The following is a 72,089-nucleotide window of genomic DNA, read 5'->3' as shown; positions in this document are numbered from 1 at the left end:
CATAGAAAAATCGCTGTTCTCTATGAGTTCCCATGTAATGTTCATAAGAATAGCTGAACATTTTCATCATCATTTTTTGTTCTTGTAATATCTTGAAAATTATGCGTTTCAGTCTCTTTTTTCAAATTGTAACTTGTAACTTGTAACAACGATTTTATAATAATGGAATCTGAACTTGAACAGTTTAATCTTTTAGGAAACAGATGTTTAACTACACAAAGACCGGGGCACATTGTAATGAATGTCTGCAGAAGATTTATTTAATAATGTCACCAACACCAGATGATTACATTATGTTGTCAGCAGTAGACTAAAACCTCTGTAGTATGATAGTTAAAAATATACTTTAGAAGTATGAAAAAGATAAGATACACACATTTCCTCCAAGTTCAACCTATGATTAGTTCTGTTCCACATAGACAAAAGACAAAGTTAAAATAAAATACAAATTACAAAGACAGCAATGAAAGAGACTTTTTAAGAAGCGATTATTAGTCTTAAGTCTAAAAAAAGAACTATACAGTCCCATCAGCCTTCTCTCCTTTTCTTTTCTTCTTCTTCTTCTTCTTCTCTTCTCTTCTTCTCTCCTCTTTTCTTTTCTTCTTATTTTCTTCTCTCTTTTCTTTTCTTCTCTCTTCTTCTCCTCCTCTTCTCTTCTTTTCTTGTCTTCTCCTCCTCTTCTCTTCTTTTCTTTTCTCTTCTTCTCTTCTCTTCTCTTCTCAATGAATTTGAGCTCTGGCTGATGCACTGGGACTCTGCCTGCTTATATATGTGTCATCTTGCTTATCATTAATCATTAATCATAATCATTTAAACTTATTACAACTAAAGAAAATGTTAAAACTACTTGGCCTACAAAGGAAGCTTCTCACCAAATAAAACAGAGAAAATAAGAGACAGAAATAAGAAACCCTGTTCCTCAGCCTCCATTCTCTGTGTGATGTCATGTCATGTGATGTGATGTCATGTGATGTCATGTGATGTCATGTGATGTGTACACACCTGTAATGTGTATATGGGTCTGAGATGCAGTATGAGGCCAATAAGAATTCAAAGTGCAGAAATTAGAAATAACATTTGTTGCTCTACAGAAATAAAAGAAAAAAGAAAACATGAGATGAGTGTGTGTGTGGGCGTGAGTTTTGAGTGTGAGTGTGACCATGAGTGTTTAGTGTGTGTGTGTGTGTGAGTGTGTGTGTACGAAAGCATGAGTGTGTCAGTGTGAGTATGTGTGTATGTGAGAGTGAGAGCTTGAGTGTGTGTGTGCGTGTGTGTTAGAGAGGGATTAGATGTTATAATAGTGAAGAAAACCACCTCCTCTCTTTTGTTTTAAACCCCTGTTTAAAGTTGAAACGGCACGGTGGCGGTGGTGTTTTTGTTTGTACGTTTTTTTTTTCCCGTCAGTCCTAATCAGTGAAAATGAAATGATCCATAATGGGTTCTGAGATACAGCGCCGGGCGGTCGGACTGGCAGACTGATAGTCGCAGACTGTGGAGTGGAAAGTCTTTGGTTTGTTCAGTTGGTGGCAAATCCAGCCGAAAGACAGGTTCCTCTGCCGGGAGCGAGTCCACGTTGTTCCCTGATTGGACCTCATTTTATTTACTCTCCTTACACACACATATATTTGTTAGACTCTTTTGAAGACCATAACTGCTCACACTATGGTTTCGAAGGGGGAGGTGGTAGCAGTGAGTGTGAGCATGTGTGTGTATATACTGTATATATGCTGTATATACTGTATATATGCTGTATATACTGTATATATACCGTATATATGTGTGTATTTGTAGTTGTAATTCTCTAGACGGCCTGCGGGTGGTGCTCTCTTGTTTGAGGCCGTTCTGCTCTCTCCACCCTGCCATCACTGATCTGTGCTCAAAGGCTGATTATCAAATCCAAGAACGCTGAGTCGATACTCGTGTCCTTGTGGAGAAAGTTCTTGCCAAGTCGTCTTGGAGAGAACGATCTTCTCATGAAAGTGATCGGAGAAGCTTCCTGACGGTTTCAGGTGGACTGTGTGATTAATGAAGACGCAGCTGTTCGTTGTCCCAGCTGTGAACCGGCTCCGTGCCGCAGACCGCAGCGCTGCTCGGACCTGATGCTCTCGGGGCTTTTAATTCGTTCGTCGGTCAAGTCTCCATCTGATGCTTCCTCGATATTTTGAGGTTGGCAAGGAAACCTCCAGGTTTTCTATCCGTCCTCTGTCTGTCGTTCTTTTGTTTTGGAATCGTGCTCCGGTGATTAGATATTACGTAAAACGCGTCGCGGAGGACACAACAACGCATATTGACAAGCAGCCAGGATAGTTTATGCAGTTTCCTCCTTTACTTACCTCACTTCCTGTCCTTTAGTCCTTCTGGACAGGTCACAAGGAAACGAGGAAGGGAAGGAGGAAGGAGGAATGCTAGATGATCTCTGACAAATCACTTTTGGATTCAAACATGGAATAGTATTCGAATACGAACACCATCCAGATGTTTGAATGTTACAGAGAAAGATAAAAAAAATGTAATTAATTTTGTCTGTCATGAGCTATTATGTTTCACTCGCAATATAAATGTCTACTTCGATTAGCCAGTTAGCAGAGTTTCTGCTTACAGGAATTTTAATAACAACCATAACTGTAGATCCTGTATGGACTACATATTTTATTCAATTTGGATTCGGCATTGTCGCCAGTTCATTTTCTAAAATTTCTCAGGTTTAAGCTTTAGCATTTTGGTTAACAGATTCTCCTGGTGAATTTGGGGGAAACAGGTGTACATCACCACTCCACCAGAAACCTGTTTTCAATATTAGCTGCAGCTTGTAATCTTAACATTGGTCGGATTCTTTTTCCTGTCTGTCAGAATGACATCATTTTCTTATTTTATTCCATCAAGGCATAATAAAATTCTCTAAATCATGGGCAATTGTGGGTTAATGGAACCCATGAGTCAGATTTAAGATACATGTTTGATTAGGTTAGATTTAAGATACATGTTTGATTGGGTCAGACTGGACTATGGAAAGGGATTCAAAACAACTTTTTCAAAGATTAATACTGAAATCTATTTCTAATATATTTTCAGTTCACATGCAAGTTTCATTCAGATTATTTGAATTAAGGTTACTAATAAACCATTTTGGAGACAAAACTTATGAATGTTGTGTTTTTAACAGGCCTGTGTGTGTTGACATACAGTGATTAATTTACATTCATATTTAAAATTGTAAAATGCGTATTCTAATATATTCAGATAAATGCATATTTTCAATTCTAAATATTTGATTAGCAGTTTTCATTCTATGTGACGCCGAATTTTAAAGTTACTGGATCGAAAAGCCGAATGATAAACTGAAGATTAGTTCCAGGGAAAGCAGCGCCTGACTGATGTGGTGCTGAGGGTGATGATCAGTCACGACTATACAGTTTCCCATAATTGTACAGGTAAAGACTGGCTCCTCGTTTCTCAGGGTCTGGCATGTAGCTGATGATGGATTTGTAAGACCCTACATAATACTCAAACCCAGACAAAACTCCTCCGAGTCTGTCGGTGAAGCTGGGGTCTTTGTACCATGGCTGGGCCTCTTCTTTGACGCTGCAGTGATGAGCTACAGCGATGTCGTCCATTTTCTTGAACTCTTCCATGGACAGGCACTCAGACAGGTTGGAGAGGTAGGGCTCCTTGTAGTCCAGTGAGGTGAAGTTCAGCACATACAGCCAATCAATTCTGGGATTGAAGATGAAAGGGTCAAGCTCCGGGCCTGGAGGCACAATGGAAACTGCAGGGTTTCTGCGAAGAGGATCGATGTGGGTTCTCAGCACCCGTATTTCCGTCTCTTTCTCATCCAGCCATTTATCCATCTTGCTATAGCTGAAGGATGACTCAGCATGAAACTTCAGGACGTTTTCCAGCTTCTGCTCACCCTCCTTACCCGCCCGGATGGCTGACAGGACCTTGCCCAGATTCTTCTGAAGAGGGACGGTGTAATCGTCCAGCTCGTCCTCAAATGTTGTCAGTTTGTCCTCTATGGCGGCAGCCTTGATGAGCTTGCACTGGGTAATCAGGTCATTGGCTCTAATCTTGGCCTCATGAAGCTTCTCCATAACATCCTCCACATCTGACACCAGCTCCTTTCTGATGTTTCTAACCAGCATGGCAGCTTTGGAGTCCAGGTTCTTCAGAGGATGCAGACGGATTTTCACAGGCATTGCTTTCTCTCCCTTCTCCCCCAGCAGCTTTGGGAGGTTTTTGTACACCAATACAGCTTCCTCATAAGTGGAGGGGTTGTGATCCAGTCTGAAGTCTCCGAAGAATGTGCATCTGAACCTCTCCACCTTCTCCTTGTCCTCGTCTGTCAGGGCCACTTTTCCTTCACCAGAGATTTCCATTTTAGGGATCTTCTTGACCATCACGTCCAGTTGCCCCTGAATTTCTTGCCTGTTTTCTTCATCTGAAGCCGTCCGATCGAAGACCATGAAGGCCTTGGCTCCGTACGTCAGTCCTATGACAACGTGGGTGGCGGTCTGCTGCTCAAACACCTCGGGGTGCATCACCTGTCCCAGCTCATCAAAATGTATATACTTGTACTCAGTTTCCACTTCGTATTTCATTGTGATCCTGCATTGCTTTACGGAGGAGACTCTGTTCTTCAGGTAACTGGCCGACCCCCCCACCTCCACCAGCCCCCCCAGGAAACTGGCCTTCAGGGAGGCGCTTATATCCAGCGCTTTGGTCTTCTCAGTGAGGGAGTCCTCCGCAGTGAACTTAAACCTTGTGCCGGGCTTTGCGTCCACGTGTATGTTTTTGTCAATGGCATCTTCATCCCACAGTAAGACTCCTGACAAGGGAAAGAATTTAATTTTATTTACTGTCATGATCATCAAAATCATCAGTCATAGATTACTTGAGGTGAATAACTGTCTCATGGCAGAGGAAATATAGCCACAGATGTTTTACAGCACATTTATGGAGCAATGAAATTACAGTGAATACAGTAATACAGGACAGTATCTTGATGTCATAATATTCTTATGCTCAGTGGTGGGTACTATATTTTCCCTCAATTTTATTCAATTCTGGGTACGACTTGAACATACGATGCTGAAAGAGCAGGGAGCTGCCGGATGTTGCAAGACGAATGTGAGTACCGTCAACAGAACTTGCAGAAGTTACCTGGTGGTTAGTGCGCATTAGTCGGAGTTAGACAGTACAGTTACAGTTACATCTCCCAGGAGGTATCGTCCAGTTTCTTTTATTATTATCAGTACCGATCCTATAATTATCAACTGCTACCCGGTCCTTACAGGGCATTTGGATAATTTCCCAGTGAAGAACCTCAGAGGTAATCAGAGTTATAGCTACGTCTAACAGAAAGTATCATATAGTTATCAGTACTGTGACAACTTTCCTACTCTGCTGGCTGGTTCTGCATGTATGCTTCGTCTTTCCTGGAGGAGCATGGTGGGAGGGGTCATCATTAGTACTGATGGAGGGCACCTGGGCCCGTTGGACTCCCTGCAATTAAGAAGCCTTCCCACATCAGTCTATCTCTCCCTCCTCACCTATGCACACCTTTTGTTTGGTTCTTTTGGTTTGATGTAGTTTGTGTTATTTGTTTTGTGTTACTATTTTTATTTAATAAATTATTGTTTTGACTTTTACTTTGGCGTATGTCTCTCTTTTTGTTACGGCCCACACGAGCCAGGTTGTAACAGTACCTACCCAGTCCTTACTGGAGATGAATGAGTTTTACGAGAAGAATCCATTCATCTTGTCATTATTTTTAAATTTAAAGCAATAATCCACTTAGTTTTAACATGGGGGTTATTTGGCTCTTGAACGCCATGAAAACCAGAATATAAACTACTGACCAAGATCGGATGCAACTGGACGAGTTTATAGCGTTTGAATGAGGACAGAAAATCTCCTGAAAACTGACATTTAACACGTCGGTGAACAGATTCAACAACAGATCCCGCTTTTAAGACAATAAAGCAGCAACTGGTCCGTCCTCATTTTGCATTTCTATTCTGGGGTTTACACTAAAATTAGTATTTAAAATAAAAGTAGATCCAGCCTCCCTATCTCCTAAACGGTATTCCTCCGCTATGTTCTCTTCTATCAATAAAAATGCTATTTGGCGAAATGACGTTCTAAAAAGTAAGACCAACAGTCAGCTGGAAATCACAGCAGCAGGATCTGTTGTTGAATCTGTTCACCAACATGTTCAATGTCAGTTTTCATTCAAATTAATGGGAAGCGGCATCTGATCTTGGTGATTAGTTTATATTCTGGTTTTCATGGCGGTCAAGAGCCAAATAACCCCCATGTTAAAATTAAGTGGAATATTGCTTTAATTTTGAAGGTGATTTCGATTAAGTTAACTTGCAGGTTGAGTCCACCAGTTTCGATTGACCAGTCAACAATTTTGAGGCTTAAATTCAAATGTATTACCTTTAATGTGATTTACAATTTAAATTTGTCTCAGTATTTGTTATACGTGTCCAGAATTTAGGTGGCTCCTGTTGTTCCCTTGGGTCATCATTCAGAGAGGTCACTTGTTAAGAGGGACTAATTAATAGACTGCAGAGCCACCACACCCGAAATTTATGAAAATCTTATTTGCCCGACTCTAGTTAATAATGGTGTTTGGCTGGCTTCTATTTCAAGTCAAGTCAAATCAAATCTTTATTCTCCCTGAGGGGAAATTCTGTTTGCAGCAATGATTAAAAAATACACACACAACAGTGACCACACAGCAATCAACAGCCCTTAGTTCAATAAAAAAGGTATCTATCTATTTCCATGCTAATTAAAATAGCCAAAGGGATAAAAGAGTTCCTAAACCATTAAACCATTTTGCTTTAACCTTTGGCACTCTGAAGCACCGCCCTATGGGGAGCATATCAGATTTGTCCTGCAGAGGGTGGCCAGGGTTAGGGTTAGGGTCCAAAATGGCTGTGGCCATCCTGACTACATGCCTGTTGAAGATATTCATCTGGGCCTGGTCCAAGTCAATGATCCTACCACCTTCACAAGACTACCTAGTCTTTTCCTGTCACCCAGACTGAAATTCCCAAACCAGGCCACTATACAGAAAGTCAAAACAATCAAGCTAACATGGCGAGCTAATATTAGCAAACAGAGCAGGCTATCTAGCCAGCATTCTAGCTAATACAAATGGTTTCAATGGCTGAATTCAGTTTGCTTGTTTATCACAACATTATCTAGCTACCTACTGCAAGTTCAGTGATCCCAGAACTTGATCATTGTCAACACAGAACACGTTGCTGCTGGAGAACCTCAGAAATGATGCGGTGTACTATTGAAGCCTTAGGAGCGTAATGACATTATGACAGTACCTGGGATGAAGGTGAGTGTTTAACAGGTTCAATACCTGAACTGAAGGTATTAAGGTTTACCTGAGAGGAAGTTATCAGTGCAAATGTTGTACAACATGCCAATGTGCACTGGGCGTCCGAGGGCCGGCATATCAATGTCCACTGAGTCCATGGCTGCAGATCTGCGAGGACAGAAGCTAAATTAGCCGTTTCTCCATCACACTGACACTGAGCTACGGACACTAACACGGACATTTAGCTTTAGCACTACTGACGCTAACACACTGACATTTAGCTTTAGCACTACTGACGCTAACACACTGACATTTAGCTTTAGCACTGCTGACGCTAACACACTGACATTTAGCTTTAGCACTGCTGACGCTAAGACACTGACATTTAGCTTTAGCACTACTGACGCTAACACACTGACATTTAGCTTTAGCACTACTGACGCTAACACACTGACATTTAGCTTTAGCATTACTGACGCTAACACACTGACATTTAGCTTTAGCATTACTGACGCTAACACACTGACATTTAGCTTTAGCATTACTGACGCTAACACACTGACATTTAGCTTCAGCACTACTGACGCTAACACACTGACATTTAGCTTCAGCACTACTGACGCTAACACACTGACATTTAGCTTCAGCATTACTGACGCTAACACACTGACATTTAGCTTTAGCATTACTGACGCTAACACACTGACATTTAGCTTTCACAGCATCTGGTTCCAGATCGACATATGTAATTGTTTTGGGTTAATACCTTGCACACACACACTCACTCACACTCTACACATGCACATGCACACACACACGACACATGCACACACACACACATCACTTTTCATTGATATACACAGATACATAGCATACAGGTAAGTAAATGCAGACTGCTTGGATAATTGCAATGGTACTCCTTATGGAAAAAATCATTATTTTCTTTTATTTCAAGGCTTTATGAATAAGATACGCAATATAAAAATATCAACAACCTTTGTATTGAAGTTTGTATGTAACAATTCATATATTGCATATGGGGCAGATAATTCTGGTAAAATAACCTAATGGTTCATCCACTGAGTTACATTGTCTACACAGTGAACAACAAGTGGGAAATAAAACTGTGTAACAGGTGAAACTTGGTGACAAAACTGGTTCACTGTTTATCTACACAGTGAATATAACATAACTCAAGCTGGTTCCCATGCTTTATCTGCATAGTGGAAAATACATTATGAATCCACTATTTATCTACATAGTGGAAAATACATTATGAATCCACTATTTAACTACATAGTGGAAAATACATTCATAATAAACTTATGAATCCACTATTTATCTATATAGTGGAAAATACATTATGAATCCACTATTTATCTACATAGTGGAAAATAAAGCTGTATAATAATTAAAAGTTGGTGACAAAACTGGTTCACTGTTTATCTTATTTAAAAATGTAGGTTCTTCATTTGATTGTCCAGTGCTTACATAGTGAGAAGCTACTGTTATCAAAATATGAAGTACAAGGATAAAAAACAATACTACAAAAACCAAAGACGCTTCTCAACAACCAAGCTGTTAGGCAATCTCTGTGTGCACCAATTACTTTGTATTTAATTGTCAAATTCAATAAGTGAGCACCCATATTAATGTTTGATCTCATAATAATAATGAAAAATGCCATAATATGTGCCATTTTAACTATAAACGCTGCATGTATTACACTGTGCAGAATACATACAGAACAGAGACTGAAGTGGACATGAAACATTAATATGGGTGCTCACTTATTGAATTTGACGATTAAATACAAAGTAATTGGTTTAAAACAGTATTTCTACCTATTTAAAATCTCACGCTTTTATTTTGAAGGCTAAACGGCCAAACCAGAAGTCTTGTTTCTGCTAACTGGAGCGAGTCTTACCTGTCGAGGCCGGGGTGCAAACGTGACGTATTTTGAAAATAACAGCTAGAGGCGATTTCAGATAAATAATGGTGTAAATGTCTTTTCAAGTCACTTTGGGATCGTTTGGCTTCAGGAGATTTGGAGTCTGCTGTGAGAGCTGCATGGAGACATTTTATGGTTATTTTCCATTTTTTGAACTGTGAAGACCGGTCTCCAGCAACTTCAGTTGTTTTGGAGAATGCTGCTACGTACTTCAGCTGGCAAGCTCCAGGACTGTTGTATGGACTAACAAACTTTAACCGTAAATGGTTTGGCCCCAACCTCCATCTCTGAACTCTTAACCCTTTATGTACAGAGGCGTTCCCTCAGGTCTTCAGAACAAGCTTTTTCAGTTCCTGAGTCTAGGTTAGCGACCAGGCTTTTGCTACGAGGACACCTAAGTTGTGGAATAACTTAGCGTTCAAACTTCGTACAGCTATTATCTTCTTTTAAACCTCAACTAAAAACACATATTTTTAAACAAGCCTTTGATTGATATTTATTGTATTTTATTCAATTTTTTATCTATCTTGTAAGTTATTTTATATTGTTTCCTTGTCACTGTCCAAGCACTTTGTAACCATGTTAAGAAAAGTGCTACATAAATAAAGTTATCATTATTTTTATTGTTTTTGCTTTCTTTGAGTATCATAATGATGAAAACAAAATATCTCTGATGGTAAAGTAGAGGAACCTCACCTGTCTCTGTGCTGTGTCGTCTGCTCGGTAGAGTTCAGATCAGAGAGGAGTGTCGACTCAGCAGGTGAGGATCCGGTCTGATGCGGCGGTCTGTGAGTCTCAGTAGAAATGTACCTGCTTTAATCCACACCTGGACCGTCAGGACACGCCCACCGACAGACCGTTGTTTCACTGTAGATTAGAGTTTTTGCATCTGCCTTTATCAGGATCTAGCTTCAATGAAAGGCTCAGTGTGACGCTGCACGTCTCAGGACACGATCACCAGATGTAGGGTGTCTCTGTGTGGTGAAACATTACAGACACACAACACAGTGTGGAGCTTCATCCACTAGCAACACATTTGAGGCCACTTCAGCTGCACACAGGTGCACACAGCAAGGGCCTGGTCTATGGAGGACAAGTAGTAATAACACTACCTGCTTCCATTCATCTTGCTGGGGATGAACAGTCATGTCAATCATCTGAATATTTTCTCAGGAGCTGCCAACTGACTGACTAAATTGTCTCACACTGTCGCATTCGTTTCCTTCTCAAGTTAGAGATCAAGCTAAATCCCAACAGAGGAACAGAGTCAAATTCAGTAAAATCATGAATATTTATTTCAAAGTATATGCTAAATCCTTGTTATTCTGTAAGCAAACTTTGGTGCTTCCTCACCATGAGAAAAACAGATGAATGGATATTTACTTCATCAAGATATCTTGAATTCAGCCACAGAAAATGAAGGGTAGCCTACATTTGTCAGCAAGTCCCAATAAATCCAGGAATAAGAAAATGCTGCATTTTTGTGCTGTAAAGAAAAATTGGTAACCCTTCATTTTACAGGTCCCTAACAACGTATGAACTATTTCTAATTAGATCTTAACAAAAAAAACTGTTACACAGTAACGTGGCTAATAATTATACAACAACATATTTGCGTTCATATGTATTTACATGGTACCGGACCTGTAAAGTGAAGCGGGTGTAATTGGACAAGAAATCATACAATGTGACCATGTTTATTTTCTTTATTGGCATTTAAATGGTACATTTAAACAGGACAGCAGCTTACATTCCATACAGACCAGACCGGGGGATCAATTTTATAAATATTGAGCCGTTCTCTAGCTTTAGCCTATCCCGATGAGTGAAGGATTATGCATGCTACGAACTTTAGCACCCGCCTGGGAGCTAACATGGCTAACTTTTCTACAGTGCTGGCTGTGTTCATTAGCTAACGCTTGGCCGTAGCTTCCAGCCGTGTGCCTGCGTTCGTTGTGCGTAGTAATCCTCCACACCCAGGGGTCCACGTCTCTGTTAAAACACATCTGTTAGTTAGCTAACATTAGCCATGCCCATGTTAGCTTCGGGTGCTTGTGCTGCAGATATCTCTGCATGCATGTCGCTGTAAAAGGAAACACATCTGTCCCCATTCAGAAACGTCTGCACTGTGCGCTCATCATCATCGACCCCCTCGCCAAACAGAGACCATTCGAAGTAAATAAAACATCCGTTTGATTCCCACAACTATGTCTTCCTGGCTTGTGTCAAGGAAACTATAAAAGAAGGAAGGGTCATTACGTCACTGTGTAGCGCGTGAACGCACATTGGTGCCAAGTGTGAAAACTTTCAGTTTGGCCGACATTGAGGTGAATGGGATCCCCATCTCCTCTGTTGAGACGTTTAAAAAAAAGACGATTAAAAACCGTTAACGTTGATAAGAAATAATCCTCGTGAAGGTGTAAAAGAAACAGACAGGGTTTGAAGAACGTGCTTTATCTTTTCAGTCAGGGAGCTGCGGTGTTGGTGAGTGAGAGCAAATGTTACAGCCTCTCTAGCTTAATCGTTGTCATCATGACTTCTGTGTGCTAGCTAATAATATAGGCTAGATGACTAGTACGAATGTAAATCACTGAGGCGAACTGCAAGGCGTTGTAGCATACGGTCAAGTCCTAGTTTGGCTTAAGGATATTTACCTAACTCTGACAGGCCATATCATTGAGTCCAGCCAGTTATAATCAGAGCCATTAATAAATTGATCTGGTTATAATTGCAGTCTGGTCAGTGATAACAGGTCGGACCTGCCCCGTTTGGTCAGGTATCATGATGTAGCTTCTTGGACCAAACAGGGGCTTGAGTTGAGCTGCTGGACACAGCCATGATCTGTTTGGAGACCAACAACAAGGAAAACGAACGCGCACATTTAGATAAAAAACATCAGTCAACATCACGTAATGTGTTTTTTTTTATTTTGTGGAAGCATTTTTCAGTCAAAGGTGAAACAACACAGATATGATGGGTTATAGTGGGACTTGCCATGCCCGCCCCATTAACTTCAATAGAAGTGGCACCAAAGTCTGGCACCAATGCAAAATTCAAATGCTGTCACATGACGTAATGACCCTTCCTTCTTTTATAATTTCCTTGGCTTGTGTTAGTCCCAGCCGTAGCCAGTTCAAGAGCCAGCTTGGAGCTAAATAGGTCCTAGCAGAATCCCAGCCGACAAGGCGACTACATAGATGCCAGACTGCAATTATTGGATATAGGCAGAGACGGTTTAAGCTCAATGTCCACCAGATGCGGTACGGCGCCGGCACGAAAGCCGTGCGTGTGCCAGAACAGACTCGCGCCCGTGTGAATCAGCGCTGCAATGTCCACCGGGTGCAGATGTGTTGCGGTAGCGACACGGAAGCCGTCCGGAAGCCGCACGGCAGTTTCTGCCGCTCCGTTCTTTTTCCGTGTCTGGTCTATTTTTGCCGGATCCGCTTGCGTCTGACAAGCGTGAAAATGCACTTTATTGACTTGTGGGTGACGCATACGACTCAATCAAACGCGTGCGGTGTACATTGCCTTCCGTTCCGGAGCCGTTCTGATCCCGTGCCGCATCTGGTGGACACTGGGCTTTAGAAACGAGACGGCGCAACTGCGAGTCATTTCCTGTATCTGTGTCACGTGGGTTTCGCCGCTGCCCCGCCCCTTTAGGAGACTAGCGGCAGGTCCTGAGTCTATTCACTCCAATGGGAGAAGTGAACGTGAGCACAGATTATGACCGATTCTTTCGCCCCATAGTCACCGAAATAAATATTGGACCCATTTTTCACAAGCCACATATCTTCCGAACATTCTGACACTAAAATGGCATTTTTCAGACAAATCAGGAGAAAATTAACTTTGTTCGAGAGCTGTCTCTGTCTCAGCAACACGCTCTCACGAGATCTGGCAACATCATCATACATCCCGTCGGTCTGGTTTCACTGCAGTGCTGCCGACGTCGCTTTCCAACTGGAAATACGTGAAACCATGAATTAAAAGTTAAAATAATCATGGACGCACAACCCAATCTGCTTTCATCCATCCACACGACGTTCACAGCACTTCCAAACGAGGTGGGGGGATGGGGGGGGGAGGCGACCACGCCCACTTAGGAGACAGGAAGTGCATACCATTTCATGCCATTGGCGCAGCTTGTAATGCGCCATCTTGTGTGTATAGAGCATCTTTGATATAGGCAGTCCAACGAGCACTTAAAATTCAGACATTGAACCCCTTAATAGGAGCCCCATAAAAATTATACAGACGATGTTTTAAGTGCTCGTTGGACTGCCTATATCCAATAATTGCAGTCCGGCATCTATGCAGTCGCCTTTTTGCATGCATGCAGAGATATCCCCGGCGCAAGTACCCGAAGCTAACATGGGCATGGCTAACGTTAGCTAGACACATGCATGGACCATGGATGTATTGAACTAGGCATGGACCCCTGGATGTTTAAGATTAATTTACACACAACGAACGCAGGCACACGACTGGAAGCTAATATGGCCAAGTGTTAGCTAACTAACATGTCATGTCATGTTAGCTCCCAGGCGGGTGCTAAAGTTCGTAGCATGCATAATCTTTCCCTCATCGGGATAGGCTAAAGCTAGAGAACGGCTCAATATTTGTAAAATTGATCCTCCGGTCTGGTCTGTATGGAATGTAAGCTGCTGTCCTGTTTAAATGTACCATTTAAATGCCAATAAAGAAAATAAACATGATCACATTGTATGATTTCTTGTCCAATTACACCCGCTTCACTTTACAGGTCCGGTACCATGTAAATACATATGAATGCAAATATGTTGTTGTATAATTATTAGCCACGTTAATGTGTAATAGTTTTTTTTGTTAATGTCTAATTAGAAATAGTTCATACGTTGTTAGGGACCTGTAAAATGAAGGGTTACCAAAAAATTATATCACTGTTACAACCCAGCTCGCCGTAACAAAGGGAGACATACACACATAAAAACAATAATTTATTAACTAAAACTAAGGGGTAAGCAAACAACACAGACTACAACAACCCAAAAGAACAGAACAAAGGTGTGCACAGGTGAGGAGTGAGAGAGACTGATGGTTGGAGTCCACCGGGCCCAGGTGCACTCATCAGCCTTGATGACGACCCGCCCACCAGGCTCCTGCAGGGAAGACGAAGCACCAGCCAGCCCAGATTCCCGATGTAAATATCAACACCTTGGCCATCAGAGTCGTGAACTCGTAGCTTCTTATCAACTAAAAGTCACGTTCCAAGAGAGATCTTTCTTCACACTTGAGACCGGCTGAGGTACAAAAGTGTCATGAAACTCTGAATGTGGAAATCTGGAGACAAAGTCACATTCAACAAGATGTTTATCTTCAGGCTATAAAATATTCTTGTTACTTTTTGCCCAAACTATATTTCACAATAGATATTTAATCATAGCTGACACAGACAAAGCCTCACTTTCCCCTGCAGAGACTGGAGAAGCGATAAAGTGATGACATACTACTTTGCATCCAGTAGATTTGGTGCATGTGTAATTTAGCTTTGGGCAGCGGTGTGATGTGGTCATATATGGGCATGAGTTGGTCCTGCAAATATGATTGGGCTATCTTACATAGATAAAAGTAAATGTGGTTTAAAAATTTGCCCAGCTGTGATGGGAGAAAGCAGCATTACAAAGCAGTCCTCACTGGATGACTTTGCACTCTTTTTTTATCTCTGTATGTGCGCTATTGGATCTATCATATGATAACCAATTTGTTTTCAGCATCCCTTTATGGCTAATTATAACTTTATGGCATTAAATGTCCATGGCCTGAATTCATGAACAAAAAGTATCAAATGCTTAGAATTTCTCAAAAACATTAACCTTGCTTTGCTTCAAGAGACGTACCTAAAATCAGCTTACATAAGATTTCAGAGCAAATATAAAGTGATAAGATACTCTTGTGCTACAGGAAAATCTAAGGGTGTCTTGATTGCAATAAAGAAAAAGCTTAATGTTAAAATTAGAGTGACTGGTTGTGATAGTGAGGATAGATTCTGCTATGAAACAATAATTTTAAATGGTGTTAAACTATGTCTGTTTTGAATGCGCCAAATGTCTTCAACCGTTCATTTTTGATGAGCTTAAGTTAAAACTGCTAGACTTTTTAGATTGTGGCTTTATTTTAGGTGGGGACTTCAACTTGTTCCTGGATCCCTCCCTTGATAGCACAAAGTTCCATGTGCTAAAACTATATCTTCTTCTCAGCGCCTGAATTGGACCAAAAAAGGTGCCAGTACCCTAATTCAGCAGTTGCATGACATGAGCATCACATGTGTCTTGGACATATTTATATTTATACGCATATCTTGGTAATATATCCCACTTCAAATGTATTTTTGTATGCATTACATACAAATATAATATTGCATTCATGCTACAATAAAACCAACTGAAAATGAAACAAGACTGCAGTCAGTTTAGCTGCAAAACAACTAGACCTAACCTACCTTGCCATTTAAAAAAAATCAACACAGAAAAATGTGCTGGGTTAGTGCTGTAATAATATCAGAGAAAGATTACATCAGAGAAAGATTACATCAGAGAAAGATTACATACTTACAAGCATACAGAAGACTGATGCAAATAGACAGAGGCCAATATTGTCTTTATATAACTGACGGACAGAGCTGTCTGTGCTTTTTGGAGGCAGTGGCAACAAAGCAATATTGACCTGTTGTTGTTGACAGTCATGATATAAGAAAACTAGCATTATGTAACTTGTTACGTACATTTATTCCTCCTTGGCGCAATAACATAGCTTTCATTTGTGCTTGCACATCCTCTATTTTCTTTTCTCTCTCTATCGGCACCTGACCAGTAGTGTTGATTGGACATATTGGCGTTTGATTACCATGAATTTCTTCATGATTGACACTTTAACGGCCCTGTGCGCCATCAGATCAAGTGAAGAGGCATCACTCTGCTCACAATATAAATGTATTTATTTTTTTCTACACAATTAATATCATTCCATTGTCATTTTGCCCACAAAGTCCTGCATCAGAATGTAAGCCATTATATTCTTTACAATCTGCCTTTGCGGGGCAAAACGTCAGTAGAATGTTTTTAATATTGCAGAACACGTAATGACAAGAGGCTATTTAATTTAGGGCCAGAGTGACACCTCTTCACTTGATCTATGCAGCTTTGTTTTCGGCTGCAGTTTGACTCCCTGTGTGAGCGGAGCTGCCTTCAGTCTGTAGGACGCTGTCTCCTTAAATGAAGCCCTGTCAAGTCTATGGCGCACTTTTTTCATACGGAGACTCTCTTCATTCAACTAAGGTGTACCAGGAGGTGGCGGTACGCAATAAGAAGTAAGGGTACTCATGTGGACAAAAATCAGAAGTGCTGGTACGCAATAAGAAGTAAGGGTACTCATGTGGACAAAAATCAGAAGTGCTGGTACTCAGTGCCGGTGAGTACCGGCCCATTTCAGGCACTGCTTCTTCTTATGTGTGTCTTTCCTGCATGAACTCAATCTCGTTGACATCCCAGCAGGGACGCAAAATTCAATGTCATGTGGCTGTTATACTTTTAGTCTTGATACAGATCGTGTTTAACCATTTTTAGAACATAACACCCATTCAGAGGTCAATCCCCAATAGAACTGTTGGCTGTAAGAACAGAATATAAGACACTTGCTTCCTCCCATCCAGAATTCCTCCATCTTAAATCATCTCATCAACAACTATGAGAATGCCGAAAGACCAAGCAGACTTGAATAGGGACAGATATATAGACATAGAACATTTATATCTTACTAATCTAAACTATATTCTTCTGAGGCTCTTAAAGATTATCAAAAAATGCTGTCTTTCTTAAATACCCTCACACTCCCTACTTACACCTGAACAGGTAATCAAACTCGGTGCTCCAATTACTGACAACTTAAATAATTTTAAGTTTTACTTTTGGCCATTTCAGTTAAGAAACATAAAGGTCTGGCTAGACCCACAGTCTAACCTGCCATGGCTTTCCGTTGAAAAGGCTTTAGCCCAGATCTGTTGTTCTCTAACTTGAAACAGAAAACCACCTTATATTACAGGGGATTCATTGTTACTGAGACTTTATCTGTTTGGCAAAATGTTGAGAAATATCTTAACATATCTTGCCTATTCCTTGAGATTTACCCTATTTGGAACAATAATGCCTTTCAGATGGATGGAAAGCCTTTAATGTCCCCTCACTGGTCAGGGAGAGGTATTAATGTATTTGGTGATATCTCTCCTTTCAAGACTTAAAAGATACCTTCTCTATTCCTGTCTTCATGGTTCTTGTACTTGTAACTACATACAGCTCTGAAAACTTATGGAGTGCATTTCATGTGCATGTTTTGGTATTGCGCTTCAATTAATGAACTTGGGGGATATGTGACAGATGTTTTACAGAGAATATTAAAAAATATATATATATATATAATAATATAATAATAAAAAGACCCTCACCTGTTTTTTTTTTGTTATCAGCCAGATGCTCATCTGTCTTTTCAGGACAGCTGCATCAACGGCTGCTGTAAAAAACATCCTCAGAAGCTGGTTTGATCCTTGGTTTGAAAACTTGGTTATGACTCTTTAATGATATCTGCTTAATGGAAAGATCAACAGCTAAAGTCAACGGTGCTAAAAGTGAGACACTGAAAAACTGAGACACCGAAAAACTGAGACACTTAAAAACTGAAACACTTAAAAACTGAAACACTTAAAAACTGAAACACTTAAAGACTGAGACACTGAAAAACTGAAACACTTAAAAACTGAAACACTTAAAAACTGAGACACTTAAAGACTGAGACACCGAAAAACTGAAACACTTAAAAACTGAAACACTTAAAAACTGAGACACCTAAAAACTGAGACACCGAAAAACTGAAACACTTAAAAACTGAGACACCGAAAAACTGAAACACCTAAAAACTGAAACACTTAAAAACTGAGACACTTAAAAACTGTGACACTTAAAAACTGAGACACTTCAAAACTGAGACACTTCAAAACTGAGACACCGAAAAACTGAGACACCGAAAAACTGAAACACTTAAAAACTGAGACACTTAAAAACTGAGACACCGAAAAACTGAGACACCGAAAAACTGAGACACCGAAAAACTGACACTTAAAAACTGAGACACTGAAAAACTGAAACACTTAAAAACTGAAACACTTAAAAACTGAAACACTTAAAAACTGAGACACCTAAAAACTGAGACACCGAAAAACTGAAACACTTAAAAACTGAGACACCGAAAAACTGAGACACCGAAAAACTGAAACACCTAAAAACTGAAACACTTAAAAACTGAAACACTTAAAAACTGAGACACTTAAAAACTGAGACACTTAAAAACTGAGACACCGAAAAACTGAGACACCGAAAAACTGAGACACCTAAAAACTGACACTTAAAAACTGAGACACTGAAAAACTGAGACACTTAAAAACTGAGACACCGAAAAACTGAGACACTTAAAAACTGAGACACCGAAAAACTGAGACACTTAAAAACTGAGACACTTAAAAACTGAAACACTTAAAAACTGAGACACTGAAAAACTGAGACACTTAAAAACTGAGACACTGAAAAATGACAGCCATATCTTCTTAATATACTGTTGGTGTTGGGATGTAGCAATACAAATTATATCAATATCACTTCCCAGAGTTCAATATCGCACAATACACTATAGACACACAATACACAATACACATACATCACACGGATGATATACACATACACATGCTATACACACAAATACTATACACACAGAATTTGTACACACTATATACAAACATGCAGAAGTACATACTTTATACACAGATATACATATGGGTCATTCTGTCAGAAATCAACCCCCCCCCCACCCCACATTTGTCTGATTTCTTGTGTACAGCTCCTTCTGTGTGTATGATGAAAAATAAAACCTGCCATATGTGACAGGCGGTACGTCCTCGAAAAACATATCACATGACAGACTAACTCCTTGCTACCAAGTTCACCTGCAGCCAGGATTTCCTCTTCAGTAGTCTCGCTCTCAGACCCTTGATAAATATCTCAAGGCTCTGGTAGCAGCGTATCCAGATTCTGTTGGAGGGGGCGGTGACACTGAAAACCACAAATCATGGTTAGGGGGCGGGGCTTCAAGCCTCAGCGTCATCACAGCAAGGAGCTTGTAAATAGAAATGTAGGAAGCATGCCTTGTGGAACTCTGCATTTGCCTCCAACAACAAAAAAAAAGTTTATACAAACACCATCACAAAATCAAACGTCTAAACCAATCTCGAATGCTTCTAATATGCGCATCACATCCTGTCTGTCATGTGGAGAAGCACAGACAGCTGACCAGCAGCACTGAGCTCAGTCCAACAGTCTCCTGCTGGGAAAACTAAAGTGAAACTTAACTTCCACCATTTGCTCCAAACTCTCCTGTGTTAGTAACAGGATGTAGACAGTAACTTGATAACTCGTCTGCTGCTGCCCTGCAGACTTTAACAGTAGGTAACGTTCTTACCTTTTTGTATTTAAGTAACGTTACTGGAATTAGGTCATTTAACCGATAACCGCGTCACAGTGCTTCAATTATACATCGTGCTGAATTGAATTATACATCGTGCTGAATTGAAAACCTCCTCAGGTTTCTTGTCTTGTCTTGTGTTTCTATTTTCTGCAACAACAGTGGAAATGTAGGGGTGTTTACTTGCTAAGACCTCCCCGTGGCCTCATTCTACTCTTTTATTTTCAAGACTCTTCAAGTAATGTCACATTTAACTCAGGCTTGTACTTTGGTTTGCAGAATGACATGCAAGAACATTTTACTACTGTTCTAGTTCACTATTAATGTTATGAGAAAAACTATTGAAAAAATTAGCCTAAAAATTGTTTTAATGAAGATGTTTTAAACTGACAACATTGTCTTCAATCACATTTGACATAGAATTGCTAGGATCAACTTACCCCCACCATGGGGCAAATTAAGCCAAGGGGCCACATGTTTTTAATAAGTTATATTTCATTCTTCTTTTGTTTAGATGCATTCTTACCAGTTAATTTGAAAGTCAACATCCTGAAATATGGGTGGAAGCATTTATTTTAGTTCTGTCTCATTATTCCTTAACATTTTGAGTAAAAACTGGCTCATCTTACCCCGCTCTCCCCTAATTGAAATATCTAAAAATAAAATATATAGAAATAGTTCTATAAAAATTCAGAGTTTATAAAGGATGCCTTCTTTTTCCCCACCCTGCCACTTTTTCCCAGGTACTGTGCACTAAATGCTGCTGGAATAGTCCACATTTTTAAGATTATCTGATTTGTCAGTACATCCACAAAGCATTAAGTGTAGCCAGGAAGCTAATGTTTTGCATGTTATTTTCAGTGTAAATATTCTTTGGAGTGTGGTGTTTTTCTTTTGGTTGTTTTTTTCTGCTTTTCCTGGCAGGCAAATAAGACACTCCCCAAACACCTGAGGCGCATCACACAATCAAGAGATGCGTAGGATTGGAGAGGACTGATTAGCTCTGCTGGGGCGAGAGCAGAACCTGGTGTGGGTCGGGTCGGGTCGGGTCGGGTCGTGGAGAACAGCGGACAGCCACTTGGACGTCCAGCGCGACAAACAACCGGGCCGACGGACGACGCAGCCGGGGACTCGGAGGAGAAACAGCAAACTCGTCGGCAGGAAGGAGTGAGGACGTTTGAAAGGATCGGCATACCAAGAAGGAGGCGGTCTCCTTCACCAGGAAGGGTGTGCCGGTGTTATGCTCTAACTGGTTTCGACACTATCTGGTTACCATACGCGTGCGTGAGAGTGTTTTACTTACTGCAGCAGATGTTGTACGCCTCTGTCAGCAGATTCACCACGACTCCACAAACTGGAAACTGACGGTACCACATCGCTCACAGCTTTAGTGTCGCTTTCCACGGTGACTGGCACACATATATATCGTTTTGTTTTTTTATCGTCAACATAATGCTAACAACCCTAAAACAGAAAAACAAAAACCTACTTTGTGTCCAATGGGATTCGAACCCGCTAAACTCTGTTTGATAAAACAAACTTATTATAAGAGTCATGTCATACAGGCATGACAACAACATACTATGTCCTATGTAAGATTTGAATGGTGTTGTTGTCGCATCGGTGTGATGTAGTCAAATTAACTTGTTACCTGTCACCATGTTGCACATTTTCTTCGAGGTACTATCTGCCTATTGTTTGTGGATATTGCAATTATCATCAATAATGTAATGAAGTAGGCTGTCTAGGTCTATGTTGAATGAGGTCATGTGAGAAAACACTGTTTTGTAGCCTGCTGCCATTCAGCCGATTTCACAGTTTATAGTCGTGGGTTTTCACGTTCTATTGTAGTATCATATTTACACAACAGTTGCTGTGACAACCATTTGTTTTGTGTAAACATTATAACTTGTCCCAGGTGTCCAGATCGACTAAATTTAACATATCCCATTAATGATTTTCAAATAAATGAACAGTGTATTGGAGAAGCAAATCAGAATTTCTTTTTGGCTGGTCTGTCATTTGCAAGAATCAAGTTGCCCGACCAACAGAGAAGCCCCTCTTGGTTAATCATTTTACAATTTTGGGGCATTTAGCAGAAACTCTTGTCCAGAGCAACTTACAAGCAGCGCTACATCAGGGCCAAAAACAATGCAATGCATCAACAGTAAAAACATTACATCTTGCAAAAATAATACATCAACCAAAAGGCAGGTGAAAACACAACAGTGTCAGTAAATAAGTGTCATACTATTGTGTGTGTGTGTGTGTGTGTGTGTGTGTGTGTGTGTGTGTGTGTGTGTGTGTGGAGAGAAGGGGGGAATGAGATGCAAACCCTGGTTAGGGTAAGGGGTCAAGGTTATGAAATGTGGCCTTCACAGCAGACATGCTGGGCAAATAAAATCAAAATCCACCGGTGGCTTTCCCACACACATCCAGTGGAACCACAGGCCACACGGTGTGCACTGAATCTGGAAGAAAATATGAGATCAGTCATTAAAAGGTTCAGTAAGATCCTGTAAGAACTGTCAGCTTTGTTCTTACCCAGTCATCATGGTCTTGTTGAATTTACAGAGGCATTCCCACAAGCTCTACCCCCCTCTGACAAGTCATCTGTTGAAAATATTATAAAATATTTGAGTGTATTCCCTCAAAAGCATATTGGTAAATATAACAAAAGGTAGTGTTTTTGTGGACAGATAACATGCCTACCAGAATCTGTCACCAGCCTGCAAGCTATCTCCATCCTTACTCTTCGCACCCCCTCCTGATCTGTGCAAAACGCCAGCTCCCCATTTGTCAGAATGAGTTCTGCCAACTATAGAAAAATCTGAGGTGAAACATTAACCATCAGACAGTTCAGTCAAGAGGACAGGTGAAGTGCACTCAGGCCTACCTTGCAAACAAGAGCACAAGATGTTGAATCTTGCTGTTGCGGATGTTTTACAGTCACAAGTCCAACGGGCTATATGAATGTTTTTGTGTCTCATGAAAGCTCTTTAGAATGGAGAAAAAAGGTTTATCATTTAGCATAAATTCCCCAAGAACTCTTTTGTAATATTGTACTCATTATTTAATATTGTTAAACATGTTTCCCCATTCTGGAACTTGTCTTGTCACATCCCTGCATTTCTTTATCTGTCCAGGTGTTGCTCCAAAGGGATCCAAGTATAATGCCTCCTTTGGATAGATAGCCTTCAGAATACATGCAAATAATTGGTCATTTCTCAACTTTAGGTCAAGATTAACCATCGCATACATAAATTATCATGTCAAGTGTCAGTTTCCTCACCACAAGTGTCCAGTGGTGTCTGTCACAGACCGGCCCAATCAGAGTGTCGAAATTCATTGGATGCTAGCAAGGTGTTTCATTTTTAATTGCGTGAGGAATGCTGGAGCGACAGAGATAAGTTCCGCCTCTAGGACTGCTGTATTATAGGTAGGAACCAAAAAAAGCAAGGTGCCAAACTAGAAACTTAATTAACAATGTGAGGCAGTTACAACCAGGGACCGCCCATTTGTCTACATTGTGGACAGGCTGGGCATTTTCGACGAGACCGCCCCCGGCGCCAGACAAGTCAGCCCCCTTTAAACTCCCAAACCCGGCCACTGTAGGGCGAGTGGACGGAGGTCTGGAAGCAGAGTCGTCATTAAAGCCCTCTTTTGTCGGGGAATGTCCAGCAGTAGAGGTGTTGGCGGGAGGGACACATCCCCTGTATTTTGGACACAGGCTCACAGGAAACCCTGTTTAGCGAAACCTTCTCATTTTAAACAGGGTGTGACATTATCTGCTCTGTTTTACTGCTCAGCTCCTCTGGTCCAGACTGTCCTGCTCCTCCTCAGGACCGGTCCTTTTCCTTCTTTGAAAACATTTTTCAATATTAATCTGGATTGAGGGAGCAAACATTCAGAGTTAAAAAGTGAATATTAACGTTATCAGTCCAGTCAGTGGATACTGACTAGCAGCTTTATACAGCTAATCTGCTAATCTTGGAAACCAAGCTGTATTCCGAATAACGTTAACTGTTAGTTCTTCTTTTCTGTAATTCAGCCGGCCGTCTTCCCTCACGCCCGCATGTGCAATGAGACAGACGGGTCCGGTGAGAGAGAGAGAGAGAGAGAGTGGCTTAAAATCTGGCTTCAAATATTTGATAGTGTGATCCAGCCCATTGCACTGTATGGTAGTGAAGTCTGGGGTCACTCAGTCATCACAGCTTCACCCGCTGGGAGAAACATCCAACAGAATCTTTACACGCAGAATTCTGCAGATACATTTTACACGTACACAGAAACACACCAACACATGCATGTAGAGCAGAATTAGGCAGATACCCGCTGATAATTAACATTCAAAAGAGAGCACTCAAATTTTTTAATCACCTTAAATCCAGCCCCCTAGACAGCCTCCACTCCAAAGCCCTCCAAACCCAAGAGCTGAGCCCAGAAAAGAGTCCACTATGTCAGCTGGTGCTGAGACTAACCGCCCCTCTGACCAGCTCACACCAACACTGCTGCACCAACACCAAGCAGAGTAAACCACATTATAACACAATATAAAGAAACCTATTTGGAACATTGGAAAGAAGAAACTAAAAGCCAAAGTAGATTAGAATGTTATCTGGCCCTAAAAAGAGATTATGAATTGGCAGAATATCTCTCTACTGTCAGAGATAGGAAGCAGAGACAGATCCTCACCAGGTTCAGGCTCAGCGATCACAAATTGGCGATCGAAAAAGGACGACACAAAAAATCATGGCAACCAAAAGAAAACAGAATATGTGGTCACTGTCGGACAGGTGAGGCTGAGACAGAGATGCACTTCCTCCTACAATGTAAAACATTCGATGAAATAAGGAACGTTTACTTTAACAAGTTCAACTCTGTAATTTCAGATTTCAAAGAGCTTAATGACCTCTCAAAATTAAAAATACTCCTAGGAGAAGGAGACAGGGCATATCTTGCTGCCCAATATGTATCAACATGCCACAACCTGAGGGACAGTGAGTGACCGAGACACACACACACACACACACACACACACACACGCACACACACACACACACACACACAGTATGATGTGATCTGTTGAAATGTAATTGGGGAGATGGTCACTGAATGAATGACTCTGTTCCTATAGGATCCATAACATTACTGTTAACTGGAGATTCATTTCAATATGGCTGCTGTCCCCCTTCATCCTTCCCTAAACATAAACCCCTCATCAGCACTCACACACACACACATGCAGAGGATATACTGTATATATATAATTAATATGTATCAATCTTAATGTTGTGTTCATATTGTTTTGTTTCATTGATTCTTGATGCTTTGGCAATATTGTTGTTGTGACATTCATGCCAATAAAGCAAATTTGAATTGAATTGAATTGAATTGAGTGACAGAGAGAGAGAGAGAAAGAGAGACAGAGACTGAGTGACAGAGAGAGAGACCGAGTGACAGAAAGAGAGAGTGCTACACACAGCTCTACGCAGTAAGAGCTGTCTAGTAAGAGCAGAGTAGTAAAAAAAAAAAATGGTTGTGTATGTATGGAAACCCTGTTAAAGGATGCGCGAGGCTCTAGGCATTTGCCTAATCAGCCTATAGGGAGAACCGGATATGGTTGTTGTGCAAAAAAAACTCTTGAAAGACATAAAAGAAAAAATAGAAACAGTGAAGGCAGATGATCTCCCCATTTCCTGCCACTACAACTGAGAGCAATCTGAAGTTCTTGTTTCAGGATTAGTTCTGATGAATCTTTTAGATTCCACCAGAAGGCTTTCTGTTGATCGACAGGTATTCATAGTATTCTGTTACATGGACACACAGCCATGCCATGACTCCAAACCAGAAACCCTGGATGAGCAGTGAGACACGCGGCCTCATTAGCGCCCGTGACACAGCATTCAAATCCGGCAACAGGGATGAGCTCAGAACGGCAAGGATCGACCTCAGGTGTGGCGTTAAGTCAGCCGAGAACAAATACAAACTCCTGATCGAAGACCGCTTCTCTAACAACTCCGACCCACGCCGCATGTGGCAGGGTATTCAAACAATCACAGACTAGAAAAGCAGAACTAGCCGTGCGCCCACTGCTGATGCTTCCTCGCCGAATAAGCTCGACACATTTTACGCACGCTTTGAAGCGACAACGACTCGGAGCCACGCCGCAGGACCGCCGCGGCTCTCGACGACCGGGTGCTCCGACCGTCTAGGGACGATGTGGCGGGATGTCTGAGGAGGGCGGACGCGCGCGGGGCCGCTGGACCCAATGGCGTTCCTGGCCGAGCTCTCAGAGTGCGTGCGCATCAGGTAGCCGGGGTCCTTGCTGACATTTTCAATGTGTCCCCGGCACAAGCTAGAGTACCCACCTGCTTCAAGACCACCGCAATCATTCCTGTCCCAAAGTCACCCGTCATCACACGTCTGAACGACGACCGCCCCGTCGCACCGACCTCCATCTTTATGAAGTGCTTCGAGAGGCCGGTCACGGCACACATCAAAGCCAGCGTCCAGACACCACAGACCCGCTCCATCGGACTAACCGCTCCACTGAAGATGCGATCTCCACAGCTACCCACCTTGCACCTTGACAACAGAGATGTGTATGTGAGGATGCTATTTATCGACTTCAGCTCGGCGTTTAATACTATCATTCCTACAAAGCTGGTCCGCAAACTACAAGCCCTCGGCCTTCTCAACTCCACATGCAACTGGATCCTGGATTTCCTCTCTGGCAGACCTCAGTCTGTCAGGATGGGAGACCACACCTCCATCCTGAACACAGGAGCTCCGCAGGGCTGTGTCCTCAGCCCACTGTTATACTCCCTGTTTACCCACGACTGTGTCGCCAGGCATCACACAAACTCCATCATTACATTTGCAGACGACACTACAGTGGTAGTCTGGCACGGCAGCGCTGTGGCTGACCGCCAGGCTCTCCGGCGGGCGGTGAGAACGGCCCGGCGTGTCGCCGGGACCGCACCGCCACCCGTACAGGACATCTTTCACAAGAGACGTCTGAGGAGAGCCGCTGCATCACCTGGGACCCATCACACCCCATCATCACCTGTCTGACCCCCTGCCATCTGGTAGGAGATACCGGACCATACAGTCCCGGACCAGCAGACCCCCCCCACCCACACTGATTACTAAGCCTGACTATGGACACGGGATTGTGCAATAATGGGATTTTTTTTTTTTTTTTTTAATGGCACTGTGCAATATTTCTCATGATGACTATGTAATATTACCCATGACTTAATGCTGCCAGTGATGACTTGCACTTTTCATACATGATTTTAATCTTAATTATTTTCTATTCTTACTCTTATTTACTTATTTTGTTTTTGTATCTTATGTCTAAAAACTGTCTTGAAAGTGTGTCTCTTACTGTGTCAGTGTCTACATTATGTTTTTATGTTTTATGTTGCACCAGAGAGACTGGCGAACAAGACTTTTTGTTATACTGGACTGGTATAATGACAATAAAATTTAATTAATTTGAATCTTGGTTGGAAAATAACAGATGATTGTAATAAATTAACATGTGATTACAATCAAATGACAAAACACAGCAATGAGCTGTGTGTATTGTAAAGCACCATAGCCTATTAGTAGGAAATGCATGTGACATCATGGGAATACTATGAATTGGTATTGAATATGTTTTGAACGGGTTTTGAATTTAGTTTGCCTGTCTTTTGAATAGCTTTAAACTGGTTTGACCTGTTTTGAATGTGTTTTGATTGGTAGGTGGGTTCCCCCCAGAGCCATATAGAGAGAGAGTTGCGTCATCTCCATTTTTTTTTACAGCAATGGCGGATCGCGGAGCCTCTCAGTAGTTCCAAGGAAACTAAAAAAGATTTTTATTCTTCTCTTTTATAATTTCCTTGAGTAGTTCCCGGAAGTTAGCGGCTAACACTAGCAGCGCAGTAGAGTTGCAGCGGAATGGGCCGTTTGTGCACTTTGAAAGGGTAAGATGTTTAAATACTCAGATTGTATATTATCAGCACATCTGTATCAAATTAACATGTGCATTAAAGCATGTTAGTGGATTATCCCCCTCTAAATTAGTAGATTTAGGGAACGTTAACAGATAACAGATTAGACTAGGATACTGAATAAAGTTAGCAACACATAACGTTAACCACCAACAGCCTATTAATTATAAATTCCGTTCTCTTAATGTCATTTCATCCAACGTTGTGGAATTAGAGGAAAATACTTCTAAACGTGATTTTTTGCAGGGTGGGGGGAGTTAAATATTAGTTAAATATAACATTGGGTCATGTGTTTGTAGAGTGGTGGGTGGAGGTGGTGAAATGAGGATATCCATTTTGGAGTAAGAGCTAATAATAAAGTTAACGTTACACAATAATAAGGAAGAGAGCTATTTTTGTGATACATCGCTATTGATATGGATTTAGAGTGCATATTTCAGACTTCAAAACAGTAAACAAAAACTTATGGGTTGAGTGTTTTTAGGCTTTGTGAATCTGTTGACTATTACCTGTCTGTATTATCTATTACCTGTCTATATTATCTATTACCTGTCTATATTATCTATTACCTGTCTGTATTATCTATTACCTGTCTATATTATCTATTACCTGTCTGTATCATGTTGCAGCTCAGCTGATTTTGGATCGATGGCAAAGGGAGAGGGAAGTTGGAGGACCTGAGTGAGATTGAAAACACAAGGTAAGTTTAAAATAGGCCAGCAATTTTGAAAAATGAATCATACTAGGCTAAATGGGGAATCATACTAAATAATAAAAGTATTATGACGCAACTCTCTCTCTATAAGGCTCTGGTTCCCCCCAGTAAAAACAAACCCTCCATTGCGTGTTGCCACAGGTCACCAGAGATAGGAAAAAACACTGAAAGACCTCTCACTCCTCTCTGTTTCCCCTAATCAGAACTACAATTGATTGTGGAATTCTCTGTCCGTGTCTTGAACTTCAGCCTACAAATACAAAATATTTAAACCCTTATATTTTACGGGTGTTTGTCGGTGGGCGGGGCTACACTCTCAGTGTCCAATCAGCTCATGGACTGAGGCTTTATCTCCCTTAAACTCTGATCTTTGTACCCTTGGGAGAGACAAAGTCCTCTTTGCTTTCTCCGGACAGATTCCTGAGTTTACTTCCTGGTGTGTTTTCTCCCTCTGGAACGGCACGAAAAGAAGAGAAACGAGAGGGAAAAAAGAAAAGATAACAGAACAGAAGAAAAGAGGAAAAGCTCATCGAGAGAAGGCGGGAAAACAGCGAGGAAAGTCAGAAGAAACGAGCGACATGGCGTTTTTCCCGCTTCGTCTCCACTTCCTCTCTGTCTTCTTCTTTGTCTGTCTCCTTTCTGGTAGCGGCGGCGGCGTGGACGCCGGCCATGTTCTGGTCTTCCCCGGCGAGTACAGCCATTGGTTGAACATGCGGAGCATCATGGAGGCGCTGGCGGCGAGGAACCACTCTGTCACCGTTTTGGTCGCCAACGCCTCACCGTCCGTCGACTACAACAACCCCCGCTACGCCGGGAAGTTCCGCTTCCGCGTTTTCCAGGTTTAGAATGGGGGTTTGGAAAGGGTTTCGCATGTGTTTGGAATGGGTTTGGAATATTTTGAATGGGTTTTCAATTGGTTTTGAGTGGGTTCAGAATTGAATGGGTTTTGGAAGTGTTTTTGAATGGGTTTTGCATGGATTTTCAAAGGATTATTATTTTGTTTGCATGTGTTTTGAATTGGTTTTGAGGGAAACGCTCCCTCGCGTATCTTCAGAAGCATTTATTCCACTACACCGGCCCTGATTGGCTGGGCAGTCGTGACGTCTGCGTCAGCCCTACAAACAAAGATCCGTTGCTGACGTGTCCCAGGAACGTAACCGCTGCGACTTTTAACGTTGCAGTTACGTATTCCCAGAGGTAAAAATGTAAAAGTGAAGTTTCTGGTTATGTCGGCAGGACGTCACGGCGCAACTCTGCCTGAAAGTATCCCACCACTACTTTTTAACGTCACCTTCCACTCGCACGTTGCAGCTACATCACGTCAGCTGTATAACGTTGCCTGTATGCCTCCCGTACTTTGACACTACTTTAAGGCTACACATTCTATTAATACGTGCAAGCTACGTTATCTGAATGTTGTAGAGGTCCTACTTCGACCTTATGGAATAATTTAAATACAATCAAACTTTGTATATTCCAGCTTTTATTGAACACATGCAGAATCCAGGCCTCATACAACTACATTAAAAGGATAGTTTGGTATTTTGAACCCTTTGAAACCTTTTTGAAAACCGAGCTTTCTGTCAATAATTGTGTTTGGATAGGAACTATTTTTTCTCACAGACGCCTTCCAAGCAGGTGTAAGCTCCATGTGAGCCAGAAGAATCCAAAAATAACTGCTGTCAGAAAGCTCGGTTTTGTAAAAAATTTTCAAGATAACATACTGACACCGGTATGATTATAACTGTGAGCGTCCTGTTTTGCAAAACAACGTTTATCATAGTTTTCAAAGACTGTTGCGTATGCCCCTAGGTTTCTACTGCAGTAGAGTGGGAGGGGGGGACCGGTGAGACCGGACGGGCGGAGCAGGCGGCTAGAGAAGTTCTGGTTTCTACTAATAGGGATCATGACAGAAAACATGTTATTTGGGCCCAGGGTTCAAAATAGCAAAAATATCAAAATAGCAAAAAAGTAAAGATGTTGGTTTATTTCAGATATTTTAGCCAAAACAGGAGTCGGCCTGCAATGCCACGTCATCCAATGTGTGTGTGTGTGGACTCCTGTTTTGGCTAAAATATCTGAAATAAACCAACATCTTTACTTTTTCTTAACATAGATCATCTAGATGCAGTGTAATTACTAGTTTGGCTGTACTAGATATTTGATATATTCAGTATATATCTTTTTACAACCCTAGATTTACAACCCTACTTTGCAAACCGGAAGAACTACAACTGTGGTGCTGATTTGTATCAAGCTGCATGGCGCAGCTCTAGGGAATAGTAGTTTAAAAAAATATTAGTGTTTTTCCTAGAATTGGAAGTTGTAAATACTGAATTGAGAGTACACTGAGGACTTTAACAGGATGGTAAACACATTTGTGTAATCAGATTTTAAATATCAAATTGTTAAATGGGTGAAAATTAATTTTAACCATATTTTACCGATATTTGACAGCGCCCCCAGTTGTTGAGTATACTCACATGATAGCTGAGGTCCAGAGCTCTCTATAACAGTTGGTCCCATGTCTGTAACCCCTTTTGCCGCTGAATTATAAGCCTTCAAACATACACCGAGGTCAAGGTTCAAAGGTCAGTATTTCAAAGCAGGAGCCATGTAGACTCTTCATACTGACACATGTTGCTCTCCAGGTCGAGACCTTTCCAACGATGGATTTGGTTTAGCTCTCTCTTTGAATGAGTTTTGAACATAATGTGTTATGAATGTGTTTTAAATGATTTATATGATGATTTTGAGTGGGTTTTGAATGTTCTGAATTGGTTTTCAGTGGATTCTGAATTTAATGGGTTTGTAATGGGTTTTGCATGGATTTTCCATTGATTGTAATTTCTTTTGCATGCGTTTAGAATGAGTGTTAGTGGTTGTTCAATTTAATGTTATGCAAGTGTTTTGAATGGGTTTGGAATGTTTTGAATGTGTTTTTCAATTGGTTTTGAGTGGGTTCTGAATTTAATGAGTTTTAGATGTGTTTTTGAATGGGTTTTGCATGGATTTTCAATTGGTTTTCAAAGGACAGTGTTGGACGAGGAATTCATGCTAAACCCTAAGAATCCATTGTTCGATAAAATATATATTGACGATATTATACTTTTTTTTTATTCAACTGAGCAGGAACTTCTACAGTTCCATGAATATGTGAATTCACTAAAAGAAAACTTCAAACTACCATAAATTTTCTAGATCTCAAGATCACTAAAATCTTGAGGAAGAGGACTTCCAAACAAAAGCAGGAGAGATGCGATCAAGGTTTATAGAAAGGGGATGCAAACCACATCTTCTTAACAAATCCATGGAAAAAGCAAAGTCATTGGACAGAAAAAATCTTCTGCAACTGTGTACCAGACTCTCCAAAAATGATGATTCAATTTACTTTTCTTTTTTTTTTGCACGCGTTTTCAAATGGTTTTGAGCGGTTATCAAATTTAATGTATGATTGGGTTTTGAATTGGTTTTGAGTGGGTTTTGAATCACTTGAGTTTTGAATCCATTTAAACTGAATTTGGAACGGCTCTTAAATGTGTTTTGAACACATTTTTCCTTCTCCCAGGTGCCGTTCACCCGAGCCGAGATGCACGGCCTCACCGAGGATTTCATCCACTACTCCATGTACGAATGGCAGAACGCCTCGCTGCTCCAGAAGTACCTGAAAATGCGCGACTTTATGGGCCGAACCTCGGGGCTGCAGCTGGTGCAGTGCGATGCCATGCTGCGAAACGCCACGCTGATGGCGTCGCTGAGGGCTGCCGGCTTCGATGCCATCCTCAGCGACCCCATGATGCTTTGCACCGACCTGCTGGCCGACCTGCTGGGCCTGCCGCTGATCGTTTCTCTGCGGTTTTCCTTCGGCGCGGTGGTAGAGCGGCACTGCGGCCACGCACCAGCACCGGCGTCGTTCGTCCCGGCGCCGCCGCTGTCCTACAGCGACCACATGACGTTCACAGAGCGGCTGGTCAACATGGTGACCTACGTTCTGTTCTCGGCGGTGACGGAGGCATTCTGGAGGCTGACGCTGGATCCATACTACAGCGAGATCAAAGGTGAGACGAAAAAAGGGAAAAACAAATTTGAAAGTAAAAAATATATGATTGAAAGTATCCTCCATCACCCCCATCACCAGGACCGAGCGCCGCCCCTTGGGGGACAGAACATTTGCCATCGCTGCCCCGACCCTCTGGAACTCCCTCCCTCCACACCAGAAACTCAGACTCACTCCCTTCATTCACAAATAAACTCAAAACCCACCTTTTCAAAAAGGCCTACAATATCTGACTCCCACTGCCTCTCCAGAACTGAAATGCACACTCTTGTCATTATTTGATCATTTTCATTTATTATCATCACTTTTGTATCAGTTTTTTGTTTGATTTTATATATTTCTTTTCTTTTCCTCTAGCTGTTGTAAAGTGTCTTTGAGTACTATGTAAAGCGCTTACAAATAAAATGTATAGTCAGAGAAAATAACTACAAAAACATCGGAATAAAAGATAAACGTAAAGGAAAGATAGAAAAATGTCAGAAGAGTAACAAAAGACGACCAAAACTAAAGAAAAATGTCAGAATAGTGTGCAAAAAAGTTAGAATTGAGTAAAAAAACAACAGCAAAACGTCACTGGGTTCGACCCATGATGCTTTGCAACGACCTGTCAAGTCATTTTTAAAGTTAAAAAAAGTTTTGAAAGTGAAACAAATACATTTTGAAAGTGAAAAAGAATGTTGTAATGACAAAATCGTTTTGTCATGTTCAAAGTGAAACAGACAGGTTTGACAATGGAATAAATCAGTGTTAAAGTGAAAAAAAAAATAATTAAAAGGTTTTTGAAAGTGAAATTTAATGTTTTGAAAGTGAAAAATGTTTGGAAAGTGAAATTAACCTTTTTGAAAATGAAAAAAGTCATTTTAAAAGTCATTTTTAAAGTATAAAAAATGTTTGGTCCTGTCTTCAAACCTTTTTTGAACTGTCAAAATAAAGGTATCCTACTAACGCCTTCACTTCCTGTCCACACAGGAAGTCCCACCTCCCTCTGCGAGACCATCGGGAAAGCCGACATCTGGCTGATCCGAACTTTCTGGGACTTGGACTATCCGCGGCCATTCCTGCCCAACTTTAAATTTGTAGGTGGTTTGCACTGCAAACCGGCCAATCAGCTGCCAGAGGCAAGTTTTGAAGTGATATTTCACCCCGAAAATGAAAATTCAAATTTTTTTTTAAATTCCATAAAAATCATGTTTAGCACTGGCTTGGTAGCATGTTTGGGTTAGCCTTGTGCTAGCATTAGCTTGTTAGCATTAGCTTGGTAGCATGAGTGAACATTAGTGAGTCAGAATTTGTTTGCACACTTGTTTGGTAATATGACTTAGAGCCCGCCTAAGTGTCTAGTAGAAATATTGAGGTAGCCTTGTGCTAGAATTTGTTTGCAGATTAAGCAGCAACCATACCTAAAGCCCAAATGTGGCCTCCAATTAATCGTGCGACTCATGGTGCGTTCCACTGGAAGTTGGAGGTCGGTAGTTCAGAGTTGGAACTAAATATAAATGCGTTCCAGTGCGTCTTCTCTGGAAAACACGGACGCAACAGCCTTTACCCATTAACGTTAACGTTAACGGCAGCTATCTGACAGCTCGTTACGTTAGCAGGCGAGTTCATACAGCAAAGACTTCTATCTACTAACGAAGCACAAGTCACCGAATTACGTTACAAATGGAAACTACAAAGTTGTTACAACACGTTTTCATAACACAAAAACTACATATCAAGTAAAATCAAGTTTTATTAAGTACAGATTGATGCCGTGACGTCAGCTGTGTTTATGTCGGAGAACTCGGGGCGGAAAGAATTTTGTCCGACTTTCCGACCGGGAACTCCGACTTGAACGACCGTTCCTTTGCACTCTTCCGTGTCGGAAGTCGTTTTTCTCCGAGTTCTGAGTACAGTGGAATGCAGCTTTAGATAAACATTGAGGGCGACCGGACAGCTGAGCGGCCCCGGCATTCATTAAGAAGCCGCCGGACGAGCCGGCAGAGCCGGTCAGACTTAGCTTTGCCTAAGCAGATACAATGTGGATACGCAGACTGCTGAGTCGGTCGGTATCTGCTCTCTGCTTTGGCGAGTGTAGGATGTAACTTTCATAGTGTGTGACTTGGTAGGGTTTAGATGTAGTGTGTAACTTAATGTTCTGAATAGACATGGATATTGATGGTAGTGTGTGGTAGAAAATCAACCCTTGTGCTATAACTTACTAGGCCAGAGGTCCTGCTTGTCAGGATGGCTCCGTTGTGACCATAAAATCCACCAAATTACTTCCATACTTTCCCTCACTTTTCACAATAAAAGCCACCAAATTCCACCAGCAGTCTTCCTTTCCTTTCATAATAAAAGCCACCATCCAAAGCCAACTAATATTTTTGTTTTGTTGATCTCCATTTATGATGATGATGATGATTTTTCCTTTCTTTCACAATTAAAGCATCTCCCTCCATACAATTTCCTCTCTTTCACAATAAAAGCCACCAACATCCATACTTTCTCATTTTTTTCACAAAAGCCACTAAATTCCATCATTTTTCCTTACCTTCTCAATAAGTTTCTCTGAGTTTCTCTAATGATGATGATAATAACGATGAAACAAACAATGAAAATAATGATGATGATGACAATTTCACAATAAAAGCCACCAAACCTCCATATTTTCTCCTTGTTTTCACAATAAAAATCACATAACAAACTTTTTTCCCTGGGCTCTGATGATAATAATAATGATGATGACAATAACAATGCTTCTTTCAGGAAATGGAGGAGTTCGCTCAGAGTTCGGGCGACGACGGCCTGGTAGTTTTCTCGCTGGGCTCCATGGTGACGAACCTGACGAAGGAGCGGGCTGATGTCATCGCCGCCGGCCTCGCACGTCTTCCACAGAAGGTCCAAAGCTCCGCCTTTCTCTGCTGCGTTCAGGAAGCGGATTCTTCCCCAAATTCTCCCAGACGTTTTCACATTTTTCCACCATTTCCCCAGCATTTTCCACCCAAAATACCCCGAAAATCGGCAAAACATCAGGGAAAAATAACCCAACTTTTTGCAAGTTGGATGATTTTATTCTCCTTACAACAATAAAAGCCACTAAATTCTCCACACTTTCCCTCCCTTTCACAATAAAAGCCACCAAACTACCTCCATACTTTTCCGTCCAAAGTTCAGGGGAAAATGGGAGAAAAATTGGAAGAATCAAAAGAGGAAAAATCATGGAAAAATTGGGGATAAACAATTTGTCCTAAGTCGGATGATGATTTTTAAATTGATGATGATGAATTTTAAACAAAGTTTGGAAAAATTACGTTTCTAGCATGAAAATTTCGTAAGTTGGACGATGATGTAGGGGAAAATTTGTCACCTGAGTTTCTGAGTTTTGACACAATTAGAACCTTCTAAAAATAGTAATTTATTTTTTTATAAGAATTATATTTGGAAAAATTGGATTCCGACATGGAAATTTCACAATTTTTTTTTTAAACTTGGGTTTCCTAGTTCAGATGCAATATAAATTTGAATTCATGTTGTGTTCAAGTGTTAAAATACTTTGGAAAAATTAATTTCCAGCGTGGAAATTTCGCAAGTCGGACGATGACTTCAGGGTAAATTTTGTAACTTGAGTTTCCGAGTTTTAATGCATTGATAACATTCTCAAAATAGCGGGAAAATTTAGATGTGCTAGTGGACAAATTGGAAAAAACAAGTTTCTGACATGAAAATTTCACAAGTTGGACGATTTTCTTGGCTATCTGGGTTTCCTAGTTAAAATGCAATACAATTTTTTAAAAAGAATTATAAATTAGAATTTATGTTGCGTTTAAGTGTTAAAATATATCAGAAAAATGACTTTCCGACACGGAAAGTTTGCAAGACGGACAATGATTTCAGGGATTCAAATTTTGTAACTTGAGTTTCTGAGTTTTAATGCACGTGCGTTCTCAAAATGGCGTGAAAATTTTGACTTATGCTGCATTCATGTGCTAGTGGACAAATTTGGAAAAATTTCATGAAAATTTCACAAGTTGGATGATGATTTTTTGCTGCCTGGGTTTCCTAGTTAACATGCAACAAAATAAATTATAAATTAGAATTTATAATTTCCCCAATGTCCCCAATGTCCGACTTCTGACTTCTTCCGACACCTGAGTTTCCGAGTTTTGATGCAATTAGAACCTTCTTAAAATGGTGGGAAAATTTTGAATTTTGCTGCATTGAGGTCCTGGTGGACAAATTGGGAACAATGAGTTTCTGGCATGGAAATTTTGCAACTTGGATGATTTTTTTTTTCTTCCTGTGTTTCCTAGCTAAGATGCAATAAAAAACTTTTTTGCTGCATTTAAGTGTTATCAGACATCGGAAAGATGAGTTTCCGATGTGGAAATTTTGCAAGTTGAATGGTGATGGTTTTTGCTACTTGGATTTCCTATTTAAGCTGCAATAAAATTTTTTTGACAAGAATTATATTAGAATTTATGTTGCATTCAAGTGTTATCAGATAGCGGGAAAAATTAGTTTCTGACAATTTCGCAAGTTGAACAATGATGTCTGGAAATTATTTTGTTACCCGAGATTCTGAGTTTTGATGTAATGACGTTCTCTAAAATGGCGGGAAAATTTTTAAATTATATTGCATTCAGGTGCTAATGGACAAATCGGGAAAAACAAGTTTCCGGCATGAAGTTGGATGATGATTTTTTTTATTATAATTTAGGATTTATCTTGCGTTCAAGTGTTATCAGACATCGGACGTGGAAATTCGGTATGTTCGTCACTTTGAACCGCGTATAATTATAATTTTCTAAATAAGATTCCCTATTTTTCCACAAATTCTGTCACAATAATGCAATATTACATATTTATTGCGATTAAGACGATAAACCATAATACTGACGACTGACGAAAAATTGGAAAAATATATTTACGCGCTTAAAATCCAGATGTGCTCATTTTCGATCTTTATTTTGAAACTGAAAATACAGTTTTGATACTTTTGATTATATTTATTCCAATTATGTTTATTATAATTTTCTGTATTCTACAACTTTTTAAAAACTTTTTAAAATAATATTTGTTAATTTTTTTCCTAGGTGATATGGAGGTACAAGGGAGAAAAGCCCGCCACTTTGGCGCCAAACACAAAGCTCTATCATTGGATCCCGCAAAACGACTTGCTGGGTAAAAATTTATGATTTTAAATTGACTATTTTTCATAACATTTCTGACGTTTTGACACATTAACATAGTTTTTTATATATCTAATTTATACAAATAATTAATTTTGTGCTTTTATTTTGAAGGAGAGTAAACTTTTGAAACTAAAAAAGTTTTCACAATACATGTTCCTTCCTTTCACAGTAAAAGCCACTGGACTCCCTCCATACAATTTCCATCGTTTCACAATAACAGCCACCAAACTCCCTCTGTACTTTTCCTCCTTTTCACAATAAAAGCCACCAAACACCGCCATGATTTTCACTCCCTTTGACAATAAAAGCCTCAACGCTTTATCATTTTTTCACTTTAAAAACCTTTTGTCCCCATGCAAACCCTTTCGTCCTTTTCACAATAAAATCTACTAGACGCCTCCATGATTTTCACTCCCTTTCACAATAAAAGCCACCTCCTTGTGTCATTTTTTTCCTCTTCCTCAGGCCATCCGAAGACCAAAGCCTTCATCACGCATGGTGGCACCAATGGCCTTTATGAGGCCATCTACCACGGCGTCCCATTGGTCGGAATCCCGCTTTTCGCCGACCAACCAGACAACATCCTGCGTATGGTGAGCCGAGGCGCCGCCGTCTCATTGGACTTCAGTAGCATGACGTCTGAGGACCTAGAGGAGGCCCTCAAAACTGTCATCGGCGACCTGTCGTAAGTAGTAGGAGGGTTGATGATGTCACAATGGGCAGTGATGTCAGAAAAATGTCAGGAAATGGGAAAATTATGAAATTAAATAAAATTAATTAAAATGAAAATGAAATTAAAAATGTCCTCTACAAAAAGATTAAATCAAATGAAATCAAATCAAAAATGTAATCTATGGTATTCTATTGGTTATAGTAGTTTTGACTGTAATTTTATCAGAATGTCATATCATTTCTATAGTCATCTCAAATGATTTAATCTTACGTTTTTCCAATGACTGATTGATTTTTTTGTCATTTCTATAGTATTATTATTATAGTATGCAGTATTTATATTATTTAAATTATTACATTTATTTTTATAGTAACTTCTGTAGTCATTTTGTTTGTAATTTTTTCATTATTATGATTCTTTGATACTAATTTCTACAGTCATTTTCATAGTAATGTTTTATTGTATTGTAATTTTTAAATGATTACAGTAATTTCTTCTCTATTTTTATGTAATTTTTATGATTGCAGTTATTTCTACAGTTATTTTTTGTTTTTTTTATTGTAAATTATTTCTATAATGTTTTTGTGATTTTGTTTATTTCTATGGTAATTCCAAAAGTATTTTTTTATTCTATAGTAGCTTTTTATTGTAATTTTTCACAGTATTTCTGTTGTCTTCCCAGCTACAAGTCCAGCATACAGCGTCTGTCGGCTCTGCAGCGCGACCAGCCAGTGGCACCGCTGGACACCGCCGTCTTTTGGATCGAGTTTGTGATGCGTCACGGAGGCGCACGGCACCTTAGGGTGCAGTCGCACCATCTGAACTGGTTCCAGTACCACAGCCTGGACATCTATGCCGCCCTGCTGGCTGTACTCTGTACTACCATTTTTATTTTTTATAAAAGTCTTCGGTTTTGTCTGCAAAAATGTTTTTCTAAGAGGAGTGAACAGAGGGAAAAGACAGAGTGACAAGAATAAAAAAAATGATTCTACTGTGAAAAATTATGTACTCCAAAAATTAAGTAATCATAATAATGAAAAAAAGTAAAAACAAAATTACTACAGAAGTTACTATAAAAATAAATGTAATTACTAAAGAAATACAAAAGATACTATAGAAATTACTATTTTTGTCAATGACTAGTTACGACAAATTTACAAAGAAATTGCAAAAAAGGTGAAATAAGATGAAATGCCTATAGAATTTATGCCTTTCTGATAAAATTACAATCAAAATGACTATAGAACCGTAATCAAAAATTGCTATAAAAATGTCTATAGAAAAAACCATGATCATGAAAAAATGACATAAAAAACATTATAAAAGTTACTACAGCAATGGCTGTAATCATGAAAATAATTACAATCAAATATTACTACAGAAATAACTATATAAATAATCACAATTATGAAAAAATTACAAAGAAATACAAAAAAATACTATAGCAATTACTGTGGAAATACCTATAATCATGAAAAGATTACAAAAAATATAACAAATACCATAGAAATTACTATAGAAGTAACACTAATCGTGAAACATTTACAAAAATAAAACTACATAAAGTACTACAAAAATAGTAATCATGAAAAAAAATATTTAAAAAATACACAAAAATACTATAGAAATTACTATAGAAATAATACTAATTAGGAAGAAAATACAAAAAAATAAATACAAATAAATGACTACAGAAATTTCTATAGAAATTACTATAGGACATTATCACATGAAATTACAATAAAAATTAGGGACATGATTATCTGAAATTACAATAAAATAGAAATTACCATAGATACAACATTGCAGTGCAGACAGTGCAAATAAATGCAGGTAAATGCAAATAATAAATGAAAATAATAATGCAGAATTTCGGATAAGGGATAAGGCTATATATATATATATATTTTGTCTTTTTTAACATGTTCAAAATAAATCTAAAATCTAAATCTAAATCTATGAATCAGGGAAAATTACCATGGTGCAGATTTTGCATGCTGCTATTCTGTTACCGTGGAGTTTTATGAATTAGCCCCATAGTGCGATATAATTAACGTCCTCCGAGAAATCTGGAAATTTAGGTCTGGAAAAGTCTGGAATTTTCAATGGCTCAGTCCCCTAAAACATATTTCTCTGGTGACGCCCCTGATATGAAGGATCATGTGTTTATTATAGTTATGAGTATGAAGGATCATGTGTTTATTATAGTTATGAGTATGAAGGATCATGTGTTTATTATAGTTATGAGTATGAAGGATCATGTGTTTATTATAGTTATGAGTATGAGGTGATGCAGCTGAAATGAAAGACTGACTTCACATGCTTTGCTGAAGCTTTATTAAAAGACACAGAGAAAATCACAGCAATCAGCCACCAGTGTAAAAAACTCAGTCATAAAGAGAGAGTCAGAAAATGATAACTTCCTTAAAAGTTGTATTCCTGTTAACAAAATCTCTTTGAGTGTTGATAGATTTTCATGTCATGTTGTTGATAACTCCCAGTTTGACAGCAGAGTGAACAGCAGGTGGCGCTGTGAGTCTCCAGCACTTTAACCCAAGGGCGGATATTTCATGTCACTGTTGGGGGGGGGGGGGGGGGGGGGGGGGGCATCAAACATAAACATTTCTCAAGAGCAATTCCTGAAGGGGACAAGAAGGTGCCGCCAAAACTGTTCTACTGTACTATACTGTTGTATTAAATGTATATAGAGGAAACCCTTATTACTACTATATACAGTATACTGGATAATTGATAGGTAAATAACGTAAGGGTTGTACCAGCATGTTCAAATGTTTTAAATAATTATATTAATAGTAATAATAATAATAATAGTTATAGCAGTGTTCCTTATCGGTCCAGTAGCCTATATATACTGGTTTTTGCATGTTCAACCAGCAATAATGGCCAGTAGGTGGCAATGGTACACCATATATGGGTGTAGTTTTCCTAATTACAATGAGTATGGTGTGATCTCATCTAACAGAATCTCCATTGAGACCCATCATGAAGATGGTTTCAGTATGAATTTGCCTTGTTTTCCATACTCATAACTACCCAAAACACAATTCAACACAACAGCAAGACTATTGTCTTGACTTTTTTACAAGTCTAAATAAGAGAGGGCGCTTTATTTCATAACTCTGATAAACAAAAGCTCAACAAACTTACCTGAGACTCTGTGCCTCTGTCTGACTGTCCATGCCTCTCTGTGCCCAGCTCTCTTCTCTTTGCCTTTGCCTAATGACACCATTATGAAACATTTCCATAAGCACTTCATTACTTTCTTATGAAATATCAAATTGCCTTTGATATTACTGGGGTCTTTCTACTTACTTGGCGTTTCGGTGCACCGGGACTTGATGGGCTGTCTGCTTTTCTTTTCTCTGCCATTTTAACTGACTCGGCTGACAAATAGACACACACACACACACACACACACACACACACACACACACACAGCATGCAAGTTATTTACAGTAGTAGGAGAGAAGCAACACCCATTAACTGAACTAAAGCTAATATATGCGTAATTAGATTTAGTTTTCCCGAAGAAGCAGATCTCTAATGTTTTGCTGTCAGTGTGTAAAAGTCCAGAACGCTATGAAGCCTGCCAGAAACTTCCTTAATATTTTAACATAGTGTTTGTTGTAATTATGTCTTTTTTATGAATTAAGTCTTCATTTATTTCCAAAATTACAGACAGGGGGGGGCCGGCGCCCCCTGTCCCCCAGGACATGGAGAGGCCACTTTAAAACTAATAATCAGAATCACTTCAGTCCACACCGGGACAGTTTGGATATGATATAGTTGCAGTAGGTGGAACTGGAGAACTAAGTGTTCATTAACTAATGTTAACTAATGCATTTACTAACATGAATTAAACACAAATAACAACATCAACAAAAATAAATGTTAAATGCACATCAACAACTGCTTTTTATTAATGCTATTATACATTTTTGTTAATAATATTAACCAGTGCGTTTACTAACATGAATTAAGCATGAAGAGTTAGGTTTTCAATTTAGACAATACATTGGCATTAACATGTAGAACAGCATTACTTAATGCAGTTTTTTATTGTGCATTTAATATGAACTCATCCTTGTTAATGTCACTGTTCATGCTTAATTCATGTTAGTAAAAACATTAGTTAAAAAACATGTATAACAACATAAATTAATTCAGCTGTTCATGTACATTTAATATGAACTAATCTATGTTCATGTTGTTATTGATGTTTAATTCATGTTAGTAAATTTATTAAGATAAGATAAGATATACTTTATTGTCCCCATGGGGGAAATTTGTCTTGGACTCTGTTGCTTTATCACATATCAGTTGTACATACATCATCAAAACATTTATATATATAAAAAACACATACATACAAACTAACATACATACATGTTAACACTGGAGAATGAACACTTAGTGTAAAGTATTACCAAGTAATCTGATGAAATCCTGATGATGATAATATTCATATTTTTATATTTCAGTTCTTAAAGAATATGATTTTACAGTCGGGCTCCTGAACGCCCCGCTGTGTTGATTTGGTGTTTCAAAGCCCCTGAATTGTGGAGTTTATTAAAATGAAAATTATTGATTCTAAAAAAAAAAATACCCCAGAAATATACTCACTGGCCTTTTTCCACCATTCTGCAGGAGGGAGTTTTTCTAAGGTCTCCCTGAAAAATAAACATTTTAGGCTTTATTTCCATACAGAAATACAACTTAGCAAATGTATAAAATAAATGTAAATTACACTTTTACATTTTTTTGGTTATGGCTGGTTGTTGGTAATACTGGATGATATAATATTACTGTTTAAAGGATGGCGTCTGACATCGCCCACCTTGCTCATTTTAATTTGACTAAATCGTAATATACACACAAGATCAAAGAGATCAAAGAACACAAAAACAAGTGAATGAAAGAACGAGAAAATCAAATAAATTCATAAAAAAATCGATTTGTCTTTTCATTTAGGTATAAATGTATTTAGTGCTTCGTTTTGGATTCTGTTAAAGTGATTTGAATATGAATAAATTAATGTAACCTGGCAGTTCTGTTGCAGTGAAGGTAACTTACTCCTGTATGTATTTGCACTCATGGGGAGGGATGGAAGGAAGGACGGATGTGATGTCTTTTTGCAGTTCTACCAGAGATTTGTGTCCACAAGTGTCTTCATTCCTTAAGGAAAATGTACATTTAATAATGAGATTAATGAGTGGAAAATGAATCACAACAACACATTAGAATATAGAAACATGTTTACATTTTAGTCAAAGGGACGTTCACTTTGTTAACTAGATGACACGTAAAGCTTTTACAGCAATAACAACCATAGAAAGTGTTGCAGTAAGTGCATACGTTTTGAAATGTGTAACAAGGCAGTCAAAAGCAACTCTAAAACCAGAAAGTTTTTAAGAGAATGCTTAAGAAATAGCAGATACAGGTGACGGAGTGTGTGTTTCTATTACTCTGAGGATTCAAAATCACACACATTTAAGCACAATTGTAAATATTGACTATAGTTCTATTCATTAACATGCCAACACGTTGTTAATGTACTTACACCCCCGACTTCATGTTGACCATTAACACATGAAAGCCAGTCACTTTGTGATCGAAGTTGGGCAGTTCATACTTGGCTAAAAAGCTTGGAGAGAGTAAAAGGAAACAAGCACAGGAAATCTGTCATTTTTACTTGTATTCAATGTGGATTACTGTTGTTTATCTCTTCTTGCACACACACACACACACACACACACACACACACACACACATACACAGGAAGAGGAAGCTGAAAGAAACAGCAGCAGGCCCAAAGAAGACTGAACACTGAAAAGTCAGATTGTTTTCTTACCCAAACATCAAACTTCATACTATTCATAATTTTGTCCACTTCAAAACCGAGGGAAGACTCTGTATTTGCTTTGTAGACCTGAAAAAGCCGTTTGATTCAATTTGGCACTGTGGATTATTTTTCCAACTTCTCCAAAGTGGCATTGGTGGCAGAGTATATGATTTAATTAAATCCAAATACTCTGACAATCAATGCTGTGTGAAGATTGTAAATTAAAGAACTGATTTATTTAACGTAGGCAGAGGAGTCCATCAGGCTGCAACCTTCCCCGCCCTGTTTAACATTTACATCCAGAAATTAGCCACTATATAATCTGCAAGCCCAGGACTAGAGCTGCAGGGAAAACAAGTGAAGGTCCCGCTGTATGCAGATGATTTGGTTTTATTATCTCCTACAGCTTTACAACAAAACCTGACACTGCTGGAGAACTACTGTAAAAACTGCATGAGCATTATCCATCAACCTGGATAAAACACAGACTATGGTGTTTCAAAAAAAAAAAAAATCCAGATCACAAGCAACCAAACACCAGTTCACTTTGACCCAGTGCCTGTCAGTCCATCACAAAAACACATTAGTGTCTTTGTGGAGAACTTTGTAGAGATCAGCAGCTTTCTTTAATGAGTTGACTTTTTCTCTGAATGTCATTACTGTGAATATCTTTGGATCTTTTTGTCGTTTTAACATCTGAAATCAAAGTTATTCTTAAGATTAATTGCAAGTTAAATCCCCCTAAAATACATGGCTAATATCACAGACCGGTCCCTTTATGTATCAATATAGTTCACTGGTGTGTGTGTGTGTGTGTGTGTGTGTGTGTGTGAACCTGATTTATCTCATTACAAGTGATTTACCTGTCGGGCTCAGACTTGTACCCCTTGTCTCCAGCCAGTAACACAGTGACGGTACCTGATGCTGCCTTTGCCAACTGGAGTAGAAACAACAGCAGATTATTTCAGCAGAATCAGTTTCATGTCAGACAAACAGGATTATAATAAATTTAGGGAGTGGTAACTCTGACTCCAGCCAAAATGAATCAGTCAGATGCAGTGATGATATTACTGATAACATGTAAACTGTGTAAGTGGGCGCTGTTTTCTTTCTGCTGGTAACTGGAACATTTTGGCCTTCAGCAGATGCTTTTATCAGGCCAGAGGGAGAAAGATGGAAACCGAAGCTGCAGCTGTAAATGAAACAGAGCCGGCCGCTCAAAGCAACAGATCAAATCTGAGCATTATGCCGGTTCACAGCGGCACAATTTCACGAGCGAGTCGCAGTCGGGCCGTTCGCACCGGCAGCGTATTTCTCCGGCCGGCAGCTCTCCTGCTCTACAGGAGGAGAAACCTGTGGAAACGTCTCTTCTGTTCACTGCTGTCCTTATAGAAACACTGCTGACAGCTCACTGTGCTTTTCCACATCAGGGATGAACTTCTTATCTTCCAGCTTCTTCATTTCTCCCTTTCTTCACAAACTCCCTCATATCAAAGCTGTCACATTTATCTGTTTGTTTTCTCAGCAAGAGTCGTGACTTGTGATCAGGCAATAATTAGGAAAGCCTAGATCTCTCTCTCTCTCTCTCTCTCTCTCTCTAAATAATGACATAGGCCTAAATAAATTAAGTAGCCTATAAATAAACAAATCAAATTAAATAACAGACTCAGTTTTCTAAAGGCAAGTGATAATTCAAAACCAGATAGATCATCATCCTACAGTGTGTTGCATTTAAAACTTGCATCAGTGCAGATGGATTAACCAACAACAGTGAAGACCCTGGTAAACTGATCACTGAATATATTTGTGCTTCTGTGGTGATGTAATGGAGATAGGAGCATCTCTAGTGTTTCCATGGTGTTTTCCTGTAGAGCAGGAGAGCTGCTGCCAGGAGAAATGTTTCTGGTGTGAACGGCCCGACCGGGACTCGCTTGGATTAGAAACCTTTGTTGCTGCTCATGTGAGAGCAAAGAAAATCTTTCACCGGCATGTTCTTTCACTCATATTGTTAGCTAGCTAGCTGCTAATTCGTTCAGAGATATCCAACACACACACACACTCACCGCAACTGAGACGGCGGCCCAGTACATTTTGACCGGTTTGTCTGACTTGCAATCCTCATCGCCAAGTAAGACTTCTACAGGAGAGAGAAGAGACATCAGAGTCATCCCTGGTTCTGATCACATGGGACAATTCCATAAATAAAGAATCGATGCGATAGGGGCAGCCTGTATGTTACACATAGCTCGCACTGAAATTAATTTTAATATTACCGTCGCTGTTTTTCTTTCCGCACCACAGTGGAGTGTCTGCTAGGATGCCATATATGGTCTGCCAAACATCGACATAGGTGTCTGGATTTTTCGGTAGCAAGTGTCCAGTTGCACTGTACAGCAGAACCTGACGGCATTACAGGCAGTTGTGTTATACACTCACTGAACACATGAACACATGAACACATGAACACATGAACACATGAACACATGAACACTGGTGTGACGTCTGACATGACTGTGGTGGTTTCTCACCTTGTCCTTGTCTATTTGAATGGGCTCTGCTTTGAGCATTTCGTTGTAATCGTCCTGTGTGACGGTCTCTGGATCCTTCTTGACAAAGGCGCCGGAGAACGTCTTCCAGAAGGTGTCACACCTGATCAATCAATGGATCAATGGATACATCAGTATAATAATTTCACTCATTTGATTCATAAACTGAAGCAAAAACATCATTGTTAATGAATGACTGAATGTACGCAGGTCTGGTTTTATCTTCAGCACATTTAAAGAACAGTCAGACATCACAACGCAGAAACTCGTCACAAACTGTTTCAGACTAAATGTCTTCTGATGTTTGGTAGTCATAAGAGCTCTATATCACACAGCTCTATATCACACAGCTCTATATCAGACAGCTCTATATCAGACAGCTCTATATCAGACAGCTCTATATCACACAGCTCTATATCACACAGCTCTATATCACACAGCTCTATATCAGACAGCTCTATATCACACAGCTCTATATCACACAGCTCTATATCAGACAGCTCTATATCACACAGCTCTATATCACACAGCTCTATATCAGACAGCTCTATATCACACAGCTCTATATCACACATCACAGTGTGACATCACAGTGTGAACATTGTACTTGATGTCTTTACAGAAATTGTTCTTACCTTCCAGGATTTGTTTTGACAAATTTGTTACATTTCCACTTGACTACTTCCTCAAACGACTGTGCTTGTCCCTTAAAACAATTGAAAATGTTATAAAGCTTACTCATCTAGCTACATAGACCCAGGGTGTAATGTATATATGTATATATAATATAATATAATATATATAATATAATATATATATGACAGTATGATGTATTATATGACAGTATGATGTATTATATGACAGTATGATGTATTATATGACAGTATGATGTATTATATAACAAACCTGTTGTGGCTGAAGAAGCATCATAGTGATGGATACGAGGAGCAGAGCCATCCAGACAGACTGAAACCTTTCTGCCATTCTGCACAGCAGCGCTCTGTAAACACATCATCATCACTGGAGATGAGCTTTCATTTGCTTCAGTGTTTCATCTTCCTGTTGTGTGCTTTCATGACTCCACTTTATATTCATAGATAAACTGCTTTTATAGAATCAGGTTGTAAACCGGGTCCCTGATAACTTTATTGTTCCTGAATTTATATCAAACCAGACCAGATGAAATCCCAGTGACAGCACTGGAACAACAAAAATCATGTGATTATCACCAGTTTCCATGAATGTGAGGGAGTTACAGAAGATGTTATATAGTTTTGTAAGAGTGAGTAATCAGTATGAATGCTCAAGATTGATTCATAATTCCTGAATATGTAATATCATCACATAAATAGTGCATGACTCAAAAAAATGCACTGAGAAAAATGTTCATTTCACATCAGTAAAATACTTTAAATAAAACTTCCTGAAACAGCTCGTCCTGTCCAACGCTACTTCTTCTCTTCATTACAAAGTATTTACTGGACTAGATTTAAACATTACATTTGTAACACACACAGAGGGGACAGTGTACATGTGCTTCAAGCAACACAACAAGAAACGTTCTTATATTTTGGCAGATACATGGGGCTGGACAGAGAAACTGAACTTGGACCTGTATTATGTAGAGATGAATGTAAATCCCAGATGGCTCATATGGGCTGATATATCTGCAAGTCCACAGGCGCTAAAGTCGACTCAAATCAAAATCAAAATCAATCACCAATATAATATCGGTGCGATAGTGCTTGTACTAACAGTGTGTACAGTGAGCCGCTGCAGGCCGTGATGCTGGTGTGTACAACCTGCAGAGTGAATAATCTGACTTATTATTGATTACCATGGGGAAACTTTAGTTCAGGAGAACTGGAAGTTGCATTCACTGCAGATCTCAGCCCTTGACATTATTTCATTATAATTAAAACAAAAATGAAAATATGTTCTCTATTATACCGTACATCTCTCCATTCTTATAAATATTCCCTACAGGACAAACATTGGTGGCAAAACTGGTTCACTGTTCATCTACACAGTGAATAAAACAGGTGCTTAAAACCTCTCCGCTGTATTGATGCTAACTTTGTTGGGCTAACAGACGTTTCACTGTGTACAGAATCTGTTTTATTGGTGAACATTATAAACAAAACTCCTGCTAGCTTTTTCACTCATATTGCCAAAAATCAACAGCAGCACTCTCATAATTGTCTATTTGCCTCTCCTTCCTATAATAGCTATATTAATATGGAGTAACACAAAAATAAAAAAAATTAATTCAACATTTTTTTTTTTTTTTTTTAAATGAATCAACATTTAAGGAGAGTTACCAGGCTGTTCATGTCACCATACAGCACCATGACATCTTGTCTACATGTGTAATAACATTGTATAACTGTTAAAAGTTGGGGCAAACTGGTTTGCTGTTTATCTACACAGTAAATAAAATATTAGGAGCTTAATTTGGTTATCCACTGTTTATCTACATAGGGCACAATGCAGTCACAATAAACTTATGTATTCACTATTTACCTGCATAGTGGAAAATAAAATCGTTGAAAGTTGGCAGCAAAACTAACAATAGCTGCTTAATCTCAACTGTTTATCTACACCAATATATTAAGTACAAAGATTACACTACAAAAAACAAACTTCTTAGCAGTAAGGGCTGTTAGGAAATAGCATTTGATCATTTTGGCTTAAATATTATTCACAGCACAGCATAAAAAACACCAGTTCACTGGTCATGGTTTTTAGTCACAGGTCAATAATTGCTAACAGAACTTCAAGACATTTTGCCTCCAAAGTTTTAAGTGATAAAATGAAGAGACAAGTCTCATCCACCAAAAAGCCCGACTGCTGTAATGTCCTCTGTGTGTTTTAGACCCTAAACTGCTCTCTTTTAGTTTCACACTGTAAAATGTCTGTGGATTATTACTGTTTTACTCTCTGTCAGATTCAGGCTCAAATTAAATATCTAGTTTCCAGCACCACTTAACAGTATTCACTTCTTTACTTTGGATTTTATCGAGTTGAGATTCATTTCAGATTTATCCAGTTTGAAAGTTCATTCTGCTTTGCTTTGAGTATCATAATGATGAAAACAATATATCTCTGATGGTAAAGCAGAGGAGCCTCACCTGTCTCTGTGCTGTGTTGTCTGCTCGGTAGAGTTCAGATCAGAGAGGAGTGTCGACTCAGCAGGTGAGGATCCGGTCTGATGCGGCGGTCTGTGAGTCTCAGTAGAAATGTACCTGCTTTAATCCACACCTGGACTGTCAGGACACGCCCACTGACAGACCGTTGTTTCACTGTAGATTAGATTAGAGTTTTTGCATCTGCCTTTATCAGGATCTAGCTTCGATGAAAGGCTCAGTGTGACGCTGCACGTCTCAGGACACGATCACCAGATGTAGGGTGTCTCTGTGTGGTGAAACATTACAGACACACAACACAGTGTGGAGCTTCATCCACTAGCAACAGCGATCATTAGCAATAACACGACTGCTTATGATCTATGGAGAACAATTAGGATTAGTCTTAGCTGATGAAGACTGTGATGCACAGTTGGTTTCACTACTGTTGACAAAATGCACTTATTGCAAGTCGCTTTGCACAAAAGCATCTAAATGATGAAATGTAAAGTAATGTTTGTCAGTAGAAATGTATGTTTACTGCATAGTACTTTCTCTGTTACTGTAGTATTTACAGTATTTGAATGTATTTGTACATTTTACAGGTCGTGGTGGAAGAGACCTGAGCAGCAGACTGGTGAACATGGTGCTGTCAAACAATGCCATGACACTATTTTATCTCTGTGTGTTTTATATTTGACTAGAGTGACATGATCATCTTTTCCAACATGCTGCTGTGTGTAAGTGTAACTGAAAATGCAAAAGGAAGAAGCCGACTGATAAGATATTCATAGAAGAGTTTCACTGAGCACAAAGTGTTTCACTGTGCAAGAGATTTGTGGAGTTTTGTGTTTCTGTGTTTAGAGTTTATGAAAATGAGCCTTAGTTTCAGAAAATGTGTGTAAGAAACTGTGAAAAACTGTAACTGTCTCACATTGTGTCAAGGGCGTAGGTTTGATTTTGACATTGGTAGGGACACAAATGGGGGAGGTCCGGAGAGGATGTAACCCCCACTGGAAGCTGAGGCGTTTTGCATTTATGATGGACTTCTGACCGCCATTTCATGTCATCTAGAGCCTTAATTTATATTAATAATATTTACTTATTTTGTATATTTTATATGATTAAGAGCAGCAGAACATAGTATTCATGCCCACATTATTAAAACCATGTATGGGTTGAGTGCTTAGTAGACCAATTAGTATACCAGTACAACCTCAGTGTAACACAGAATGAATATCTACATTTAGCCTACTCTTATAATCATGTTGTTACAAGCCTAGGCCTCACCTGTGACCCTGCCCCTCCTCCTGCCCCTCCTCCTGCCCCTCCACCTGCCTCTCCACCTGCCCCTCCTCCTGCCCCTCCACCTGCCCCTCCTCCTGCCCCTCCTCCTGCCCCTCCTCCTGCCCCTCCTCCTGCCCCTCCACCTGTCCCTCCACCTGCCCCTCCTCCTGCCCCTCCACCTGCCCCTCCACCTGCCCCTCCTCCTGCCCCTCCACCTGCCCCTCCTCCTGCCCCTCCTCCTGCCCCTCCTCCTGCCTCTCCACCTGCCCCTCCTCCTGCCCCTCCTCCTGCCTCTCCACCTGCCCCTCCTCCTGCCCCTCCTCCTGCCCCTCCACCTGCCCCTCCTCCTGCCCCTCCACCTGCCCCTCCACCTGCCCCTCCTCCTCTGTCTGAGCTACTACCTGCTGGACTGCTTCTGTCACCTGACAAAATAATACATTGATGCATGCCATATGAAGAGTGAGAAAATGTATGGCTTAGTTGAGTATTGTTATTAGTATTATTATTACTATTATTGTTGACTCTGCAAATTAGCAATTCAGAAAATATATTTCTCGTGAGCGGTGTCACGTCAATTTTTATCCGGGCTGCAAAAATGGTCCGGGTGACGCAATGACATTCTAAAACAGCTGTTATAAGTTTCGTTACAGCGTCCGTTGCTATGCCGACACGGGACACCGATGCACTATGCAGCGGGACTCATAGTAGAGAACGCGATCTGTTAACATTGACTAGACACTAACGGACAAAACAACGTTTGTTGTCAATCAAAAAAATTGCTAGTGACATTTCAGAGTCGCTTGATATTGGTAGGGACACGTCCCTACCGTCCCTACCCAATTCTACACCCTTGCATTGTGTCTCTTCTCCTTCTCATCAAGTGAGAGAGAACAGCAAGCTAAAACCCAACAGAGGAGCAGAATCAGATTCAGTCAAATCATCAATATTTCATCATTTCACAGTATATGCTGAATCCTTCTGTTATCACGTTGTACTTGAAGTGAACAAACTTTGGTGCTTCTTCCCCACCATGAGACAAACAGATGAATGGATCTGTAACAAGATGTGTTGAATTCAGCCACAGAAAACAAAGTGTAGCCTGCATTTGTCAACAAGTCCCAATAAATCTGGGAATAAGAAAATGCTGTAAAATAATTATATCCCAAATTACAGATGTAAATATCAGCACCTTGGCCATAAGAGTCGTGAACTCGTAGCTTCTTATCAACTAAAAGTCTCGTTCCAAGAGAGATTTTTCTTCACACTTGAGACCGGCTGAGGTACAAAAGTGTCATGAAACTCTGAATGTGGAAATCTGGAGACAAAGTCACATTCAACAAGATGTTTATCTTCAGGCTGTAAAACAATCTTGTCTCAATGTTCATTTTTGCCCAAACTATATTTCACAATAGATATTTAATCAGAGGTGAAAGACAGACAAAGCCTCACTTTCCCCTGCAGAGGCTGGAGAAGCAGTAAAGTGATGAGATACTTTGCATCGTAGATCTGGTGCATGTGTAATTTGTCTTTGGGCAGCGGTGTGATGTGGTCATATACGGTTGGTGGTTTAAAAATTTGCCTGTTTGCCCAGCTGTGAAATGGGAGATAGCAGCGTTATGTAACCTGTAACTAACCTGATGGCTGGAAATACCTGGTAACAAGGGCGGATATTTCATTTCACTGTTGGGGGGGACAATAAACAGAAAAATTTCTCAAGAGCAATTCCTGAAGGGGACACCAAAGGTGCCGCCAAAAGTACTGTTGTATTAAATGTATATAGAGGTCCATTATGAAACATTTCCATAAGCACTTCATTCCTTTCTTATGAAGATTTTATCAAATTGCCTTTGATATTACTGGGGTCTTTCTACTGAAAAATGATCGGATGTCTGTTTTTCTTTTCTCTGCCATTTTAACTGACCTGGCTGGCTGACAAATAGACACACACACACACACACACACACACACACGCACACACACACACACACACACACACACACACAGCATGCAGGTTATTTACAGTAGTAGGTGAGATGCAACACCCATTAACTGAACTAAAGCTAATATATGCCTAATTAGATTTCGTTTTCCCGAAAAAGCAGATCTCTAATGTTTTGCTGTCAGTGTGTAAAAGTCCAGAACGCTATGAAGCCTGCCAGAAACTTACTTATATTTTAACATAATGTTTGTTGTAATTATGTCTTTTTTATTAATTAAGTCTTCATTTATTTCCAAAATTATGAACAAAATAACATAGTGGCAGCCATTTTACATGCAGTAAGAAAAAAAGAATATACTTAGAACCTAATTACATAGGGTAAGTTAATCTTAAATATTATATTATAGAAATATTACTGTTACCATCTACAAAAGATAATTTTGGTATGAAAACCCGCATTTTAATTTAACCAAGTATCCTGTATCATAAATACATGTCTGGCATTTGTAACAAACCAAACCGCTTGAAAATCGGTGGAAAATTCAGTGAGTTATGAGGATTTTAATTGTGGACAGACCTCCTGCCTCCATACACACACATGCATTAGGAGACGCGGCTCGTGCCAACACGCTGACGCACGAGATTCAACCGCGAGGTAACGGAACAAAATGTAGTCTGATTACAACTGTGAATGTGTTTTATTCTGTTGAGTGGTAGAAGTAAAGAAACATGTCTGACACATCCTTTGTTTTAAGTTAACCTTTGTGAAGCAGCTTCTTACTGGAGGTCTGCCACCACTGACACACTTCCAGAGATCCTCCACACACACTCGTACCGAGGGCTGATGTGTGTGTGTGGGGGTTCGGGGAGGCAGGTAGGCAGTGGACCAAACCACTGTGAGGCATATGGGGGGGGGGAGAGAAAATTGTTTACAACCTAAGCCGGCATTAATAAATTGTCACACACACTGTTAACTCCAAAACAAGCTCCATCTCTGTTTAAATCATGACATTTACCCTTTTCCATTCAATTTAACAATACACACATATTTCTATTCAATCAAAGCATTCACATTCATGTGCTCTGGGCATTATAATTCACTTTAAACAACATCTGCCTCGACTTGTTCTACTTTTAAACTTCTTTTTTTTAATCTTTTAATCTCTTCTTTCAGTCGCGTCCTTGTCTCTCTCCCTCTCTCTGCACATTCCCCTCTAGCCTGTGGGAAGGAGGCGGGATCTAGAGTTTCTGCTCCAATAGGGATTAGTGCTGACTATTCCTAACCAATAAGGAACTACAATTTTGGTAAAAGGCATTTGAGTGGCAGATTTACTTCTTTTCGTTTTAATAAAAGAAAATATGAAAAGAAAATAAAGTAATTGCTTTTCCTTTTAGTAAAAGAAAATAATAAAGTAAAAATAAAATATTTATGGAACTCAGTTTCCTGGGTTACAATGACAAAGCAGCATCACTGGAGGACTCTGCACCGCCAGAACGTCTCACGGTTTTCACTCCGGGCCTCGGAGAGCCGCGGGATATTAGGAAAGTTAGGGAAACGTTCAGCAGGTTTCCTGGACGTCCTGGGACGGACATTACAGGGACAGACAGCTGAGACAGGAGACAGGCAACAGAGTCCAGAGACCGGGACAAGACAGGCTCTGCTGACCAGAGTTAACACAGTCCAACACCACCGATGGCTTTCTCTAAACCACAGACAGCACATAGATATAGAGGGGTGTGTGTGTGTGTGTGTGTGTGTGTGTGTGTGTGTGTGTGTGTGTGTGTGTGTGTGTGTGTGTGTGTGTGTGTGTGTGTCTGCCTGTCTTTGTGCCCCAGGCTATTTGGGCTGTAAAAGGTTTCTAGTAAACTGTAAAATCGACTGTATTTTGAGTGAGGTTAGGTGAAGAAAGATTTTAAAAAAAAAGGTAAAATGGGGTTTAAAGGCTTTATGAACCAGTAATCCCTTAAAATAACCTGACATTTACATTAATTCACCCCTTAATTCATGTAAAATCCCCTTAAAATTAGTTAAGGGAGTTATTAATGGAGGAAAACACCTTAAACTCCCCTTAAGGTTTCACTGATTACTTTCTAATTTAATGTAAAATTCAGGGAGACAGGAACTTTCCATTAATAACTCATTAATAACCTGTAAACCTGCACAAAAGGCATGAAAAATCCTTTGATTACTTAATATTATGAATCAGCCCATGAATAAATCCCTTAAAAACCCATGATACTAACCTTACTTTATTAAAGCTGTTATTTCTAATGGATAATTCATGTTTATGTAATGAGAAATGAAGGACACTTCAGGGATCAAATGAAGGGGTTTGGTTTGGCAGTGAGGGGGAATCATATGAAGATTATATGAAAATCACTTCAGAAATTAGAAACCTTCGTTGTCCCGTGTGACTCCAGGATGGACTGAAGCTCTGTAGCTGCTGTTTAATGAAACGCTGCCCTCTGCTGGTTAAAGGAGGAAACACACATTACATTTCTACTGGGACGGTGCAGTGTGGGCAGAAGTCAGTGTGTACTTGGGGAGTGAGCCGGTTCAATCACTGAAACAAATCTCCTGAACTCTCCCGCTGTCTGAAGCTGCAGCTCGTCTCGACCTGCGGCGCTGCGGCCAGCAGGTGGCGCTGCTTCTCACAGTTTACAGCAGCTGATTCCACCTTCATAAAACCGAATCCACGGTTAGAGTTAATAAAACAACGAGTCGATTCTACCTCACTATGATAGATCCGGTTCCTCTAGTTAACAGCATCACCAGCCTGACTAGTTACCTGTAATGTTGGCTGGTGAACCGTACTGCAGTTTAGAAACAGGTTCAGACTGTTTGTCCTGCAGAAGAACTTCATGAGCTGTTTGAATGTTTTCCAGTGAACTGTTGGAAGTTGTTTTCCCTGCAGTTCTCATTTACACCAGGTGGAGGCTGATTATACAAAACCGCATCAACTGGTGCAAGGTTTCACTGTTTATAACTGATCTATGCTGTTGGTGGAGGGAGATTTGAACTTGTGAAATGTAAAATAAAGTTTATGAGAGAGTTGTCAAACTGAATCAAGAGTTGAGAGGAAAATTAGATCCATGGAAGACGGTTTGAAGCTAGAAAGTGTTTGTATGGTCAGATAGATTTCTAAATATTCTATTGACCATTTTTCAAACATTTTGATAAAAACAGTGCCATCAGAGAGTATTCACCTCATTGACTTTTTCTACATGTTTTGGTGTTGTAGTCAGTACCTCCTGTGCCCCGTAGGTGTCGCTGTTCTGTAGCGTTGCTGGGCCACAGTCGGTACGCAGCTCCGCTCAAATGCATCTGGGTTTGGATATGTACGCTCACCTCGTGCATGCAGCTACAGCAGAGGAGCTGCACTCGCTACTCCAGTACTACGATCCAGCCGGTCATTCTTTAAAGGAATAGTTTGGTCTTTTCAACCCTGGGCCCAAATAACATGTTTTCTGTCATGATCTCTATTAGTAGAAACCAGAACTTCTCCAGCCGCCTGCTCCGCCCGTCCGGTAACACCGGTCCCCCCCTCCCACTCTACTGCAGTAGAAACCTAGGGGCATACGCAACAGTCTTTGAAAACTATGATGAACGTTGTTTTGCAAAACAGGACGCTCACAGTATAATCGTACCAGTGTCAGTATGTTATCTTGAAAAACATTTAAAAAACCGAGCTTTTCGAGCCTAACCCTTAATTTAACAAGCTTCTGTATAGGCTATAGAAAATCACCGGTGTTACACAGCCAATGGTAAAGTGAGTTGACTGGGGTGACTACAATGAAACCTGTAGTGTAGAATGATAGAGCACGGGTTGGGGATGATAGTAGTTTCTGTATTCGCGGGATCGAAACCCGCAGGTGTACTTTGTTGTTATTTTTATCAGTGTGATCAGTGCTTTTAAAAGCTGTAATAATAGAGTTCACCAATATATTTGCACCAATCACCATGAAAGCGAACATTTTTTTTTTTTTTTCAGACCAGGGAGAGAGAATGCCGAGAGTATGCAGGTTTTCATTCCAGCCAAACTCTACACCCACTGATGAGCTTCACCTGGTGTGTGTTTGGCAGGCGGCTGCTTGCCTATCCCTGCCACAGGCTGTCTTTCTGGAGTCGTGGTGAATCTGCTGACAGAGGCGTACGACATCTGCTGCAGTAAGTAAAACACTCTCACGCACGCGTACGGTAACCAGATAGTGTCGAAACCAGTTAGGGTGTAACACCGGTAACTGGACAACACCAACGACACTTACCCTCCCCCCTCCGTCCCTGCCTGTTGCAGCGATAGAGTAAAGACTCGTCTTATTACTCTTTACTTATTTGAAAGAACTGTGTGGACTGACTGCTTTTTTAAAGGTTGCCCCTCTATTATTGTTTATGCAAAAGAACTTGCTGCCTCCTTTAAAGATATATAAAGACACTTTTAAACCAGAACTGTGCTGTGTGTGTGTGTGTGTGTGTGTGTGTGTGTGTGTGTATCAAACAAGTAACCAGGTAGCGTCTACTTTGTGACACTCTATTTCTTGGTGTTGTCGGCAGGATACCCCAGTTCTTGAGCACACCTGGTTGAATATGGACAGCCAAGCAGCAGCTAGCACACAGGCCCTTAACATGATGTGGCCGTGGTATATGGGGGTTCCTTTGGCCCCAAAATTTGATGGTAAGAATGCAATGCAATATGGAGATTGGGAAAGTAGGATGAAAGCCCTCAAGGATTCACGGAACAACAAAAAATGGACTTCCTATTTAATGCTATAGAGAGTGACGCCAGGAGGGAAGTCCAGTTGCTAGAGGGGCAACAAAGAGATACTGCTGACAAAATATTTGACTTTCTTCGAAGTCTGTATGGAGGGCGGGCCTCGACTGCTGATCTCCGAATTAATTTTTTTAATATTAAACAAGGTGTGGGAGAGGCACTGGGAGACTTCAGCCTTCGGTTAAGAGAAGCCTTCCAAAAATGGGGGGCTGCCGAACCGGGCGGCTCCGCTCACCCACAACACACACCGAGAGACCGGGTGATACTCGGCCTGCGGTCTGGTTCTCTGAAGAAGGAGCTCCAGAGGCAGGTACGTAGAAATCCAAATTAGACTTTTTCTGAGTTGTTGCAGGAGGCTAAAGAGTTGGAGAGAAGGCTGGGCTGATGAGGGAGATGGACGGTGTCACAAAGTCTACACGGTACCCCCTGCTGATCCCCTCACCCAGTGGAAAGACCAAACTCGCGCCCAGCTGCTTAACATGGTTGTAGAGTTGAAGCGAGCCCTGAAAGAGGAGATCGTGGACACCATGCGGTGCAACAGTCAGCCCAAAGCTATACCCGAGCAGCCCAGATATAAGCGCCCCCCAGACCCGCCCACGTTGGAACGACCAGTGTAGCTCCCTCCAGTAATAGACACGATGCACGAGGTCATGGATCCTGGATTTCCTCTCTGGCAGACCTCAGTCTGTCAGGATGGGAGACCACACCTCCATCCTGAACACAGGAGCTCCGCAGGGCTGTGTCCTCAGCCCACTGTTATACTCCCTGTTTACCCACGACTGTGTCGCCAGGCATCACACAAACTCCATCATTAAATTTGCAGACGACACTACAGTGGTGCGTTTGATTCATAATAACAATGAGGCAGCATACAGGGAGGAGTGGAGCTCCTAGCAGGCTGGTGTACCAAGAACAACCTCTGCCTCAACATCAACAAAACAAGGAGTTGATTTTAGGAGACACAAACCACACACCTATCTACACTGATGGATCTGCTGTTGAGAGAGTCCAGAGTTTTAAATTCTTAGGGGTCCACATAACCCAAGACTTATCATGGTCCCTCCACATCTCCTCTCTCATCAAAAAGGCTCACCAACGCCTCCACTTCCTGAGGAGGCTGAGGAAGATCAAGCTGCAACCTCAGATCCTGACTAACTGTTATAGATGCACGGTGGAGAGCATACTGACCAGCTGCGGTACAGTCTGGCACGGCAGCGCTGTGGCTGACCGCCAGGCTCTCCGGCGGGCGGTGAGAACAGCCCGGCGTGTCACTGGGACCGCACCGCCACCCGTACAGGACATCTTTCACAAGAGATGTCTGAGGAGAGCCGCTGCATCACCAGGGACCCATCACACCCCAGTCAGCACCTGTCTGACCCCCTGCCATCTGGTGGGAGATACCGGACCATACAGTCCCGGACCAGCAGACTGAAGAACAGCTTTTTCCCAAGAGCTGTAAAGCTAGCTGGACTGGTATAATGACAATAAAATTGAATTAAATTGAATCTTGGTTGGAAAATAACAGGTGATTGTAATAAATTAACATGTGATTACAATCAAATGACAAACACAGCAATGAGCTGTGTATTGTAAAGCGCCATAGCCTATTAGTAGGAAATGCATGTGACATCATGGGACTACTATGAATTGGTATTGAATATGTTTTGAACGGGTTTTGAATTTAGTTTGCCTGTCTTTTGAATAGCTTTAAACTGGGTTTGACCGTGTTTTGAATGTGTTTTGATTGGTACATCGAATATGGTTCCCCCCAGTAAAACCCTCAAACCCTCCATTGCGTGTTACCACAGGTCACCAGAGATAGGAAAAAACACTGAAAGACCTCTCACTCCTGCCTCTGTTTCCCCTAATCAGAACTACAATTGATTGTGGAATTCTCTGTCCGTGTCTTGAACTTCAGCCTACAAATACAAAATATTTAAACCCTTATATTTTACGGGTGTTTGTCGGTGGGCGGGGCTACACTCTCAGTGTCCAATGAGCTCATGGACTGAGGCTTTATTTCCCTTAAACTCTGATCTTTGTACCCTTGGGAGAGACAAAGTCCTCTTTTCTTTCTCCGGACAGATTCCTGAGTTTACTTCCTGGTGTGTTTTCTCCCTTTGGAACGGCACGAAAAGAAGAGAAACGAGAGGGAAAAAAGAAAAGATAACAGAACAGAAGAAAAGAGGAAAAGCTCATCGAGAGAAGACGGGAAAGTCAGAAGCGACATGGCGTTTTTCCCGCTTCGTCTCCACTTCCTCTTCGTCTTCTTCTTTGTCTGTCTCCTTTCTGGTAGCGGCGGCGGCGTGGACGCCGGCCATGTTCTGGTCTTCCCCGGCGAGTACAGCCATTGGTTGAACATGCGGAGCATCATGGAGGCGCTGGCGGCGAGGAACCACTCTGTCACCGTTTTGGTCGCCAACGCCTCACCGACCGTCAACTACAACAACCCCCGCTACGCCGGGAAGTTCCGCTTCCGCGTTTTCCAGGTTTGGAATGGGGGGTTTGGAAAGGGTTTCGCATGTGTTTGGAATGGGTTTGGAATATTTTGAATGGGTTTTGAGTGTGTTTTGAATGGGTTTTCAATTGGTTTTGAGTGGGTTCAGAATTTAATGGGTTTTGGAAGTGTTTTTGAATGGGTTTAGCATGGATTTTCAAAGGATTATTATTTTGTTTGCATGTGTTTTGAATTGGTTTTGAGTGGTTGTTGAATTTAACGTGTTATGAAATGCATTTTGAATGGGTTTTGAATGTTTTTAATGGGTTTTGGGTGGGTTCTGAATTGAATGAGTTGTGAATGGATTTTGAATTGGTTTTGCATGGATTGTTGCATCGTTTTTGAGTGGTTTCTCTTTCATAGCATTCGTTTCGATGTCTCACTATGGGAAACGCTCCCTCGCGTATCTTCAGAAGCATTTATTCCACTACACCGGCCCTGATTGGCTGGGCAGTCGTGACGTCTGCGTCAGCCCTACAAACAAAGATCCGTTGCTGACGTGTCCCAGGAACGTAACCGCTGCGACTTTTAACGTTGCAGTTACGTATTCCCAGAGGTAAAAATGTAAAAGTGAAGTTTCTGGTTATGTCGGCCGGACGTCACGGCGCAACTCTGCCTGAAAGTATCCCACCACTACTTTTTAACGTCACCTTCCACTCGCACGTTGCAGCTACATCACGTCAGCCGTATAACGTTGCCTGTATGCCTCCCGTACTTTGACACTACTTTAAGGCTACACATTCTATTAATACGTGCAAGCTACGTTATCTGAATGTTGTAGAGGTCCTACTTCGACCTTATGGAATAATTTAAATACAATCAAACTTTGTATATTCCAGCTTTTATTGAACACATGCAGAATCCAGGCCTCATACAACTACATTAAAAGGATAGTTTGGTATTTTGAACCCTTTGAAACCTTTTTGAAAACCGAGCTTTCTGTCAATAATTGTGTTTGGATAGGAACTATTTTTTCTCACAGACGCCTTCCAAGCAGGTGTAAGCTCCATGTGAGCCAGAAGAATCCAAAAATAACTGCTGTCAGAAAGCTCGGTTTTGTAAAAAATTTTCAAGATAACATACTGACACCGGTATGATTATAACTGTGAGCATCCTGTTTTGCAAAACAACGTTTATCATAGTTTTCAAAGACTGTTGCGTATGCCCCTAGGTTTCTACTGCAGTAGAGTGGGAGGGGGGGACCGGTGTTACCGGACGGGCGGAGCAGGCGGCTAGAGAAGTTCTGGTTTCTACTAATAGGGATCATGACAGAAAACATGTTATTTGGGCCCAGGGTTGAAAATACCAAAAATATCAAAATAGCAAAAAAGTAAAGATGTTGGTTTATTTCAGATATTTTAGCCAAAACAGGAGTTGGCCCGCAATGCCACGTCATCCAACGTGTGTGTGGACTCCTGTTTTGTCTAAAATATCTGAAATAAACCAACATCTTTACTTTTTCTTAACATAGATCATCTAGATGCAGTGTAATTACTAGTTTGGCTGTACTAGATATTTGATATATTCAGTATATATCTTTTTACAACCCTAGATTTACAACCCTACTTTGCAAACCGGAAGAACTACAACTGTGGTGCTGATTTGTATCAAGCTGCATGGCGCGGCTCTAGGGAATTGTAGTTTTTAAAAAATATTAGTGTTTTTCCTAGAATTGGAAGTTGTAAATACTGAATTGAGAGTACACTGAGGAGTTTAACAGGATGGTAAACACATTTGTGTAATCAGATTTTAAATATCAAATTGTTAAATGGGTGAAAATTAATTTTAACCATATTTTACCGATATTTGACAGCGCCCCCAGTTGTTGAGTATACTCACATGATAGCTGAGGTCCAGAGCTCTCTATAACAGTTGGTCCCATGTCTGTAACCCCTTTTGCTGCTGAATTATAAGCCTTCAAACATACACCGAGGTCAAGGTTCAAAGGTCAGTATTTCAAAGCAGGAGCCATGTAGACTCTTCATACTGACACATGTTGCTCTCCAGGTCGAGACCTTTCCAACGATGGATTTGGTTTAACTCTCTCTTTGAATGAGTTTTGAACATAATGTGTTATGAATGTGTTTTAAATGATTTATATGATGATTTTGAGTGGGTTTTGAATGTTCTGAATTGGTTTTCAGTGGATTCTGAATTTAATGGGTTTGTAATGGGTTTTGCATGGATTTTCCATTGATTGTAATTTCTTTTGCATGCGTTTAGAATGAGTGTTAGTGGTTGTTCAATTTAATGTTATGCAAGTGTTTTGAATGGGTTTGGAATGTTTTGAATGTGTTTTTCAATTGGTTTTGAGTGGGTTCTGAATTTAATGAGTTTTAGATGTGTTTTTGAATGGGTTTTGCATGGATTTTCAATTGGTTTTCAAAGGACAGTGTTGGACGAGGAATTCATGCTAAACCCTAAGAATCCATTGTTCGATAAAATATATATTGACGATATTATACTTTTTTTTTATTCAACTGAGCAGGAACTTCTACAGTTCCATGAATATGTGAATTCACTAAAAGAAAACTTCAAACTACCATAAATTTTCTAGATCTCAAGATCACTAAAATCTTGAGGAAGAGGACTTCCAAACAAAAGCAGGAGAGATGCGATCAAGGTTTATAGAAAGGGGATACAAACCACATCTTCTTAACAAATCCATGGAAAAAGCAAAGTCATTGGACAGAAAAAGTCTTCTGCAACTGTGTACCAGACTCTCCAAAAATGATGATTCAATTTACTTTTCTTTTTTTTTTGCACGCGTTTTCAAATGGTTTTGAGCGGTTATCAAATTTAATGTATGAATGTGTTTTGAATTGGTTTTGATTGGGTTTTGCATTGGTTTTGAATCACTTGAGTTTTGAATCCATTTAAACTGAATTTGGAACGGCTCTTAAATGTGTTTTGAACACATTTTTCCTTCTCCCAGGTGCCGTTCACCCGAGCCGAGATGCACGGCCTCACCGAGGATTTCATCCACTACTCCATGTACGAATGGCAGAACGCCTCGCTGCTCCAGAAGTACCTGAAAATGCGCGACTTTATGGGCCGAACCTCGGGGCTGCAGCTGGTGCAGTGCGATGCCATGCTGCGAAACGCCACGCTGATGGCGTCGCTGAGGGCTGCCGGCTTCGATGCCATCCTCAGCGACCCCATGATGCTTTGCACCGACCTGCTGGCCGACCTGCTGGGCCTGCCGCTGATCGTTTCTCTGCGGTTTTCCTTCGGCGCGGTGGTAGAGCGGCACTGCGGCCACGCACCAGCACCGGTGTCGTTCGTCCCGGTGCCGCCGCTGTCTTACAGCGACCGCATGACGTTCACAGAGCGGCTGGTCAACACGGTGACCTACATTCTGTTCTCGGCGGTGACGGAGGCATTCTGGAGGCTGACGCTGGATCCATACTACAGCGAGATCAAAGGTGAGACGAAAAAAGGGAAAAACAAATTTGAAAGTAAAAAATATATGATTGAAAGTATCCTCCGTCACCCCCATCACCAGGACCGAGCACCGCACCTTGGGGGACAGAACATTTGCCATCGCTGCCCCGACCCTCTGGAACTCCCTCCCTCCACACCAGAAACTCAGACTCACTCCCTTCATTCACAAATAAACTCAAAACCCACCTTTTCAAAAAGGCCTACAATATCTGACTCCCACTGCCTCTCCAGAACTGAAATGCACACTCTTGTCATTATTTTATCATTTTCATTTATTATCATCACTTTTGTATCAGTTTTTTGTTTGATTTTATATATTTCTTTTCTTTTCCTCTAGCTGTTGTAAAGTGTCTTTGAGTACTATGTAAAGCGCTTACAAATAAAATGTATAGTCAGAGAAAATAACTACAAAAACATCGGAATAAAAGATAAACGTAAAGGAAAGATAGAAAAATGTCAGAAGAGTAACAAAAGACGACCAAAACTAAAGAAAAATGTCAGAATAGTGTGCAAAAAAAGTTAGAATTGAGTAAAAAAACAACAGCAAAACGTCACTGGGTTCGACCCATGATGCTTTGCAACGACCTGTCAAGTCATTTTTAAAGTTAAAAAAAGTTTTGAAAGTGAAACAAATACATTTTGAAAGTGAAAAAGAATGTTGTAATGACAAAATCGTTTTGTCATGTTCAAAGTGAAACAGACAGGTTTGACAATGGAATAAGTCAGTGTTAAAGTGAAAAAAAAATAATTAAAAGGTTTTTGAAAGTGAAATTTAATGTTTTGAAAGTGAAAAATGTTTGGAAAGTGAAATTAACCTTTTTGAAAATGAAAAAAGTCATTTTAAAAGTCATTTTTAAAGTATAAAAAATGTTTGGTCCTGTCTTCAAACCTTTTTTGAACTGTCAAAATAAAGGTATCCTACTAACGCCTTCACTTCCTGTCCACACAGGAAGTCCCACCTCCCTCTGCGAGACCATCGGGAAAGCCGACATCTGGCTGATCCGAACTTTCTGGGACTTGGACTATCCGCGGCCATTCCTGCCCAACTTTAAATTTGTAGGTGGTTTGCACTGCAAACCGGCCAATCAGCTGCCAGAGGCAAGTTTTGAAGTGATATTTCAGCCCGAAAATGAAAATTCAATTTTTTTTTTAAATTCCATAAAAATCATGTTTAGCATTGGCTTGGTAGCATGTTTGGGTTAGCCTTGTGCTAGTATTAGCTTGTTAGCATTAGCTTGGTAGCATGAGTGAACATTAGTGAGTCAGAATTTGTTTGCACACTTGTTTGGTAATATGACTTAGAGCCCGCCTAAGTGTCTAGTAGAAATATTGAGGTAGCCTTGTGCTAGAATTTGTTTGCAGATTAAGCAGCAACCATACCTAAAGCCCAAATGTGGCCTCCAATTAATCGTGCGACTCATGGTGCGTTCCACTGGAAGTCGGAGGTCGGTAGTTCTGAGTTGGAACTAAATATAAATGCGTTCCAGTGCGTCTTCTCTGGAAAACATGGACGCAACAGCCTTTACCCGTTAACGTTAACGTTAACGGCAGCTATCTGACAGCTCGTTACGTTAGCAGGCGAGTTCATACAGCAAAGACTTCTATCTACTAACGAAGCACAAGTCACCGAATTACGTTACAAATGGAAACTACAAAGTTGTTACAACACATTTTCATAACACAAAAACTACATATCAAGTAAAATCAAGTTTTATTAAGTACAGATTGATGCCGTGACGTCAGCTGTGTTTATGTCGGAGAACTTGGGGCGGAAAGAATTTTGTCCGACTTTCCGACCGGGAACTCCGACTTGAACGACCGTTCCTTTGCACTCTTCCGTGTCGGAAGTCGTTTTTCTCCGAGTTCTGAGTACAGTGGGATGCAGCTTTAGATAAACATTGAGGGCGACCGGACAGCTGAGCGGCCCCGGCATTCATTAAGAAGCCGCCGGACGAGCCGGCAGAGCCGGTCAGACTTAGCTTTGCCTAAGCAGATACAATGTGGATACGCAGACTGCTGAGTCGGTCGGTATCTGCTCTCTGCTTTGGCGAGTGTAGGATGTAACTTTCATAGTGTGTGACTTGGTAAGGTTTAGATGTAGTGTGTAACTTAATGTTCTGAATAGAAATGGATATTGATGGTAGTGTGTGGTAGAAAATCAACCCTTGTGCTATAACTTACTAGGCCAGAGGTCCTGCTTGTCAGGATGGCTCCGTTGTGACCATGGACGCTCTAAGTTAAAACATAACGTGTCTCTTTGGGGGTTTATCTTGATGTCTGCATATTCTGTTCTGTCCTTGAAAGACACTTAAATGCCTTGTTCAGTGAATTCATCTTGGAAGAAGTGTATGTAGCTTCATGCTCTTGCAAGAATCCCTTTAATCAATACATACTGAAATAAGACGAACCTCTGACTCCATCAACTTTTATTCAACATAGTGTGTATTGTAATGTAGTGTTGTTGATTTGGGTCTGCTGAGTCTGGGCAAAGAGGGGGGTGTTTCTGGGACGCTGGAATACACTGTTGAGCCTTTTTGAGGTGTCGTGGGCCTAATTCAAGGAAACATGGGTGAAGGAGGAGCCGCTTGATAACCTCCATGATTTGCCTACACTCACTCACCCTGAAGCTAGAGCAGGCGGCTGGTGAATGCTGCCTGTCTGATGGTGCTGTAGGTTTATGACGGTGTAGCCTGATGTTTTCTATGGGACTCATTGGTATGGTAGTGTATCATTCTGTTAAACTCTGAATTGGGTCTACATGAATGCTCACCTTGGATTATGGCACAAGGGATATTACCATATCCTGTATATTGATAAATGCATGACAAAATTGTTTTGTAAGTGGAAAAAATAGTTTTGAAATTGACAAAAAGTTTCAAAGATAAAAATAAGTGGCAAAAGTCATTTTAAAGTGAAAAATGTTTTTGATAGTGAAAAAAATGTATTGTTTTTTTATATTTTGAAGGTAATATGGTGATGAATAATAATTTTAAATCAAATTAATTAATAATAAAAGGAACATATTGAATACATATATTCATCAAAATAGTTATACATTCAGAAATGAAATACAAATGTTAATAATAGTGATAATAATAATAATAATAATATTTAAGAAATCATTAAAAAAATGTACGTTTTGGTAGTTTCAGATGGTTTTAAAGGGGTATTTCACCCCAAAAATAAAAATTGAGTCATTTGAAATGCCATGAAAATAATATATATGATAAAACAAGTATATTGAAAATGAAAGGCTAAATAATTGTAAAAAAATATATATATAGTTTGAAGATAATATTGAGAATAAATATATAAAAACATTGAATGTAATATAATAAATAAAATTGGAAATTAGTCGCCAAGACGCCCGTGCACAACCACGTATGATCAGGTGCAGGTTGGTCGCAGGAATAAGACAGTCCATATAAAGGAATTATCCAGCCGCACACTGTTAGACTTCGTTAACTTACACCTTTATTTTCTTAAGATCAGGCTTGAGAAGCGAACAACACGTTTCGCCAGTTGCTTCCTCAGGTTCGCTCATTGATTGCACAATCACAGGTGTTTTAAGAAGACTCAAATTACATGACTTGGATCCTCGTCACATGATCATACCGTCACTCATTTTAAACATTTTAACCATATAATATTTTTAGCCATATAATACATACAAAAATAGAAAAAACAAAACATTTAGATATAGGTGTAGGCTACACTAGAATACTATTAATCAAAAGCATGAAGGAGTAGCTTCACATTAATCAAACCCATTACTCAAAGGCATTAAATGAATAGGCTACACGTTATGACCTGACTATTTCCCTAATTCTATAGGGCTGTCCGGAGGGGAGGGGTCTCATCTGTCCCTAAGGTCATACCTGCAGGCAAAAAAGGGAACAAAGTTGAAGTTAATTCACTGGAAAAGATACTACCATGTAGAAAAAATATTAAGATCATCATATTAAAGAATATCATATTTAAAGAACACCGTTCTCAAAGAGAACCAACTCTACAGGGAGAGAGGTAAAGTTAATACAATGAAAAATGACACTCGAAAAGTTAATGTCTAGTAGTACAATTTAAAGATCACTATCATTTACTTACATTACTACTTACATTATTATTACTATCAAATCTACAGGGAGAGTTGAAGACCTCCCAACTATATAAGTTAACCGGAGGCAACTCATTTAACATGAAAAAGAATTAAGGTCCAATGATTCATTGAGTCCATATGGTTCCATAGTCTTTAGTGTGTAAATCCAGAACACTTCTGGTCTGAGAAGTTGAATCACCATGTTGCCACCTCTTGGACTGGGTAATACCCTTTCGATGCCAATGAACTTAAGGCAAGCAGCAGAACCATGATTTTTGTCTCTGTAATGTTTTGCGATGGCGTAGTCCATCTTTCCGTTCCTGATAGCAGCTTTGTGTTCTGCTATCCTCAACTTTAGATTGCATATAGTCTGGCCAATGTACATCAAACCACAGGGGCACTTAAGCATATAAATCACATGTGCAGAGATACAGTTAATAAATTCTTTTATGGTATATCTCACCCGTGTGTGGATGATGGAAGGTCTTGGTATCGTAGGAGTTCGAACAATGTGTACATTTTCCACATCTATAGTTGCCATGCATTTCTTGAGAAAGCCAATTCGTTGGATTAAGTTCTTTATACATGGAGTGTACAGTTAGAAGAAAGTGTTTGCAAAAAAGTGGTGGCAACTCTGCTGAAACTATTTACCTTGGTTGAGCTATGGAAGATGTTGGATGATAATAACGATGAAACAAACGATGAAAATAATGATGATGATGATACTTTCACAATAAAAGCCACCAAAACTCCATATTTTCTCCTTGTTTTCACAATAAAAACCACATAACAAACTTTTTTCCCTGGGCTCTGATGATAATAATAATGATGATGACAATAACAATGCTTCTTTCAGGAAATGGAGGAGTTCGCTCAGAGTTCGGGCGACGACGGCCTGGTAGTTTTCTCGCTGGGCTCCATGGTGACGAACCTGACGAAGGAGCGGGCTGATGTCATCGCCGCCGGCCTCGCACGTCTTCCACAGAAGGTCCAAAGCTCCGCCTTTCTCTGCTGCGTTCAGGAAGCGGATTCTTCCCCAAATTCTCCCAGACGTTTTCACATTTTTCCACCATTTCCCCAGCATTTTCCACCCAAAATACCCCGAAAATCGGCAAAAAATCAGGGAAAATAACCCAACTTTTTGCAAGTTGGATGATTTTATTCTCCTTACAACAATAAAAGCCACTAAATTCTCCACACTTTCCTCCCTTTCACAATAAAAGCCACCAAACTACCTCCATACTTTTCCGTCCAAAGTTCAGGGGAAAATGGGGGAAAAATTGGAAGAATCAAAAGAGAAAAAATCATGGAAAAGTTGGGGATAAACAATTTGTCATAAGTCGGATGATGATTTTTAAATTGATGATGAATTTTAAACAAAGTTTGGAAAAATTACGTTTCTAGCATGAAAATTTGGCAAGTTGGACGATGATGTAGGGGAAAATTTGTCACCTGAGTTTCTGAGTTTTGACACAATTAGAACCTTCTAAAAATAATAATTTATGTTTTTATAAGAATTATATTTGGAAAAATTTGATTCCGACATGGAAATTCCACAAATGTTTTTTTAAACTTGGATTTCCTAGTTCAGATGCAATATAAATTTGAATTCATGTTGTGTTCAAGTGTTAAAATACTTTGGAAAAATTAATTTCCAGTGTGGAAATTTCGCAAGTCAGACGATGACTTCCGGGTAAATTTTGTAACTTGAGTTTCCGAGTTTTAATGCATTGATAACATTCTCAAAATAGCGGGAAAATTTAGATGTGGTAGTGGACAAATTGGGAAAAACAAGTTTCTGACATGAATGGTATGTTCGTCGCTTTGAACCGCGTATAATTATAATTTTCTAAATAAGATTCCCTATTTTTTCCACAAATTCTGTCACAATAATGCAATATTACAAATTTATTGCGATTAAGACGATAAACCATAATACTGACGACTGCCGAAAAATTGGAAAAATATATTTACGCGCTTAAAATCCAGAAGTGCTCATTTTCGATCTTTATTTTGAAACTGAAAATACAGTTTTGATACTTTTGATTATATTTATTCCAATTATGTTTTTAACTTAACTTTTTAAAAACTTTTTAAAATAATTTTTGTTAATTTTTTTCCTAGGTGATATGGAGGTACAAGGGCGAAAAGCCCGCCACTTTGGCGCCAAACACAAAGCTCTATCATTGGATCCCACAAAACGACTTGCTGGGTAAAAATTTATGATTTTAAATTGACTATTTTTCATAAAATTTCTGATGTTTTGACACATTAACATAGTTTTTTATATATCTAATGTATACAAATATTAATCTTTCCAGTTCTGTATGGAGCTAATTTTGTGCTTTTATTTTGAAAGAGAGTAAACTTTTGAAACTAAAAAAGTTTTCACAATACATGTTCCTTCCTTTCACAGTAAAAGCCACCGGACTCCCTCCATACAATTTCCATCATTTCACAATAACAGCCACCAAACTCCCTGTACTTTTCCCCCTTTTCACAATAAAAGCCACCAAACACCGCCATGATTTTCGCTCCCTTTGACAATAAAAGCCTCAACGCTTTATCATTTTTTTACTTTAAAAACCTTTTGTCCCCATGCAAACCCTTTTGTCCTTTTCACAATAAAATCTACTAGACGCCTCCATGATTTTCACTCCCTTTCACAATAAAAGCCACCTCCTTGTGTCATTTTTTTCCTCTTCCTCAGGCCATCCGAAGACCAAAGCCTTCATCACACACGGTGGCACCAATGGCCTTTATGAGGCCATCTACCACGGCGTCCCATTGGTCGGAATCCCGCTTTTCGCCGACCAACCAGACAACATCCTGCGTATGGTGAGCCGAGGCGCTGCCGTCTCATTGGACTTCAATAGTATGACGTCTGAGGACCTAGAGGAGGCCCTCAAAACTGTCATCGGCGACCAGTCGTAAGTAGTAGGAGGGTTGATGATGTCACAATGGGCAGTGATGTCAGAAAAATGTCAGGAAATGGGAAAATTATGAAATTAAATAAAATTAATTAAAATGAAAATGAAATTAAAAATGTCCTCTACAAAAAGATTAAATCAAATGAAATCAAATTAAAAATGTAATCTATGGTATTCTATTGGTTATAGTAATTTTGACTGTAATTTTATCAGAATGTCATATCATTTCTATAGTCATCTCAAATGATTTAATCTTACGTTTTTCCAATGACTGATTGATTTTTTGTCATTTCTATAGTATTTTTTATATTATTTAAATTATTACATTTATTTTTATAGTAACTTATGTCATAATTTTGTTTGTAACTTTTTCATTATTATGATTCTTTGATACTAATTTCTACAGTCATTTTTATAGTAATGTTTTATTGTATTGTAATTTTTAAATGATTACAGTAATTTCTTCTCTATTTTTATGTAATTTTTATGATTGCAGTTATTTCTACAGTTATTTTTTATGTTTTTTTTATTGTAAGTTATTTCTATAATGTTTTTGTGATTTTGTTTATTTCTATGGTAATTCCAAAAGTATTTTTTTATTCTATAGTAGCTTTTTATTGTAATTTTTCACAGTATTTCTGTTGTCTTCCCAGCTACAAGTCCAGCATACAGCGTCTGTCGGCTCTGCAGCGCGACCAGCCAGTGGCACCGCTGGACACCGCCGTCTTTTGGATCGAGTTTGTGATGCGTCACGGAGGCGCACGGCACCTTAGGGTGCAGTCGCACCATCTGAACTGGTTCCAGTACCACAGCCTGGACACCTGCGCCGCCCTGCTGGCTGTACTCTGTACTACCATTTTTATTTTTTATAAAAGTCTTCAGTTTTGTCTGCAAAAATGTTTTTCTAAGAGGAGTGAACAGAGGGAAAAGACGGAGTGACAAGAATAAAAAAAATGATTCTACTGTGAAAAATTATGTACTCCAAAATTTAAGTAATCATAATAATGAAAAAAAGTAAAAACAAAATTACTACAGAAGTTACTATAAAAATAAATGTAATTACTAAAGAAATACAAAAGATACTATAGAAATTACTATTTTTGTCAATGACTAGTTACGACAAATTTACAAAGAAATTG

At 40.0% G+C, this 72,089-nt stretch overlaps 3 protein-coding genes across 3 annotated transcripts; 2 read left to right on the top strand and 1 right to left on the bottom strand.

Moving 5' to 3' along the window:
- Positions 1-3,395: 3,395 nt before the first annotated feature.
- Positions 3,396-10,061, bottom strand: LOC139920916 (stonustoxin subunit alpha-like). Its single transcript, XM_078286311.1, has 3 exons — positions 9,990-10,061; positions 7,410-7,510; positions 3,396-4,825 (listed from the first exon to the last, which is right to left on the bottom strand). Exons 2-3 carry the CDS (start codon positions 7,498-7,500, stop codon positions 3,396-3,398), a joined length of 1,521 nt encoding a protein of 506 aa, XP_078142437.1. The 5' UTR covers positions 7,501-7,510; positions 9,990-10,061.
- A 22,213-nt stretch (positions 10,062-32,274) lies between these two features.
- On the top strand, positions 32,275-39,422 carry LOC139920920 (UDP-glucuronosyltransferase 2A2-like). Its single transcript, XM_071911026.2, has 6 exons — positions 32,275-32,608; positions 33,577-33,725; positions 35,356-35,487; positions 37,683-37,770; positions 38,247-38,466; positions 39,137-39,422. Exons 1-6 carry the CDS (start codon positions 32,275-32,277, stop codon positions 39,420-39,422), a joined length of 1,209 nt encoding a protein of 402 aa, XP_071767127.2.
- Positions 39,423-63,571: 24,149 nt separating this feature from the next.
- LOC144539813 (UDP-glucuronosyltransferase 2A2-like) lies at positions 63,572-71,889 on the top strand. The gene is made up of 6 exons (XM_078285816.1): positions 63,572-63,905; positions 64,874-65,022; positions 68,877-69,008; positions 70,145-70,232; positions 70,731-70,950; positions 71,604-71,889. The coding sequence occupies exons 1-6, from the start codon at positions 63,572-63,574 to the stop codon at positions 71,887-71,889; spliced, it is 1,209 nt and encodes a 402-aa protein (XP_078141942.1).
- Positions 71,890-72,089: the final 200 nt, after the last annotated feature.

This window comes from Centroberyx gerrardi, chromosome 2 (genome assembly GCF_048128805.1).
Source record: "Centroberyx gerrardi isolate f3 chromosome 2, fCenGer3.hap1.cur.20231027, whole genome shotgun sequence".
Classification (NCBI taxonomy): Eukaryota; Metazoa; Chordata; class Actinopteri; order Beryciformes; family Berycidae; genus Centroberyx; species Centroberyx gerrardi.
Note: the sequence above shows the minus strand (reverse complement) of the source record. Positions and strands in the feature narration are given on the sequence as shown.

Coding starts and splice junctions, on each gene's coding strand:
- LOC139920916 (XM_078286311.1), bottom strand. CDS start 7,500: ATGGACTCAGTGGACATTGATATGCCGGCCCTCGGACGCCCAGTGCAC. Junction 4,826..7,409: donor CACTGATAACTTCCTCTCAG/GTAAACCTTAAT, acceptor TTCCCTTGTCAG/GAGTCTTACTGTGGGATGAA.
- LOC144539813 (XM_078285816.1), top strand. CDS start 63,572: ATGCTGCGAAACGCCACGCTGATGGCGTCGCTGAGGGCTGCCGGCTTC. Junction 65,023..68,876: donor CGGCCAATCAGCTGCCAGAG/GCAAGTTTTGAA, acceptor TGCTTCTTTCAG/GAAATGGAGGAGTTCGCTCA. Junction 69,009..70,144: donor TCGCACGTCTTCCACAGAAG/GTCCAAAGCTCC, acceptor TTTTTTTCCTAG/GTGATATGGAGGTACAAGGG.
- LOC139920920 (XM_071911026.2), top strand. CDS start 32,275: ATGCTGCGAAACGCCACGCTGATGGCGTCGCTGAGGGCTGCCGGCTTC. Junction 35,488..37,682: donor TCGCACGTCTTCCACAGAAG/GTCCAAAGCTCC, acceptor TTTTTTTCCTAG/GTGATATGGAGGTACAAGGG. Junction 37,771..38,246: donor CCCGCAAAACGACTTGCTGG/GTAAAAATTTAT, acceptor CCTCTTCCTCAG/GCCATCCGAAGACCAAAGCC.